Source organism: Erythrolamprus reginae, chromosome 2, assembly GCF_031021105.1.
Source record: "Erythrolamprus reginae isolate rEryReg1 chromosome 2, rEryReg1.hap1, whole genome shotgun sequence".
Lineage (NCBI taxonomy): Eukaryota > Metazoa > Chordata > Lepidosauria > Squamata > Dipsadidae > Erythrolamprus > Erythrolamprus reginae.
The window spans coordinates 337,152,189-337,224,277 of NC_091951.1; the positions used below are offsets into that span (position 1 = coordinate 337,152,189).

Below are 72,089 nucleotides of genomic sequence, written 5' to 3' on the forward strand. Positions count from 1 at the left end.
TCCACACATGCGCTTTGCTCATGTACATGGCTTGCATGCATGTGCACAGCTTTAAAATGTGCCTAAATTGGTAAAATTTACACCAACTAGAAACATAGAAGATTGATGCCCAAAAAAGACTTCATGGTCCATCTAGTCTGCCTTTATTCTATTTCCTGTATTTTATCTTAGGATGGATATATGTTTATCCCAGGCATGTTTAAATTCAGTTATTGTGTGTTGTGGTTAGCTCTGCCTCAGCTCATGCCCCAAGGACTGTGGATCTGGGGGAGACATCCACATGCTGCAGGCCTGTTTGGCCCCCGGTGGAATCTGATGATGAAGGCTCCTTTGACCAAGAAGACATGAGTGACAGGGAGGAGGAGAGTGGGGCAGACAGCTCAGAAGGAGATCAATTATCTAGCTCCTCCTTGGATTCAGAACAAGAGTTAATGATACAGCCATGCATGCGGAGAGTGATGCATAGGCAACAACAACTGAGAGATTATTATCAAAGAAAATGAGGCCATTTGTGGTTGGGTGGGGCTGTGGTAATTAGTGAGGCTGCTATAAATAGCAGCCTGTGGGTTTGGCCATAGTGGAGGATTATCTGATCATTGTGTTTCGTGACTGCTTTACTGACTTTGACCTTTTGTGTGCTGCTTTTTCTCCGCTTTGAAACTAAACCAGAGCAAAGTGTGTTTTACTTTGTGAAAGAAGAAGGACTGTGAATTGCCTCATAGCTGCAAGCTAAGTATCACAGAACTGATAAAGGACTTGTACAAATTACAAGTTTGTTTGGAGACGAGTGCTCTTTGTTATACCAAAAGAGGGCTTAGTTTAAGTGACTTTTCATTATAAAGAACCTTGTTTTGAATTTTCAAACGTGTTTGTGTCTGAAATTTGTACCTGTGAATTTTTGGGAGGAGTCTACCAGAGAGCCCAACAGAACACTGGATTTACCAATCACGTCTGCTGGAAGTTTGTTTCAAGCATCTACTAGTAAAATAATATTTTCTCACGTTGCTTCTGATCTTTTCCCCAACTAATTTCAGATTGTGTCTCCTTGTTCTTGGGTTCACTTTCCTATTAAAAACACTTCCCTCCTGGACCTTATTTAACCCTTTAACATATTTAAATGTTTCGATCATGTCGTCCTCCAGACTATACAGATTGAGTTCATGAAGTCTTTCCTGATACATTTTATGCTTAAGACCTTCCACCATTTTTCTAGCCCATCTTTGGACCCGTTCAATTTTATCAATATATTTTTTAACTGACCACAGTATTCCAAATGTGGTTTCACCAGCACTGTATACAGCTGGATCACAATATCTCAACTCACAGAAATAATGGGGTGTGTAGAAAATATTTCAGAAGAGACCCTCCCCAGTTCCCTGGAAAGCAAAGGCAAGGGAGGGAAGAGATAAGCTTTCCGACTTAACAAGACTCTATTACTGCAACTTTAGGAGCTAGCACTCATGGTTTTAGTTCCTTGTTCCTGATTGTTTTGAAGGACTCACATCAATCTTGAAAGTCTGAAAACTGATCTCTTCCTTTTACTTTCCATCAATGCAACTGTCATCAATGCAGAGTTATATGCAGCAGATATATTCTCATCATGCCCAGAGAAAGAAATATCTACCTCTACCTAGGATTGAACTCACAGTCTCTGTTGTGGTTGGCTTCCGGCCAGCTCCTGTACCTGGGGATTTTGATGTAGATCAGTGGGAGTCATGTGTGTACAGAAGACCAGTCTGGTTGCAGCCAGATGCCTCAGACAGTGAAGTGGAATCAGAGACAGACATGGGAATGGGTTCAGCCAGCTCACCAGCTAGAGGTTCCTCGGACTCAGAAGGAGAAGATGTCATGAATAACCCTATCCTGAATCCCTGCGTAAGGAGGATGCTGGGAAGGCAGGAGCAGCTACGCAAGAATAGAAACAAATGATAGAGCACAGCTCTTAAGAGTTAATGACGCTGCTGAAACAATGATAAAAAAGGGAAGGTTGGAGTGCTTTGTGTGGGTGTTTATCGTTGGCGTTTGGAAGAAAGAAACAGGGTTACAGCATGGTTGCAGGGAAGGCTGTGCGGATTTGAGTGTGGAATTCTGACTTTATGAACTCATAGCTCTGGCACAAACCTAACCATATCAGGTGGACTTTGAGTGAATAACCCTGACTCATAAATCAGTATTGGTCTTGCATTCAAGAAGGTGTTTAGCCTTTGTACATAAAGAGATCTTCTTGATTGATTGCTCTCCTGTCATGTGTTTGACTTATTTCTGTGCTCATGGGTTGCTAGTAGTGGCCAGGCAAAACAGTTGCCTGACTGGGGTAGTAGATTTTCTCCCTGAAACCTTCAGACAGGGCAAAGCAAAAAAAGGGAATGAACAAGTGGAGATTTGTGTAGTTGAAAAAGGAACTCATGAAATTATGGACAGGACTTGAAATGGCTACTACATATCATCCTACCTATGTCTGCTTGTGGAAAAAAAATGCATCCTGGTAATACCTACTAGTGACTTACTATTGCTGGAACCACTGACAGTGTTGATCTACAGCAGTGTTTCCCAACCTTAGCAACTTGAAGACATTTGGACTTCAACTCCCAGAATTCCCCAGCCAGCGAATGCTGGCTTGGGAATTCTAGGAGTTGAAGTCCAGATATCTTCAAGTTGCCAAGGTTGGGAAACACTGATCTACAGTGTAAAACCTGACAGGAGAGTGATCCTTTCATGATTGAAGTTCACTAACATAGAAGGATCTCTCCTCCCACCACCCAATGGATTACAGGTTAGAATAGCACAGGTAAGCAATTAATCATTTTAATTAATCAATTCACATTGATTTCAGATGGATAAAATACTTCTGAAGCAAGATTACATTATGGTGTTTTGAAATAAAGCACATATGTCATAGCAGGGATCCTATTTGTAGATACATTCACATTTATTCTTGGGGGAGGAGAAGGGACCAGCACCTCTTTCAAGATGGTGCTTTTTTAATTTATTTGGTAAACATGTCTTGCAAAACACATGGTTGTGTGTTCACACACATGCAATTACCCCAGCCAACTCATGCTGTATTTGCTGTTTGCACGAGCAAGAGTACTCTTAAATTGCTGTGGTTCTTTAAAATCCCAGTTACCAAAAAGTATCATCAGTCAAATGCTGTATCCTTTCCCCCTTGCTGGGGAATTCTGGGAACTGAAGTACTCAAAGTAGCTGAGTTTGACAAAACACTGTTTTAGAGGAATAAATATTAAGAACTGTATTCTCAAGAAAGCAGTGATTTACAGTGGGTTGGAGTGTAGATATGGCATGAGTTATCCAAAGAAAAAAAATTCTAAAAACCACTCCACGTTTTGGACAAAAATCCTTTGAACTATGGAATCCTTGTTATCTCTGAGCTTAGTTTTATTACCTAACCAGGTAGTCCCAAAGATGCTTTTTCAAGAGGCAACTGGACGTTTTGTTTCAAATCCAAGAAGCTTCTTCCGTTCTTACTGGATGGCGAAGAAGTTTCTTGGATGAGAAATGAAATGTCTTCAAAAAACCTCCAGAAAGACCAGTTGCCTCTTGAAAAAGCACCTTTGGGACAACCATGACCTGGATGATTGAGAATCTCCATAGACATTTACCCAAGTACGTAACATCTTCAGTGTAGCCTGAAGTGTAGCATCTTCTTCATAGAATGCTAGTAGAAGATGTAACCTAATTGGATAATGCAATATCTACAAGAAAACAATCAAGCTCAGAGAGTATCAAACAGTACCAAATTCCAAAGTTCAGCCCAAAGCTACAAAATATTTCTTCTGTTGGTACTTTTCATTTCATCAAAGAAGCATCTGTAGCATAGTCACTGAAGCAATGATATGACATCTGGATACTTAGGGTTGATTTGATAACCAGGGGATGTCCACCAAATCCTTTCTAGAACATTATTCTTCAATAGGAACAATGATGTAATTCAATCGAGCATCAAGGAGAAGGGCTACCTGATATAGGCTGCAGAAAACCAGACAGTCACTAGATGGCAGAAGAGTAGTGGAGAACTGCTGCTTCTTTGCTGCCATCTAGTGTCATCTGAAGTTTTTGCTGCTTAAATTTGACAGCCCTCTTCAACTTCAGCAGTCACTTATCTAAATGGAAAATGGCAGAAATGCCCAACATCTCAATGAAAGATAATGCAAAATTCTGAAATATGGAGAATAATGGACATCTTGAGACTCAGGGGTCCCATTCTGCTCAGCCAAATGGCATAGGGACTGGATTGCCACTTCTTTGCAATTCACATCCAAGGTCTCATCAGTTGAAGACATGGAAGGGTTTTGTCCCAGGAAGGGTGGTTTTTTTCTCTCCTTTGGAAACAGTGTTTGAGAAAAGACCAGACTGCCCCCCAACTTCTACCTTGCTATGTACAGAGAACCACGGAGATGGCCTTGGAGAAAGAATGCAACAGTTAGCAAAGATGAATGAAGCAAAGGAGAAGAAAAATGCTTTAGAAAGAACCTTAAAATGACTCTGCCTTGACACTCTTTAGATCTAGCAAAGATCTAGCAGAAGAAGCAGTACAGGCAATTACAGGCCAATTACCTGCGAACCAACAAGTTTCAGACTGCTAACTGATGTGGTAGTGCACATGGTGAACCTTTTTTCGCTGAGGTGCCAAAAGTGCAAATATGGGGCTACTTTTGAAGAGTGTTTGGAAACTGCAAATTGTCCAAAATGCAGCTGCGTGAGCAGTCTTGGGCCTTCCAAAGTATGCCCACATCTCTCCATCACTCCACGGACTGCATTGGCTGCCGATTGGTTTCCGGACACAATTCAAAGTGTTGGTTATGACCTATAAGACTTTTTACTAAATCTGCACTTCTATTTCTACTAGTTTTTCTCATCATTCCTATCATCCTTTTCCTCCCACTCAGGACCGTATGACTGTAACTTGTTGCTTGTATCCTAAGATTTTTATTAATATTGATTGTTTCCTCATTGCTTATTTGACCCCATGATAATCATTAAGTGCTGTACCACATGATTCTTAACAAATGTATATTTTCCTTTTATGTACACTGAGAGCATAGGCACCAAGACAAATTTCTTGTGTGTCCAATCATACTTGGCCAATAAAATTCTATTCTATTCTATTCTATTCTATTCAGCCCTACATGGCATAGGACCAGATTATCTCCAAGACCGCCTTCTGCCGTACAAATCCCAGCGTCTGGTTAGGTCCTACAGAGTTGGTCTCTTCAAGGTCCCGTCAATTGGACAATGCCAGCTGGTGGGGCCTAGGGAAGAGCTTTCTCTGTGGGAGCCCCGGCCCTCTGGAATCAACTCTCCCCAGAGATTCACACTGCCCCCACCCTCCTTGCCTTCTGTAAGAATTTGAAAACACATTTATGTCACCAGGCTTGGGGTCATCAGACCCCAGCCTCCGCCCAATGAATGTATCCAGTGTGATAGTATATGTGTGACATTTTGATTTTAAATGTTTAGTTTTAAGACATTTTTAAAAAGTTATTATCCTATTAATTGGCCTAGAATGTTTTATTTATTGTATTTTTTTTACCATAGTGCAGAGGTCTTCAATCTTGGAAACTTTAAGGCTTGTGGACTTCAATTCCCAGAATTCCCCAGCCAGCTATGCTGGCTGGAGAATTCTGGGAGTTAAAGTCCACAAGTCTTAAAGTTCCCATGTTTGGGGACCCCTGCTATAGTGTTGTAAGCCGCCCTGAGTCCACGGAAAAGGGTGGCATATAAGTCCAATAAATAAATAAATAAATAAATAAATAAATAAATAAATAATAATAGCACATATGTGTGTGGCCACGCCCATAATTCAATGCCCCCCCACTGCTCCTGTGCACGCGTGCAGGCCTCATTGAAGCCTCCAAACTTCTATGTTTCTATGAATCACTGTCTAACACTGTCCAAGCTATATTGTAAATATTGTCCAATAGAGTTTTGACTGGACAAATATATCAACAGGGGAAAAAAATAGCGACATCTGAAGGTATCAAAATATCCTATGGAAATAACATCAAGAGTGAGGATGAAGAAGATCACTACAAATACTTGGGCGTCCTTCACACTGACAATATCGAGCATGCTGAAGCTGAGAAGGAAGTGATGACTTCAACAGAAGAGTGAAGAAGATCTTAAAAACCAAGCGCAGAGGCAGAAATGCTATGAAATTCCAATTATTCCAATTATTAGATACGAGGGTCGCCCAGAAAGCAATGCACCACATTTTTCTTCTTCAACAATTATTTATTGAACACAATGAAACTTGCACACAAGAAAGAATGATGTTTCTTCTACTCTCCCTATTTTTCCATGTAATCTCTGTTCTATGGCCTTCTTTCAGCGAGACATAAGGTCGTGTATGCCCTGTTGGTATCACTCCTTGTTCTGGTCATGAAACCATTTCTGCACTGTGTCTTCTAATGGCCTCATCCTCTGTCCCCACCAACTAACCACACTTCTGTCGACTGCAGATTCTCCATAAACTGTACAGAAACGTTTGTGAATGTTCCCAACAGTTTCTTTCTCCGCAGTGAGAAATTCAGTGATGACATGCTGCTTGTAACATACATCACTTACAGATGCCATTTCGAAACACTGCTGCAGCTACGCTATCTGTTTGAAGAAACACAACATTTACACATGTACTCCTGACAATTCAAATAATGTATATCTAAAGTTTCGCATTCGTACCATTACTGTAGACTGAGAAAAAAAATGTGGTGCATTACTTTCTGGGCGACCCTCGTACATAACTGGATGCAAGTTGAGCTAGAAACCTGGGTAAGAAGACAGTGTACCATGACTTCACCTGCATAAGGATGATGACACGCTCTATTTACCAAGGAGCATAGGCAGGTGTGTTTTTCTCTTACCTTTGCTACCAGTTCAGAACTGTGAATACATGTGTGGGTGCTTCTGCACATGTGTAGAACTTTCTGCATATGCGCAGATCATCTATGATGACATTTGAGTAGGTGGAGCCTCTTGCCGCTGTTGCCACTGGTTCATCCAAACCAGGCTGAACCAATAGCAACCCATCACTGAGCCTATGGAATGTTGCAAGATCACAAGATAATTGAAGAAAATAACAGGGCATTGAAAGAATATATGAATGCTTGAAAAAGAAGCATTGAAGCTAACACACCACAAAAGCCTACTGAATATCAAAGAAATCAAATTAGCCGATTAAGAAAGACCAAATGAAGAACTGAATAGAAACATGAGGAGGCAGATTAATATATAGCCAATGCATAAAAGAAACATGAGGAGGCAGATTAATATATGGCCAGTGCATAAAAGAACCATAATAGGTCAAGCAGATAACAACAAGACCTCATTATAGCTAAGAACAGGAAAGTTGAAAGACGAATCGGAGAAGCTACTTCTGGCTGCACAAAGCAACATCTTAAGAACAATTGCTTATAAAACTTATAAAAGACAGCAACAGACACCAATTCTTCCTCTGCAAAGACTCCGAAGAAACAGTGGATTACTTAGTTACTCGCTGCAAGAGGATCGAACAGGCAGGCTACAAGAAACAGCATGACAAGTAGCAACAATGGGGCATTGGGAGAGCTGCAAGAGTTACCACTGCCTGCAAGCAAGATCTGTTGAAACCACAAAATAGACAAAATAATAGAAAAATGAAGACGCTAATGTGCGCTGGGAAATAGTCTGAAATTCAAACATGCCCCAGATTTAATGATTGTGGATAAGAAAAACAAGAAAAATGTGGATATGGCAGTACCTGGAGACAGCACCAGAATGAGAGAAACAACTGGAGTAAAACACAAACTACCAATTGAAGTAGAACAGCTATGGCAAAAGAAAGTAACAGTGACCCACAGTAATAAGCCCCTCAGGTCCAATTGGAAAACATCTGGAGCAACAATACCATTGGCATTGCACCACCAAAGTTGACTACCAGTCAATTGCAGAGGGCAATTACACCTTACATCCAGGGATGGGCTACTGCCCAGATGGGGGGAAACGCCGTGGGTAGTAAAAATGGAGATGCACCCCAGAGCACCCAATTTGCACTGAAAGATGTTGAAAGAAAATGAAGGGCGTCCTGCATAAGCCACAAACAATCCTGGGTCTAGAAAGCCTAGAGCTACGGCGCCTAAAACATGATTTAAGTATTGCCCACAAGATCATATGCTGCAACGTCCTACCGGTCAATGACTACTTCAGCTTCAACCGCAACAACACAAGAGCATGCAACAGATTCAAACTTAATACGAACCGCTCCAAACTTGACTGTAAAAAATATGACTTTAACAATCGAGTTGTCGAAGCGTGGAACTCATTACCGGACTCAGTAGTGTCAACTCCCAACCCCCAACATTTCTCCCTTAGACTCTCCACGATTGACCTCTCCAGGTTCCTAAGAGGTCAGTAAGGGGCGTGCATAAGTGCACTGGTGTGCCTTCCGTCCCCTGTCCAATTGTCTTTCCTTTATCTCATATATCATATATATTTTCTTCCTTTCATATATCTTCTCTTCTATTTTCACTTTTATCCTTATATCTATTACTTCATGTTTATTTTCTTCCTATGTATTTGTGTATTGGACAAATGAATAAATAACTAAAATAAATAAGCAAACAGTGTGCTGGTAAAAATTTTGATAGCCTTTCACTGCTTACATTCATGATAATATTTTTAATTATTAAACAACTGCCTATCCCAGAACCTTTGGAAGGACTCATTAGGTGGATAAAAATGCCAAATCCAACCTAAACATCTGGCTAAATGTTTTAAGCAACCATAATAACTTAGTAATCAATTCATGGTTTGCTAAATGCTGCCACATTCTTCCTCCAAAACCACCTCTGTAGTTCTCTACGTATGGAATCATGCAAGGAAAGGGGATTTTTTTTTTAAAATTTGCAAGAGATAATTGGCTGATCAGAAACATGCCACTTTTATTTAAGCAAACACACAGTGTGCAAAACGATGGTGACCTTTGCAGAGATGCCACGTGCAGAATTATTTTTATACCAATAGTGCCACGGAACCACGTTAGCTGTTTAGTCCGAAATGCACCGATGGCAGCTTGAGCGTTTTCAACAGGAGAGCTGAAAAGAAGAAACGGCTTTGAAAATTGGGTCAATGGCCAAATTGCCCTTTGGGTCTTCATCTGCTCATCCCTGCCATACATATAGATGTGTAAATGCATGGAAAATATTGATGACCTTTCCTTGATTTTGACCTCCAAAAGAGAAAAACTAGACTTTGGGAACAGTTCAATCATCTCTCAATCAGGAGACCTTTTTTGGTGATCTAAATAGGCCTACCGCCTATTCATATTGCCCTAAACCATCAAACGTCTCAGGCTGATCATGAATAAACACAGGTATGTTCCACTATGAATAGCAATAGCATAAATGGACCCCTCTTCCAAAGAAATCCAGAAACAACAATAAGCTAATCTGAATAAACAAACACAGAAGTTCTAGCCATTGATAACGTCCACCACCATTTTTTTTTGTCCTTTCGCAGAATGTGAAAAATATATGACTATGAAAATACTTTAATATTCTTGGCAGCATAGCTAAGACATTCAAAATTTTCCTGCTATAAAACAGCCTGGGTTTTCCTACTTCAGGAAGATAAGAAATACTTCTGTCTTGCAAAACTGGCAAAGCCAAACTCCTAGGCTTTGAAAAAACGGGTAATTACAAACGGGAGAATTCTCCAGAATTAAACGCTTCCCCCCACCTTATTCCCACCAGTGCCTTTCCTTTTAGAATTCTGCTTCGAAGAATTGCAAATTCAGTGGGGGGGGGCACTTTTTCGCCCCCTTTTAAAAAGAAACGACAGCAACAATCTTTTGGCACTTCAAATATGAAATCCTTAGGCACAGTGGGATAAAGTCAGTTTCGCAAGTCCTTCGCCGTGCATTCGAAAGAGCTGCTGGAATTCGGCAGGCAGCTGGTGGGATTCTTGCCATTTCGTGGTAAACTTGGTTCCTTTCTTGTCAAAATAGTGGTAGGGAAGATCCTCTTTATTGTTTGGGTTGAAGCCAAAGGGCCAAAACCCATACAGGTGGATTTCATCACAAATAGCGGACGCAAGGGTGTACATCAAGATACCTGTGCTGAGACGCTTGGGGGCCAAATGCTTGTTTTTCCAGTACCTGTAAAATAAGAATCCATAAAGTATCATTATTTTGGGGGGATCCTTTTGGATGTTCATATATTTTCTGAGGTTCTTGGGCGCTTTGGCAATGCAGGGCCTTTTTGGTGGTGGCAATTCTGAACGTTCCTCTGCAGAAATATCCACCTACTGTATCTCTGAACTTCTGGCTTTTACTTATTTATTAAAGGTATATGCTGCCTATCTCATCGTCCCGAGTGAAGAGATGGATTGCAATGATATAAAAGCATAGATATAAAAAACATTAAAAGTGTTAAGATTAATAACAATAAAATTATTATTTAATAATATTAATATTTAATTAGTCTCTGAGTATGATTTATGTTGATTGCTTATTTAGTATCCACAACTATCACTGTTGTATCAAATGATTTAAGATTAACTGTGATAATGATCTATCGCTATTGTTGTTTGTACACAGCGAGTTTAAGTACCAGAGACAAATTCCTTGTGTATCTAATCACACTTGGCCAATAAAATATTTCTGTTCTGTTCTGTTATAATCTAGTCTAATCCAGTCTAGTCTAGTCTAGTCTTCTCTTCTCTTCTCTACTGTACTGTACTCTACTCTACTCTCTTATGAATATAACATATTTTCAATTATGTTGAAATCAAGATAGTCATGGTGGAAATATGGATGCTTTTATCAACCTTTTTAAAATAGTTTGTTTATTTTTCTTTTTGCTCAATCTTGTAAGACATTTTTATGTACTTTGTGTTTTCAATGGCAAAGTTAAATACAGTGATACCTTGTCTTACAAACTTAATTGGTTCTGGTACGAGGTTCTTAAGGTGAAAAGTTTGTAAGACGAAACAATGTTTCCCATAGGAATCAATGGAAAAGCGATTAATGCGTGCAAGCCCAAAATTCACCCCTTCTGCCAGCCAAAGCACCCGTTTTTGCACTGCTGGGATTCCCCTGAGGTTCCCCTCCATGGGAAACCCCATCTCTGGATTTCTGTGTTTTTGCGATGCTGCAGGAGAATCCCAGCAGGGGAATCCCAGCATCGCAAAAACGGGCGCTTTGCTGGTAACGGAAGTCCAGAGGTGGGGTTTCCCAGTGAAGGGAGCCTCAGGGGAATCACAGCAGCACAAAAATGGGTGCTTCACTGGCAACGGAAGTCCGGAGGCGGGGCATCCCAGCAGCGGTAGTGGGTTTGTAAGATGAAAATAGTTTGTAAGAAGAGGCAAAAAAATCTTAAACCCCGGGTTTATATCTCGAAAAGTTTGTATGACGAGGCGTTTGTAAGATGAGGTATCACTATATTATAATCAGTTCAGTGACTATTAAACTGAAGAAGCTTCTTGGATGAGAAGCGAAACACTTTCAAAGAAGAAAACCCAAGTCCAGTTGCCTTTTGACAAAAAGCACTTTGGGATTACAGTGGTTATCATCTTCGTTGATCATCATGGATCATCATCATCCATAATGATCATCATCATCCTCCATAACACATTGGACTTCCCCCCTTATTTATTAGCCAAAAACTATCTGAACAAATGAAGATTTTTCACCACTGTACTGCACTGGGATGAGCTTTGGGAGTTTCTTTTCAATTTGGAAAGCAAATATAACAAATGAATCGATCTTTTTCAATGCTTCTTCATGGGGTTCTGTATTGTTGAATGTATTAAAATGAAGCGTTTAATTTTTTAATTAGTTCCTTTTTATGTGACACTTTCTATGAGTTTCTCAGAGACCCTTTTCATAATATTAATAATAATAATAATAATAATAATAACAACAACAACAACAACAACAACAACAACAAGAGTTGGACGGGACCTTGGAAGTCTTCTAGTCTAATCCTCTACTTAGGCAGGAAACCCTATACTACTTCATACAGATGGTTGTCCAACATCTGCTTAAAAACTTCTAGTGTTGGAGCATTCACAACTTCTGGAGGAAAGCTGTTCCACTGATTAAATGTTCTAACTGTCAGGAAATTTCTGCCATTGGCTTTTTCTGTATTTTTTAAAAAATTGCAAGTCTACCCTACCTTTTCGGGCTAATTTATGGTAGTTATTTCTTCTCCAAAGTGTTCAGATACTTCTTAGTTTTTTCAGGCAGCTAATGTAAGCTATAAGCTGTTTTTCTACCTGGGTTCACAAATTTCTCACCCCTTATAGCTGCCATAATTTGAATAACATTTGGTTACACCAAAAACAATCTAACCAGTTTTGTGCTGAATGTATATTTTACCGACAAAGAAATAAGAATATAAATGTAAATAAAATATAAAATATACATTCAAACACAAAAATAGCTTGCCACAAAAGTGACTGCTTGTGAAGGCTCCATATTTGGGTAGACTAGGTTGCCCTGATAGACCAGTCTCACCAGGAAAAATACTTACCGCATTTTTGGGGGCTATAAGACTCACCGGTGTATAAGACGCACCAAGATTTCAAAGAAGTAAATAATAAAAAGAAAGTTTTTCTCTTTTCCAGGAGCACTCTGCAAGCCTTTGCAAAACTCTTTGCCTGCCCCCTGTTTTGCAAAAACGGGACAGTATTTTTGTAAAAACAGACCTGTTTCCACCCATTTTTATGAAAAATGGGGCAAGCAGAGGATTTGGGAAACATGCAAAGTGCTCCTACAGGCTGGAGAAAGAAATGGCCTGTTTTTCATCAATTTTTTGCAAAAATGGGGTGGGCAGAGGGTTTGGGAGGCTTGCAGAGTATTCCTAGGGGCTGGGGGAAAGCAAAAATGCCCCCATTTTTGCAAAATATGGCCCATATTCTCCCCCAAAGGGGGTGTTTTTGCACTCCCCAATCCCCCCAGGAGCCCTTTGCAAGCCTTCCAAACCCTCCGCCCACCCTATTTTTTGAAAAACGGGTGAAAAATGGGCTGGTTTTTTCCCAGCCCAAAGGAACAATCTGCAGGCTTCCCAAACTCTCTGCAGGCTCCATTTTTTTTTGGCAAAAATGGGTGTAAAACAGGTCTGTTTTTGCAAAAATGGGTCCTGTTTTTACAAAAAATGGAGACAGAGAGTTTGGGAGGCTTGTAGAGTCCATTTTTTTTTTTTTTTTTGCAAAAATGGGATGCGGGGTAGGGCTTATGGAGGCCAAAAATGGCTGTATTAATTGTATATGTTTCACTGACATTTCCACCCACTTTTAGGGAGGAAAAAGTTCGTTTATACTCTGAAAAATATGGTAACCTAAGCAAACAGCATCAAAAAATTAATGACGCACAACAGCAAATCGCACCTGTTAACATGTTGCATTATATTTCCTGGCCAAGCCAACTGGACTTTTAATTGTCCTCGATGCTCAATAAAGAAGTCTACCAAAGTTCTGGTAATAGTGGCTGAGGTATGGAAGAAAAAAGCCGGAATCCAGAGAATAGCTCCGTCAAGCTTCTTCAAGCTTAGGAAAAAGTTATTACGATCTTGAATGGTCAAAAGGTTGTTGTAATACTTCTCCAGAATGCTCGGGTTAAAAGTGGTGATGTTGGTTTTCCTCCCCACATCTTTCTGGAACGCTTCGGTGGGCGCAAAATTGCAGCGAAAAACAAAATCGTATTTGTCTATTTCCTGCCCGCACTGACTGCCGAGAAGTATCCCACTGTTTCCCACAACAGCACAAATATTGTAGTGCTTGTTCTGAATCGGCGAGACATCTGGGAGCAACAGGCGGAAGCTGTTGCTAATGGAGAAGACATACTTATGGCTGGAATAATCGTAATGCATCAGCTGTCCAATCCGTACCATGCTCTTTGTCAAGGAAAAGTTTTTGATCACGTCAACATGCTGAAGGATATCTCGTCTGAAAATAATAACAGAGAAAGCAATTACAATGAATGGTCTCAGCTGAAACATCCAGGTGTCACCCTTGTTTTTAATATTTAAAAAAGAAAGGGGGATCTTGAACCTTTCATATTTTATTTATTTATTTATTTATTTATTTATTTATTTATTTATTTATTTATTTATTTATTTATTTATTTATTTATTTATTTATTTATTTATTTATTTATTTATTTATTTATTTATTTATTTATTTATTTAGTCCAATACACAATGAGGGTTTTAGTGGGTACATATCTATATACACATAGTAACATAAATGATTAAGGTTATAGAGTGTTCTGTCGGGCTCTCTGGTAGACTCCTCCCAAAAATTCACAGGTACAAATTTCAGACACACACACACGTTTGAAAATTCAAAACAATGTTCTTTATAATGAAAATTCACTTAAACCAAGCCCTCTTTTGGTATAGCAAAGAGCACTCGTCTCCAAACAAACTGGTAATTTGTACAAGTCCCTTATCAGTTCTGTGATACTTAGGTTGCAGCTGTGAGGCAATTCACAGTCCTTCTTCTTTCACAAAGTGAAACACACTTTGTTCTGGTTTAGTTTCAAAGCGTATAAGTGCACTAGAGTGCTTCCGACCCCTGTCCTATTGTCTCTCCTATATACCATATATCTTCTCTTCTATCCCTATATCTTTCTTCTATTCTCTCATTGATTTATTTTATCCTATACTGTCTCTTCTATTCCTTCTCTAATTTTATTTCCTTGAAGGTGTCCTCTACTACCATCATTGTGTATTATTGTGTATTGGACAAAATTAAAAATGAATGAATGAATGAATGAATGAATGAATGAATGAATGAATGAATGAATGAATGCTATAACCAGCAAAGGGCTGGTGGGCATACCTTATTTTGTGGGTGTGGCTTGCCGGCCATGTGACAAGGTGGGGAGGTGGTTTGATGATCATGTGACCAGGGGTGGCTTAATGGTCATGTGACTGGCTTAAAGGTGGCCAAATTGACGTCACTCATGTCAAGGGTTTGGATTAGGGTTAGGGCGCCTGGCGCCTCCTCGCCTCAAAGAGATACAATATCCCTATCTATTTACTATTACTGAACATCCAGGGTGGCGCAGCACGTAGAGTGCTGTACTGCAGGCCACTGAAGCTGACTGTACATCTGCAGGTCAGCGGTTCAAATCTCATCACCGGCTCAAAGTTGACTCAATCTTCCATTCTTCCGAGGTGAGTAAAATGAGGACCTGGATTGTGGGTGCAATATGCTGGCTCTATTAAAAAGTGCTATTGCTAACATGTTGTAAGCTGCCCTGAGTCTAAGGAGAAGGGCGGCATAAAAAAAATCAATCAAACAAACAAATAAATAAATAAATAAATATGATTTAGTTCTATATATATATGCCATATTGTACATACATATCACACTCAGGCACACAAAAATATACATTACTATATAAACTGCATGTGTGTGAACACACACATGCACACTCACAGCTCTTCTAAAATTATACACATTCAACCTCATTTACTGCAATAGGTTCAATCATTTATGGTTATATAGGGCTGGTTCTAGGATTATGAATGCTCTTAGTCATGGTAAATTAAGTCCCTTTCCATAAGATGGAAAAAAAAAAAGAATAGAAGGAATTATAAAACTGAAGTTTGTCCTGGACTCTGTGATCTTCTTGGATGCTGAGGGCCAGATAATGGTTCCATTGCCAGGCCCATGAGGTCTGCTTGCCTTTATGCCCAGGCAAATAGACAATCTTTCCACTTTCTGGAACTGTCTCTGGTGTTGAATGAAGGCCGGAAAGATTCGTTCATTCATTCATTCATTCATTCATTCATTCATTCATTCATTCATTCATTCATTCATTCATCCACTCACTGACTCACTCACTCACTCACTCACTCACTCACTCACTCACTCACTCATTCATTTTTCAAATTTATAGGCAGCCCTTCTCCTAGTGGACTCAGGGTGACTTACAGCAATAAAATAGTAACAAATATTAAAAATAATCCAATACATAGAATAAAAACAAGTAAAAAATAAACCCAATATAAATGAAATTCAATCATCCCTCATTACTGCAATTGCTCTCTACATGGGTCTACTTTTGAAGAGTGTTCAGAACTTGCAAATAATGCAAAATGCAGCCACGCGAGCAGTCATGGGCCTGCCTAGGTATGCTCATGTTTCTCCAACAGTCCGCGGACTGCATTGGCTGCCAATTGGTTTCCGGACACAATTCAAAGTATTGGCTATGACCTATAAAGCCCTACCTGGCATCGGGCCAGATTACTTGCGGGACTGCTTCCTGCCATATGCAACTGGTTAGGTCCTACCAAGTCGGCCTCTAGACAAGTAGACAATGTCGCTTGGCGGGGCCTAGGGGAAGTGCCTTCTCCGTGGAGGCCCTGGCCCTCTGGAATCAGCTCTCCACAGAGATCCACACCGCCCTCACCCTCCTCGCCTTCCGCAAGAGTCTCAAGACTCATCTATGCCGCCAGGCTTGGGGCCACCAGGCACTAGCCCCCTGGCCGATGAATGTGTTGGGAGTTAGTTGTTTGAATGGGAATGAGTGTTTTTTATGGTTTTGTGTTTTTTAGATTAGTAATTTATATTAATTGGATTTATGATGTTATATTGTTCCTATATATATGTTGTAAGCTGCCCTGAGTCCTCGGAGAGGGGTGACAATTAATTAATTAGACTTTATTTCACCCCTCTCCAAGGACTCAGGGCAGTTTACAACATATATAGGAACAATATAACATCATAAATCCAATTAATATAAATTAATTAATGCTACTGGCTGGAACAGAAACTCATGGCCCCAAGCCTGCCGCCATATGTATGTTTTCAATGCCTTTTGGAAGGCAAGGAGAGTGGGAGTGGCACGAATCCCAGCGACCGGTTAGGTCCCACAGAGTTGGCCTTCTCCGGGTCCCGTCGACTAAACAATGTCGTTTGGCAGGACCAAGGGGAAGAGCCTTCTCTGTGGCGGCCCTGACCCTCTGGAACCAGCTCCCCCTGGAGATTAGAACTGCCCCCACCCTCCTTGCCTTTTGTAAACTTCTTAAGACCCATCTCTGCCGTCAGGAATGGGGGAACTGAGACATCTCCCCCAGGCCTATACAGTTTATACATGGTATGTTTGTTTTTAATAATGGGGTTTTTAGTGTTTTTTAAATTATTAGATTTGTTTTTACATTGTCTTTGTTATTGTTGTGAGCCGCCCCGAGTCTACGGAGAGGGGCGGCATACAAATCAAATGATTGAATGAATGAATGAATGAATGAATGAATGAATGAATGAATAAATAAATAAATAAATAATAATGAATCTCTGGGGGGAGTTGGTTCCACAGGACCGAGGCTGCAACAGAGAAGGCTCTTCCCCATGGTCCTGCCAGTTAGCATTGCTTAGCCAATGGGATCCAGATCCCTGTACAACCTAATTGGTCGCTGGGACATGTGAGGCAGAAGATGGTCCCATACATAATCTGGTCCTAAGCCATGTAGCCTAGAACTACGGCGCCTAAAACACGATTTGAGTATTGCCCACAAGATCATATGCTGCAATGTCCTACCGGTCAATGACTACTTCAGCTTCAACCACAACAACACAAGAGCACACAACAGATTTAAACTTAATATTAACCACTCCAAACATGACTGTAAAAAATATGATTTCAACAATCGAGTTATCGAAGCGTGGAACTCATTACCGGACTCAATTGTGTCAACCCCTAACCCCCAACATTTCTCCCAGAGCCTATCCACGATTGACCTCTCCAGGTTCCTAAGAGGCCAGTAAGGGGCGTACATAAGTGCACTGGTGTGCCTTTCGTCCCCTGTCCAATTGTCTTTCCTTTCTCTCACTTATCATATATATTTTCTTTCTTTCATATATCTTCTCCTCTAAGTTCACTTTTACCCTTATACATATTACTACATGTCTATTTTTCTTCCTATGTATTTGTGTATTGGACAAATGAATAAATAAATAAAATAAATAAAATAGGTAATAACCAACACCTTGGACTGCGTTCAGAGACCGATCGGAAGCCAGTGCAGCACGTGGAGTGGTGGACTGATATGGGAGCATCTAGGTACGCCCATCACAGTTTGCGAGGCTGCATGCTGGACTAATCAAAATCTCCAAACATTTTTCAAGGCTAGCCTTTTTATATTAACGTATCATGAATGTAATTCAAATCATAACTGACCGATTTCCAATGACTCTGGGTGATTCACAGGAAAGCATAAAAGAATACAACAATTAAAACAATGCAGCAAAGGAAGAGACGAAGAAGACCAAAAGCAAAAGACAGCAAAATAAAAATAAAAAATACACTTACTCCTGCAAAGAAATCTTAGTCAAAGCATGAGTGATGAACCCGGTCTTCAGGGCTCTTTGAAATGCTAGTAGGGTGAGATCCAATGAAATCCTGAGGGAAATTTCATTCCAAAAGGCATGCTCTGAGCCCAGAGGAGATATACTTCTGGGGTCCTGATTGATGGCATTATTTAATTGAAGGAATTCAGACATGCCGACCCTGACAGATGGAATTGGCTGTGCCAATACATGATATGTTCTCGATTGTCCTTTCCCGTTCTCTCCTCCCTGCCTATAATGGAGGCAGTGAGCTCCTTCACTTCTCTTCCCATGGTGTTATAATACCATCTAATGGGAACTTCAAGTACAATAGTTCCCTGATGCCTGACTTGTGCCATGGAATTTCAACAGGAGGACACCAGCCCCTTGATGTCAGCCTGCCTCTGGGAACTTCCAATGAAATCACAGGTACCGTATTTTTCGAAGTATAAGACACACTTTTTTCTTCCCTAAAAGAGGCTGAAAATTCAGGTGCGTCTTATTTTATTATTTATTTATTTATTTATTTATTCATTCATTCATTCATTCATTCATTCATTTATTGGATTTGTATGCCACCCCTCTCCGTAGACTCGGGGAGGCTAACAACAATGATAAAAACAGCATGTAACAATCCAATTAATAAAACAACTAAAAACCCTTATTATAAAACCAAACATACGCACAAACATACCATGCATAACTTGTAATGGCCTAGGGGGAAGGAATATCTTAACTCCCCCATGCCTGGCGGCATAAGTGAGTCTTGAGTAGTTTATGAAAGACAGGGAGGGTGGGGGCAGTTCTAATCTCCGGTGGGAGTTGGTTCAAGAGGGCCGGGGCCACCACAGAGAAGGCTCTTCCCCTGGGTCCCGCCAAATGACATTGTTTAGTCGACGGGACCCGGAGAAGGCCAACTCTGTGGGACCTTATCGGTCGCTGGGATTCATGCGGTAGCAGGCGGTTCCAGAGGTAATCTGGTCCAATGCCATGTACGGCTTTAAAGGTCATGACTTATACTTATACTCTGAATGTAGCTTCTTTCGAAGGTTTTTCCCCCTAACTAAATGCTAACGATCTTCCCAGCTCTTACCTTGCAGGGTCTTTCATTGTTACTCTTTGCAAAGAATGTTTTCCAAGCCTTAAGTCTTTCCAGGGGCTTTTTCATTGCTCTAACTTGCTCAGAATAAGTTTCTTTCCAGCCCTAACCAGGTGCTAACGATCTTCCCAGCTCTTACCTTGCAGGGTCTTTCATTGTTACTCTTTGCAAAGAATGTTTTCCAAGCCTTAAGTCTTTCCAGGGGCTTTTTCATTGCTCTAACTTGCTCAGAATAAGTTTCTTTCCAGCCCTAACCAGGTGCTAACGATCTTCCCAGCTCTTACCTTGCAGGGTCTTTCATTGTTACTCTTTGCAAAGAATGTTTTCCAAGCCTTAAGTCTTTCCAGGGGCTTTTTCATTGCTCTAACTTGCTCAGAATAAGTTTCTTTCCAGCCCTAACCAGGTGCTAACGATCTTCCCAGCTCTTACCTTGCAGGGTCTTTCATTGTTACTCTTTGCAAAGAATGTTTTCCAAGCCTTAAGTCTTTCCAGGGTTTTTTTCATTGCTCTAACTTGCTCAGAATAAGTTTCTTTCCAGCCCTAACCATGTGCTAATGATCTTCCCAACTCTTACCTTGCAGGGTCTTTCATTGTTACTCTTTGAAAAGAATGTTTTCCAAGCCCTAAGTCTTTCCAGGGGCTTTTTCATTGCTCTAACTTGCTCAGAATAAGTTTCTATCCAGCCCTAACCATGTGCTAATGATCTTCCCAACTCTTACCTTGCAGGGTCTTTCATTGTTACTCTTTGAAAAGAATGTTTTCCAAGCCTTAAGTCTTTCCAGGGGCTTTTTCATTGCTCTAACTTGCTCAGAATAAGTTTCTTTCCAGCCCTAACCATGTGCTAATGATCTTCCCAACTCTTACCTTGCAGGGTCTTTCATTGTTACTCTTTGCAAAGAATGTTTTCCAAGCCTTAAGTCCTTCCAGGGGCTTTTTCATTGCTCTAACTTGCTCAGAATAAGTTTCTTTCCAGCCCTAACCATGTGCTAATGATCTTCCCAACTCTTACCTTGCAGGTTCTTTCATTGTTACTCTTTGCAAAGAATGTTTTCCAAGCCTTAAGTCTTTCCAGGGGCTTTTTCATTGCTCTAACTTGCTCAGAATAAGTTTCTTTCCAGCCCTAACCAGGTGCTAATGATCTTCCCAACTCTTACCTTGCAGGGCCTTTCATTGTTACTCTTTGCAAAGAATGTTTTCCAAGCCTTAAGTCTTTCCAGGGGCTTTTTCATTGCTCTAACTTGCTCAGAATAAGTTTCTTTCCAGCCCTAACCATGTGCTAATGATCTTCCCAGCTCTTACCTTGCAGGGTCTTTCATTGTTACTCGTTGAAAAGAATGTTTTCCAAGCCCTAAGTCTTTTCAGGGTTTTTTTTCCCATTGCTCTATTTGTTCTGAATGTTTCTTTCCAGCCCTAACCAGGTGCTAATGATATTCCCAGCACTCACTGGCTTGCAAGCTCTTTCGTTGTTACTCTCTCTGAATAAGGTTTTTTTAAAGCCCTAACCAGGGCTCCAGACTAAAGGTGCTAGCCAGATGAATATCTGGTAAGCAGATTCTTTTTCCCATTTTCCTCCCTAAAAACTAAGGCATGTCTCATACTCCGGTGCATCTTATACTCCGAAAAATACTTGCCATCTTGCCAATTGGGAATTAATCAGAAGAGGAAAAATATTACTTTTAGGACCTCTGCCAGGTCCTGATTCAACCAAGAATGTAAATTATGTATGTGCAGGATTGCAAACTTCTATCAGCTCAGCTTCTGCCATTGCTTAGTGATGGAATGCTCTGGCATCCATTAGCATTTGAACATGCTATCTTGGAATTCTGGAATTTTTAGTCCCGGAGGACATAGATTTGAGAAAGGATGGAGTAATGGAGGTCTCTCTAACCTTGGCAAGTTTTTAATTGGTGGACTTCAACTAGCTGGCTGAGGCATCCTGGGAGTTGAAGTCCACAAGTCCTTCGAGACCACCTTCTACCACATAGCTCCCAATGACTGGCCCATAGAGTTGGTCTTCTCCGGGTGCTGTCAGCTAAATAGTGTCAGTTAGCTCATTGTTTCCCAACCTTGGCAACTTGAAGATACAGTATTTGGACTTCAACTCCCAGGATTCCCCAGCCAGCGAATGCTGGCTAGGGAATTATGAGAGTTGAAGTCCAAATATCTTCAAGTTGCCAACACTGAGTTAGCTGGCCTATGGGGGAGGATCTTCTCTGTGGCTGTTCTGACTGTTTGGAACCAGCTACCTCCTGAGATCCGAATTACCCCCCACCCAGTGAAAAAGTTTACTACCACATTGTGGACGTGGCTTATTTTGTGGGTGTGGCTTGCTGGCCATGTGACCAGGTGGGAGTGGCTTGATGATCATGTGACTAGGGAGTGGCTTAAAGGTCATGTGACTGGCTTACAGGTGGCCAACTTGATGTCATTCACATCAAGGGTTTGAGTTAGGGTTAGAGTGCTTGGCCTTTCCTCGCCTCAAAGGGATACAATTTCCCAATCTATTTACTATTACTGAACATCCAAAATATACTATTTAATTCTATGTACAGTGTTCCCTCAATTTTCGCGGGGGATGCGTTCCGAGACCGCCCGCAAAAGTCAAATTTCCGCAAAGTAGAGATGCGGAAGTAAATACATTATTTTTGGCTATGAACAGTATCACAAGCCTTCCCTTAACACTTTAAACCCCTAAATTACCATTTACCATTCCCGTAGCAATCTTTTAGATTATTACTCACCATGTTTATTTACTAAAGTTTATTTTAAAAAATGTTTTTTAAAAGCAGACGAAAGTTTGGCAATGACATATGACGTCATCGGGCAGGAAAAACCGTGGTATAGGGGAAAAAACCACTAAGTATTTTTCAATTAATATTTTTGAAAAACCGTGGTATAGATGTTTCGAACCCGCGAAAATCAAGGGAACACTGTATATATGCCATATGTGTACATACATATTACACACAGGCACACAAAATATACATTATCTATTATATAAACTGTATGTATATGTACACACACACACACACACACTTGTTCTAAAATTATACATGTTCAACCTCATTTACCTCACATGACTGTCAAGCCACTCCCACCTGGATAAACAAACCCAGAGACCAGAAGGTAAAAAAAGAAAAAAAAATTCAAAATTTTTCTACCGTTTCTGTATACCTGACGGTATTGGAGGAGCCCATCACTGCCCCCACCCTATCAGCCTTCTGGAAAGCTGTAAAGACCTGGCTATTCTGGCAGGCCTGAGGACATTGATCCAATGGTCTGGCCATTAATGACATGCATGGTTTTTTTATTGTTTTTATTGTTTTTAATCGTGGGTTTTAAATTGTTTTAGATTGTCTTTTAAGGGGTTTTAATGTCACATCCTATGTTTTATTCCTTGGTTGTAAGCTGTCCAGAGTCCCTGTGGAGTTGAGCGGCATACAAATCCAATAAATAAATAAAATAAAAAATAAAAGTTGTAAAATTGCCAAGGTTGCAGACCCTTGTCCTGGAGTAATGGATAAGTCATTAATTAACAAAGAGCAAAAATCTAAAATTGATTATTCCTACAGAAGCAGGCAATCTCAGGGATGCATCCATTTCTCCCCAGAATAATTCTGAACTTCACAGACAGATGTACTTAGAAAATAAAAATGGCAAGTGTTGTGGTTAGCTCTGGCCCAGCTTCTGCCCCAAGGACTGTGGATGTGGGGGGAGACATCCACATGCTGCAGGCCTGTTTTGCCCCTGGTGGAATCTGCTGATGAAGGCTCCTCTGACCAAGAAGACATGAGTGACAGGGAGGAGGAGAGTGTGGCAGACAGCTCAGAGGGAGATCAATTATCTAGCTCCTCCTTGGATTCAGAACAAGAGTTAATGATACAGCCACGCATGCGGAGAGCGATGCATAGGCAACAACAACTGAGAGATTATTATCAAAGAAAATGAGGCCACCTGTGGTTGGGTGGGGCTGTGGTAATTAGTGAGTCTGCTATAAATAGCAGCCTGTGGGTTTGGCCATTGTGGAGGATTATCTGATTGTTGTGTTTCGTGACTGCTTTACTGACTTTGACCTTTTGTGTGCTGATTTCCCCCCACTTTGAAACTAAACCAGAGCAAAGTGTGTTTCACTTTGTGAAAGAAGGACTGTGAATTGCCTCACAGCTGCAAGCTAAGTATCACAGAACTGATAAGGGACTTGTACCAATTACCAGTTTGTTTGGAGACGAGTGCTCTTTGCTATCCCAAAAGAGGGCTTGGTTTAAGTGAATTTTCATTATAAAGAACATTGTTTTGAATTTTCAAATGTGTGTGTGTCTGAAATTTGTACCTGTGCATTTTGGGGAGGATTCTACCAGAGAGCTCGACAGAACAGTATGAGCCTTTATTAGGAAATTATTTCCCACCAATTCAGGCAAATTGTGTGGGAGCAAGAACTATTTCACCTACTCCTCAAAGTACATAAAAAGAAATTACAGCTGTGTTAATTTGTGAAAAAAATATTCCCAGATCTAAACACCATTTTAGATGCTGTTGTGAACTGCAAACAGATGGCTGAAAAAAAATCTGCTTAATATTTTTAGATTGTTTTGCTTATCTCTCTACTATTGAATTTAGCAATACTAAAGAATAGTTATGGAAATCTCAAAAGTTTGTATATTGTTTTACATAGTTTGGTTAAGTCCAAGAGAATTGGATTTACCTGATATAATGCAATTATAGTTTTGGGATCATCGTGCAAATTGAGAATTTTAGAATCTGGAGCTTTTTGCTTTTCTTGTGTAGGAAGTTAGCACCCACCCTTCTCCTAGAACTTTACAACTTTACAACTTCCAAGAAATGCCCATATCTCACCATCACTCCGCGGACTGCATTGGCTACCAATTTGTTTCCGGACACAATTCAAAGTGTTGATTATGACCTATATAGCCCTACATGCCATAGGACCAGATTACCTCTGAGACCGCCTTCTGCCGCACGAATCCCAGCGACCGGTGAGGTCCCACAGAGTTGGTCTCCTTAGGGTCCTGGCGACCAAACAATGGTCTTCTCTGTGGGGGCCCCGGCCCTCTGGAATCAGCTCTCCCCAGAGATTCGTACTGCCCCCACCCTCCTTGCCTTCCGAAAAAGTTTAAAAACTCATCTTTGCCGCCAGGCCTGGGGTTCCTTAGACCTTCCCCCCTGACTGCTGAATGCTTAGTTTGACTGCTGAATGAATGATATTGATAGTTTTTAATTAGAATTTTAAGATTGTTTTTAAGGCATAATTGGATTGTTATTATTGTTTCCTGTTTTTCTGTACATGCTGTGAGCCACCCCGAGTCCTCGGAGAGGGGCGGCATATAAATCCAATAAAATAAATAAAATAAAAATAAACAGAAAAATGAAATATTTTGGGAAATACTAAAAAGACAGAATATTATATTTCCCTGGATGAGAAATGGAGAAACATCTTTAGGGCAGGAAACAGACTCAGTCTTAAAGCCTCCACCATCTTCAATAGTCCACAGCAGATGTCTGCACTTAAGAGATAAGGAGAAGGCTAGGTCTATTCATAGGGAAATGCCTTCATCCAAGATCCAACAAAGATAGGATTAGCCCTCTATCCATCTAGCAACAGAACTCACCACATGGCACCTGGGAAGATTACATCACCCAGCAAGGCTCAACCAAGTTTGGGACAGAGTTGTTTCTTCATGGCCCCATGGGAGTCTGAGAACCAATCAGAATACAAGCTCAAATTCCAAAGCCCAGAGAGGGTATAAAACTCAGGTACCCTCAGCATTCTGCCCATCATCCTTCTCCACCCAACATCATCAGGGCAAGTGATTCTGTCCACCATTAAAAACCATCTTCACAAGTGGTCCCCATGGTTCCAGTGAAAGAAAGACAAAATGTATGTTTCCGTGTGTATTCACTGATTTTTTTTTTTCAAAGGGTGTAGTCCCTGGCTTCAAATAAGGCTACTCACTTTTGCCTTATGAAAAAGACAGTAGCTTCTCAAGCTTACTAAGCGCCTCGGTGGTGCAGTGGTTAGAGTGCAGTACTGCAAGCTACTTCTGCTGATCACGGGCTGCCAGCAGTTTGGCAGATCGAATCTCAGTAGGCTCAAGGTTGACTCAGCCTTCCATCCTTCCAAGGTCGATAAAATGGGACCCAGATTGTTGGGGGGCAATATGCTTACTCTCTATAAACTGCTTAGAGAGGACTATAAAGCACTGTGAAGCTGTATATAAATCTAAATGCTATTCCTATTGCTATTACTGGGAGAACATTTTGACTGAGAAGTAAATAAACCTAGATTTGTTCCAGTGAAAACCTAGCATTTTGTCCTTGCCATTATTATGGCATTCTCTCTTTGGCTGTAACACCATTGTAGAAGATTGTTTCACTCATGAATGCTACTATTATTATTCTTTCCATTTAAGGTAAATAATTCTGACACTAGAAAGACCATATTATATGGAATTGATAATAGAAATGCTGCAATCATTTCCATTTTAGACTAATAAATTAACTGTGTAGTCTTATTTTGCAGACACGTATTTCCTCTTTCAGTAGCAATAGCATTTAGACTTATCTACCACTCCATAGTGCTTTACAGCCTTCTCTAAGCAGTTTTCAGAATCAGGATATCACCCCCAAAAATCTGGATACTCAGAAGGATGGAAGGCTGAGACGGTGAGAATTGAACTGTCAAACTGCCGGCAGTCAGCAGATATTGCCTGCAATACTGCATTCTAAGCACTGCGCCACCCACAGTTCTTTCCTCAGCTTCTCTGGTGCTCACATCTTAACAATAGCAATAGCATTTAGACTTATGTACTACAACCCGATAGTGCTTTATAGCAGTGTTTCCCAACTTTGGCCACTTATTTTATTTATGGGATAAACATATATCCATTGTAAGATAAAATACAGGAAATAGTATAAGGGCAGACTAGATGGACCATGAGGTCTTTTTCTGCCGTCAGTCTTCTATGTTTCTATGTTTCTATTTATTTGTTTGTTTGTTTGTTTGTTTGTTTGTTTGTTTGTCCAATACACAATACATAGGAAGAAAATAACATGAAGTAATATATATAAGGATAAAAGTGAAAATAGAAGAGAAGATATATGAAAGGAAGAAAATATATATGATATATGAGATAAAGGAAAGACAATTGGACGGGGAGGAAAGGCACACCAGTGCACTTATGTACGCCCCTTACTGGCCTCTTAGGAACCTGGAGAGGTCAATCGTGGATAATCTAAGGGAGAAATGTTGGGGGTTAGGGGTTGACACTATTGAGTCCGGTAATGAATTCCATGCTTCGACAACTCGATTGTTAAAGTCATATTTTTTTACAGTCAAGTTTGGAGCGGTTCGTATTAAGTGGTTGAAGTAGTCATTGACCGGTAGGACATTGCAGCACATGATCTTGTGGGCAATACTTAAGTTGTGTTTTAGGCGCCATAGTTCTAGGCTTTCTAGACCCAGGATTGTTAGTCTATTTTTGTAGGATAATCTGTTTTGAGTGGAGGAAGGAAGGGCTCTTCTGGTGAAATATCTTTGGATGTTTTCGAGGGTGTTAATGTCTGAGATGTGGTATGGGTTCCAGACAGATGAGCAGTAGTCAAGAATGGGTCTGGCAAAAGTTTTGTAGGCTCTTGTGAGTAGTGTGAGATTGCCGGAGCAGAAGCTACGTAGGATCAGGTTAACAACTCTAGAGGCCTTTTTGGCGATATTGTTGCAGTGGGCTTTAGCACTTAGGTCATTTGATATTAGTATTCCAAGGTCTTTTACTGATTGTGGGTTGCTGTGAGAGTTTGTTTACTTCAGTTCGTATATGAGGTTTGGATTCTTTTTGCCGATGTGGAGGGTAGAGCATTTGTTGGTTGATATTTGAAGTTGCCATGTGCTTGACCAGTCTGAGACAAAGTCGAGGTCTTTTTGGAGAGTGAGTGATTTGTCAGTGGTGTTGAAAAGTTTTACGTCATCGGCAAAAAGAACACAGTTGCTTTCGATATGGTCACAAAGGTCATTGATGTAGAGAATGAAGAGAATAGGAGAGCTGGCTGGGGAATTCTGGGAGTTGAAGTCCAAATATCTTCAAGTGGCCAAGGTTGGGAAACACTGCTTTGGAGCACTCTCTGGGAAATTTACAATGTCAGCATTGTTTGCATATTGCCCCCAACAATCTGGGTCTTCATTTTACCAACCACAGAAGGATGGAAGGCAGAGTCAACCTTGAGCCCCATCAGGCTCAAACTCCAGGCTTGTCTGCAGAATGTACCTGCAATGTTGCACTTAAAGTACTGTGCCTCCAGTGCTCACTTTGCTAAAGTGGAACTGATCCAGAATGAGTTAAAATCTTTTTCATTCTGATGCCTGAAGAAGTGATGGACTGGAGATGACAGAAGCTGGAAACCAATAATCGGCATTGCCCCCGGATGAAAAAGTTGTTTATAAGGACAACTGGTAGACTGAACATGGCACAGAGTTCCTGTCTGATGAACATTTAGTACAAGCAGGTTGATGTGCTTGTATTGATTTTTGATTTGCATGTACAACCTAATAACTCAATTGGAATACAGGAACTATGCACCAATGACAAATTCCTTTTGTGTCCAGCCACACTTGGCCAGTAAAGAATTTTATTCTATTCTAACTAGTGTTACCCCAGGTCAGTACTGTTTTACACTGACCAAAGTGGGCTTTAAAAACAAAATTCAGGAAGGATCCCCCCCCCTTTCCTGGATATATCACAAGTTGATATATTTTACCCTTACAATACATCAGTCTCCCTCTTGATGTTTCAATTTTCAGATCCCCACAAAAATAATTGGATTAATTTGAATTCTAAAATGAAAAGAAGTCATGACATCTACAGTTAATAATGCTTTTATAATTAATTTAACTAGTGCTTTCTTTGATTTTTCTCAGCTTTTTTCCATTTAACCAGACTTTTCATTATGATGTCCATACTTGCAAATAATTTGGTATAAAATTTCGGTATAATTTTTTTTATTTTTCTCCACCATAAAGTAAAACAATATATAGTTATCCCGCACAATTCGGGTCCGTACCGAATTTTGCGGTGTTCGGTATGCCGAACACGAACACAATTTTTTTTCAAACTTCGGGCAAAGTTCGGGGTCGTGTTCGGCATTCGGAGCTTTGACGTCACCAGCAGGTTGCTAAGGACGCCAAGGTGATCACTTCCTGGATTCCATGGAATCCTGGAAGTGATCACCTTGGCATCCTTAGCAACCTGCCGGTGATGTCAAAGCTCCGCCCCCGGAATCTCTTAGTGGGAGGGATTCCCCATTCGGGTTCGGGTTCGGTTCGGGTTTGGCCAAATTTTGCATAAAGTTCGTCCGAACTTGCCGAACCCGAACACCGTTGGGTTCGCCCATCACTATTCATAATATATCACCTACATCTATATGTTTAAAATCTAAACAATAAGTAAATTTTGTGTTATATCATTATATAGTGCTACCACCATTTCTCATCTTTACCACCTGGCTTGCAAAGCTTAAATCAAATTCTCTTGTTTCAATTTTTCCAAAATTAATCAATTACTAATACATACATATCTCTTCATTTTCTATCCAATCATAAAACTTCTCCCAAATTTTATAATAATCTGAGTCTTGTTTATCTTTAAGTTTCAAAGCCAATCTACTCTGCACAATCCATATTTTTTCTCAAAACTTCCCTTTCCATTGGTATCCTATTCAATTTCCAACATTGTGCATATGCAATCCTAGCTGCTGTAATTATATGTATAATTAAATATGTCTCTTCTTTATCAAAATTATCTGGTAAAATACCCAGAAGGTATATCTTGGGTTTAAGATCAATAACTGATTGGAGGGAATGAATTATGGAATGTGCTCCAAGTTAGATTAAAAGTACTGTTTCCACAATTTCTTCTACAATAACATTATGACGTGGATGTTATAGTCCTATTTTAAGAAACATTTTTCTTCATGCCTAGCATACAGCAAGACCACTTTACCCTGTAATCAAGAAGCCAGTGTAATTTTCAAACTAAGCTGGACGGTGAATGAAATGTTTTGATTGCAACTGCAATTTGATCGCTACACAATCTCGAGAAAACCTTTTCAGTAAAATAATAATATCTTCTGTTTCAGGAGGCAAGAAAGAATTGGAAGAAGGAATTCCTTCTGGCTCCTTCTGCAGACCCTTCAGCCTTATCTCAAGACCTAAAATGGTCACCTAACATCAAAAACATCATCAAAAAAGCACAACAAAGAATGTTCTTTCTGCGCCAGCTCAGGAAGCTCAAACTGCCCAAGGAGCTGCTGATACAGTTCTACAGAGAAATCATTGAGTCTTTCATCTGCACCTCTATAACTGTCTGGTTTGGTGCTGCAACCCAACAGGACCGACACAGACTTCAGAGGATAATCAGAACTGCAGAAAAAACAATTGCTCCCAACCTGCCTTCCATTGAGGACCTGTATACTGCACGAGTCAAAAAGAGGGCGGGGAAAATATTTACTGACCCCTCACATCCTGGACACAAATTGTTTCAACTCCTACCCTCAAAACATCACTACAGAGCACTGCACACCAAGACAACTAGACACAAGAACAGTTTTTTACCCGAACGCCATCACTCTACTAAACAAATAATTCCCTCAACACTGTCAGACTTTCTACTAAATCTGCACTTCTATTCTACTAGTTTTTCTCATCATTCCTATCATCCTTTTCCTCCCATGTTGACTGTATGACTGTAACTTGTTGCTTATATCCTAAGATTTTTATTAATATTGCTTCTTCATTGCTTATTTAACCCCTATGACAATCATTAAGTGTTGTACCACATGATTCTTGACAAATGTATATTTTATTTTATGTACGCTGAGAGCATATGCACCAAGACAAATTCCTTGAGTGTTCAATCACACTTGGCCAATAAAAATTCTGTTCTATTCTATTCTATTCTATTCTATTCTTAAATGGCTTGAAGACTAATGGAGCTGAAGTCCTGAAGTGAAATTTTCCAGAATAATAACTTGGCCTCTTGAGCAATATTTGTGTGTCTTATCTTTTGAAGATACAGAACACTTTAATATTCTAGTCGGGGCACATTGAGAATATTAAATTTTTCCCTAAAGTAAACAAGGTTAATAAAAATGTCATTAGAGTTTGCATTTGTTCATCATAAGTAAACAACCTGGTTTTGATATAATTACTTATTTGCTATAATCATCTTCCTTTTTGATACTGAAGTCCTTGGAGAGGGGCGGCGTACAAATCTAATAAATAAAATAAATTTGTTCCTATCCCAAAATTCTATGATCTGGCTCAAAAGCCTTTCCAAAAGTTGAGACCACATTCCTTTTTAATGAGATATAGGGTTATTTTTTAGAAGAACGAAAGTAGTAATATTACAGTGTAGTGCTACACTAGAGTATATGTAGTTCTTCATTGAAAAATAATAGAAACACTAGATATAATAGCACAATAGCTGTATTATGGTATTTAATGAACCCAAGTTGAATTTAGTGTGAGTATTGAAATATGTAGGTTTTTTCTATATAGGAATACTAAATTGAAATAGGAAATATCTCCTAATTTCTAGATTGTAACAAAGAGAGATCTAATATTTATTTTATTTATTTATTTATTTATTTTGTCCAATACACAATGAGGGTTTTAGTGGGTATATATCTATATACACATAATAAAATACATGATGAAGGTTATAGAGGAGATACTCATAGTAAAATATATCTAAGAAAGAATAGAAAAGAAGATATGGTAATAGAACATATCAATGAAAGAATAGAAGAAGAGATATAGGAATAGAAGAAAGGTATAGGAGATATAGGAGAGCAAAAGGACAGGGGACGGAAGGCACTCTAGTGCACTTGTACTCGCCCCTTACTGACCTCTTAGGAATCTGGATAGGTCAACCGTAGATAATCTAAGGGTAAAGTGTTGGGGGTTTAGGGATGACACTATGGAGTCCGGTAATGAATTCCACGCTTCGACAACTCGGTTACTGAAGTCATATTTTTTACAGTCAAGTTTGGAGCGGTTAATATTAAGTTTAAATCTGTTGTGTGCTCTTGTGTTGTTGTGGTTGAAGCTGAAGTAGTCGCCGACAGGCAGGACGTTGCAGCCTATTTATCTTGTGGGCAATACTTAGATCTTGTTTAAGGCGTCTTACTTCTTAACTTTCAAGGCCCAGGATTGAAAGTCTAGTCTTGTAGGAGAAATTTTCTATCTGTGAGAGCAGCTAACAGATTCTGGAGTCAAATCTGTCCCTCCCTCCTCCCATAAAATTAACAATTTTTCACTTGGAATCTAGAATTTAGTGTTTTGGTATTTTTAGGTATAAATAAAAAATCTGATTTTAAAATTCCCACATTTTTATGTTACATGGAATTCTTCCTCGTATGAATGAAGACAAATATATGTGTCCCAGGATGAAGTTGCCAGATCCAATCTGATTTGGTACCACTGGGGCCAGAGATTTTGTCTTCTGAGCGTTCAGATTTGTACTGAGCCCATCCTCAGGAAAGTTCTCTCTGTTGGAATATCTGTTTTTGGGCTATTCTATATGTAGTATTTATGTGATGCCTAGTTGTGTGTATGTGTGTGCTTTAATTTGTTGATTGGGGTATTGATGACCAGCTATTAAGTTATTGGCTGTTGTTATTGTTTTAATGAACAATTTTTTGCTCTATAAGACACATCTTTTTCCTCCCTAAAAGAGGCTGATAATTTGGGTGCATCTTATACTCTGAATGTAGCTTTTCCCCCTAGCCCTAACTATCTGCTTACAATCTTCCCAACTCTTACCTTTCAGGCTCTTTCATTGTTACTCTCTGCCAAGAATGTTTTGCAAGCCCTGTTTTGTGTTCTGCCGTGTGTCCCAACCACCCGTAATTACAGGGTAATTAGTCCAGAAAGACACACACCACACGATAGAAGGAAAACCAAAAGTCTTTATCAACAGAAAAGCAGAAAAAAATTCCCTTTTTAAATGTCAAAGGGATTTTCTAGTACACACAAGGCACAGGTTAAATGCAATCAAATTTCTCACCCAGTAACTGGGAAATTGAGTCCAAATTCCAAAGTCCAGAAAGTCCACACACAGGAAACAGCAAAACCACGATCTTGACAAAACTATGAATCAGATAAACTTCCACAAGGCTAAATCAGCACACTGCTCTTTTTATCTGTAGCACTAATTACAGCAGCCCCACCCAACCACAGGTGGCCTCACTTATCTCCTGTAATAATCCTTCAGTTGTTCTCTCCTATGCATCACTCTCCGCATGCGTGGGTCTGTCATAAGTTCTTGTTCAGAATCCAGGGCTGATAAGGAAGATTGATCTCCTGGGCTGTCTGCCAAACTCCCCTCTTCCCTGTCACTCACACTTCCTTGGTCAGAGGAGACTTCGTCAGCAGATTCTATTGGGAGCAAAACAGGCCTGTGGCATGTGGATGTTTCCCCCACATCCACCTCCACATTCCTTGGGGCAGGAGCTGGGCAGAGCTAACCACAACATTTTGTAGGGTTTTTTTTTCATTACTTTACTTGCTCCAAATGTTTCTTTCCAGCCATAACTATGTGCTATTAATGTTCCCAAGCTCTTTCATTGTTACTCTTTGTGAAGAATGTTTTCCAAGCCCTAAATCTTTGCAGGGTTTTTTGGGGTTTTTTTTTTGCAATGGCCAACTTACTCCAAATGTTTCTTTCCAGCCCTAACCAGGTGCTAATGATGTTCCCAGTTCTTACTGGCTCTCAAGCTCTTTCATTGTTACTCTCTCAGAATAAAGTTTTTTTTAAAGACTTTAACCAGGGGATAAAATAATGTGCTGAAGCTGACCAGACTAAGGACGCTAGCCAGATGAATACCTGGTAAGCCGATTCTTTTCTCTATTTTCCTCTCCAAAAACTAAGGTGTGTCTTATACTCCAAATCCCTCCCCTCCCCTATGCTTTCAATTTTGCAAGCACTGAAATTGTTGGCTGAACAGGTACAAAAATAGCAGGGAAATGACAGAAGCCTAGAAAATAGGCCTCTTTTAAATCAGCAGGAGTTCTGATAGGCATCAGATTATCGGGTACTTAGGAATTTAGGACATGGCAGCAAATTTAAAGTTTTCTGCAAGGGAATCCTGAAAATCATTCAGAACATATAACAGTGATTTATTGTTATTTATTTACCAGATATTTATTCCAACCTTATTACTTTATAAGTAACTCAAGGTGACGAACATATCTAATACAGTGATACCTCGTCTTACAAACATCTTGTCATACAAAATTTTTGAGATACAAACCCGGGGTTTAAGGTTTTTTTGCCTCTTCTTACAAACTATTTTCACCTTACAAACCCACAGCCGCCTCTGGACTTCCGTTGCCAGCAAAGCACCCTTTTTTGCACTGCTGGAATTCCCCTGAGGCTCCCCTCCGTTGGAAATCCCACCTCCAGACTTCCGTGTTTTTGTGATGCTGCAGGGGAATCCCAGCAGGGGAATCCCAACAGCGCAAAAATGGGTGCTTCACTGGCAACGGAAGTCCGGAGGTGGGTTTTCCCAGCGAGGGGAGCCTCAGTGAAATCGCAGCATCACAAAAACACAGAGGTCCGGAGGTGGGGTTTCGAGGACTTCAGTGTTTTTGTGATGCTGCGATTTCACTGATGTTCCCTTCACTGGGAAACCCCACCTCTGGACTTCCGTTGCCAGTGAAGCGTCCGTTTTTGCGATGCTGGGATTCTCCTGCTGGGATTCCCCTGCAGCATTGCAAAAACAGGAAGTCTGGAGGTGGGGTTTCCCATGGAAGGGAGCCTCAGGAGAATCTCAGCAGCATAAAAATGGGCGCTTCGGCTGGCAAAAGGGGTGAATTTTGGGCTTGCACGCATTAATCACTTTTCCATTGATTCCTATGTGAAACATTGTTTCATCTTACAAACTTTTCACGTTAAGAACCTCATCACAGAACCAATTAAGTTTGTAAGACAAGGTATCACTGTATTCCTTCTCCTCCCCTCCCCCACCCAACATATATAAAGCCCTTCATGGCATCGGACCAGGTTATTTCCGGGACCGCCTTCTGCCGCACGAATCCCAGCGACCAATTAGGTCCCACAGAGTTGGCCTTCTCCGGGTCCCGTCAACTAAACAATGTCATTTGGTGGGACCCAGGGGAAGAGCCTTCTCTGTGGCAGCCCCGGTCCTCTGGAACCAACTCCCCCCAGAGACTAGAATAGCCCCCACCTTTCTTGCCTTTCGCAAGCTTCTTAAAACCCACCTTTGTCGTCAGGCATGGGGGAATTAAGATATTCTTTCCCCCTCGGCTTCCACAATTTATGTATGGTATGTTTGTATGTATGGTTGGTTTTTAAAATAAGGGTTTTTAGCTTCTTTAGTATTGGATTTTATTGCATACAAATCCAATAAAATGAAAAGAAAATGAAACATCATCTCTGTAAGGCGAATGGGGCTAATGGAGAGAGACTGGTCCAAACTTGCTCAGTTGGTTTTCCTACCTAAGAGGACTAAAATTCATAGTCTGGTTTGTTGGCCAACATTTTAGCCACTACATCAAGCCACTACATATTACAAGTGACATATCACACACAAAGACACACACATTAAGTATGAACATATGTCAAACGTACTGAATTTGATATAACCTCCCAAGGACAATTCCATCTGTCCATCCATCACCCTGGGGAGGGAGTCACTAACCCCCTCAGAGAGGGTCCGCAACTTGGGCGTCCTCCTCGATCCACAGCTCACATTAGAGAAACATCTTTCAGCTGTGGCGAGGGGGGCGTTTGCCCAGGTTCGTCTGGTGCACCAGTTGCGGCCCTATTTGGACCGGGAGTCACTGCTCACAGTCACTCATGCCCTCATCACCTCGAGGTTCGACTACTGTAACGCTCTCTACATGGGGCTACCTTTGAAAAGTGTTCGGAAACTTCAGATCGTGCAGAATGCAGCTGCGAGAGCTATCATGGGCTTTCCTAAATTTGCCCATGTCACACCAACACTCCGCAGTCTGCATTGGTTGCCGATCAGTTTCCGGTCACAATTCAAAGTGTTGGTTATGACCTATAAAGCCCTTCATGGCACCGGACCAGAATATCTCCGGGACCGCCTTCTGCCGCACGAATCCCAGCGACCAGTTAGGTCCCACAGAGTGGGCCTTCTCCGGGTCCCGTCAACTAAACAATGTCGTTTGGCGGGACCCAGGGGAAGAGCCTTCTCTGTGGTGGCCCCGACCCTTTGGAATCAACTCCCCCCAGATATCAGAGTTGCCCCCACCCTCCTAGCCTTTCGTAAGCTCCTTAAAACCCACCTCTGTCGTCAGGCATGGGGGAATTGACATGTTCCTTCCCCCTAGGCTTATAAAATTTGTGTATGGTATGCTAGTGTGTATGATTGGTTTTTAACTTGTGGTGTTCTTAAAATTAATTTAATATTGGATTTGTCTTGTATTGCTGTTGCTGTGAGCCGCCCCGAGTCTGCGGAGAGGGGCGGCATACAAATCTGATTAAACTGAAACTGAAACTGAAACCGAGTTTGTATTTGAAAGCCCATCTTTCAGCTTTTTCTGTAAAAGCAAAAGCAAAATAATGTATTTATCTGACAAGGTGGCCCAATCTGACTTCCAGATAAATTCGTTTTAAAATGGAAAGATAGCTCAGTCTTAATAGCACAGTAACAGAGACAGATTATTTCTTTCCCCCCCCCTGCTTAATATTCATTTGGGAGTGTGTTATTTTAAGTACAGTTATCTATCTATCTATCTATCTATCTATCTATCTATCTATCTATCTATCTATCTATCTATTGGATTTGTATGCTGCCCCTCTCTGTGGACTTGGGGCGGCTAACAACAGTGATAAAACAACATGTGACAATCCAATAGTAAAACAATTAAAAACCCTTATTATAAAACCAAACATACATACAAAACATACCAGGCATAAATTGTAAAGGCCTAAGGGGGAAAGAATCTCAATTCCCCCATGCCTGATGGCAGAGGTGGGTTTTAAGAAGCTTACGAAAGGCGAGGAGGGTGGGGGCAATTCTAATCTCTGGGGGGAGTTGGTTCCAGAGGGCCGGGGCCGCCACAGAGAAGGCTCTTCCCCTAGGTCCCACCAAACGACATTGTTTAGTTGATGGGACCCGGAGAAGGCCCACTCTGTGGGACCTAACTGGTAGCTGGGATTCGTGCAGCAGAAGGCGGTCCCTGAGATAATCTGGTTATCTTCCTTTCAGGCAATTATGGGGGGGGGTAGTAGATTTCTTTTTAAGAGTAATATAATATGAACAGCATTGCCTATTTAGGGAATTTGTTGAATGCATACTAAGAATGTTGTATTTTTTTCTCCCTTATTCACACACAGAACCAAACTTAAATGATTCATAATGAAATTAATATTTTTGATAGGAAGGGATATTTTTTCTTCTTTTTAAAAATCTCTTCTGGGTATAAAGAAAGTTGCAATATGGTTCCCTGGATGTAACATGGCATTGTGAATCTTTTAATGGAGAAATTCTATAATGAAATTTAAACTGAATGGACTGTTGCTTCTTTAATGAAATTTTATATTGTGTTTGTGTCTGCCCTATAAAGAATATTAGAATGGAAGCTGAGTGGATAACATGCCTCACCAAAATGCCATTGAATTTGTTTTCCATTCCAGTTTTTAAAGCTATGTAATCCACCATCTAGCATCTCTTCTGCGCAATACCAAATAAAATGTAATCAAATCAACTGTTAACGTATCTACTCTTCTTATACAGGACTGAAGCTATTTCCATCCCATTTTATTTCATCTGATTCCCATCTCCATCACTCCAAAATTGTATTTAAAACAGTGCAATATTGAAACAGCTTGATTATTTGAACAAAATAGGTAATTTCTGGCTAGGTGGGGATCCTTATATTTCACTCTACATGGGTAGCTGTAATCGGTTAGCTAATGATTAACACATTATTACAGAGATTTAAAGAATGAATAAATTGCGAAGAGATGGCTCATATTTCCCATATCCCCTCTCTTCATTGAAAAAATAATTCTGCTCATGGTATTGAAAGCTAAAGGATATTTGGGAGCTACTGATTTTATAGTGAAAGCTAACCAGGATTTATTACAAGTAGAATCTTTAAACACTGATTTATACCAAGATATTTGATTGGTGTTTTTTTTTTCAGTGCCATCTGAACTGAACAATAAACTGACTAAAATAGATTAGATGGAGAAATTCTTCCATTAGTGGCGAGGGGGGCGTTTGCCCAGGTTCGCCTAGTGCACCAGTTGCGGCCCTATTTGGACCAGGACTCACTGCTCACAGTCACTCATGCCCTCATCGCCTCGAGGTTCGACTACTGTAATGCTCTCTACATGGGGCTACCTTTAAAAAGTGTTCGGAAACTTCAGATCGTGCAGAATGCAGCTGCGAGAGCAGTCATGGGCTTCCCTAGGTATGCCCATGTTACTCCAACACTCCGCAGTCTGCATTGGTTGTCGATCAATTTCCGGTCACAATTCAAAGTGTTGGTTATGACCTTTAAAGCCCTTCATTCCATTGGACCAGAATATCTCCGAGACCGCCTCCTGCCGCATGAATCCCAGCGACCGATTAGGTCCCACAGAGTGGGCCTTCTCCGGGTCCCGTCAACTAAACAATGTCGGTTGGCGGGCCCCAGGGGAAGAGCCTTCTCTGTGGCAGCCCTGACTCTCTGGAACCAGCTCCCCCCAGACATTAGAACTGCCCCCACCCTCCTTGCCTTTCGTAAACTCCTTAAAACCCACCTTTGTCGTCAGGCATGGGGGAACTGAAATATCTCCCCTGGGCCTATACAATTTATGTATGGTATGCTTGTATGTATGTCTGTTTAATAATGGGTTTTTAAAAAATATCTTAAATTGTAAATTATTAGATTTCTTATGAACTGTTTTTATTGTGTTGTGAGCCACCCTGAGTCTACGGAAAGGGGCGGCATACAAATCTAATAAACATAAAGATTAGATTAGATTAGATTTATTGGATTTATATGCCGCCCCTCTCCGAAAACTCGGGGCAGCTCACAACAAGATAAAAACAATACATAATAACAAATCCAATACCCACCAATCCAATTACAATTTTAAGCTAAAAATTCATTCTGGGAGTTGAAGTCCACACATCTTAATGTTGTTAAGATAAAGCAACAGTGGTTTGGACTTATTGCTTCTTACACAACTCAGACCTAAAGACGGAACTGAGTTCCCCTTTAAATCCATCTCATTCTTAAACATTGATGATTGCAATAAATATAATTCAGACTGGGTAGCCTTCTGGCTGCTTTGGAAAATTATTATTATGTATCTGGTGGCAAAGACTTCATTAGGGAAGTGTTTTTAATAGGAAAGTGAACACAAGAACAAGGGGACACAATCTGAAGTCAGTTGGGGGAAAGATCAAAAGCAACGTGAGAAAATATTATTTTACTGGAAGAGTAGTAGATCCTTGGAACAAACTACCAGCAGACGTGGTAGATAAATCTACATTAACTGAATTTAAACATGCCTGGGATAAACATATATCCATCCTAAGATAAAATACAGGAAATAGTATAAGGGCAGACTAGATGGACCATGAGGTCTTTTTCTGCCATCAGACTTCTATGTTTCTATGTTTCTATTAAGGCAAATTAATTCTCCAGGAATGGTGGATGTGACATGTAGAAAAAGCATGCAATTTCATTTTTTATTGCTGTAGCTACTTATATATTACTGTTCAAGGGAATTATAGCTATATTGCTAAATATACTGTACTGTACATCTGTTATGTAAGACAAAGACATATTTCCACATGTGATGGACATGTCCCCAAATTTTAAAAAATCTGGCGTAAAACACAAATTTGGATAGAAGAAATGATACAGCAAAAGCTGGAATTGAAACCGTAAATATTTTTACTTGGCATTTTAAAAAAACCAATGAAGAAAGAACATTATTATTTAATTCAACACATAACAACAGCAATAAGGATAAATACTGCACAAAACAGGAAACAACCCCATCGGAAAGAAGCTTGATTAAAAAGATTCTTGATTGCACAGAAGCAGATAAGATGACAATGGAGCTTAAAGATCAAGAAAAGTGGAAATTCAAACACACACTCTTTTGTAAAGTAAACAAAGGCAGTTTATCACAAAGAAAAAATATGGTCCAAACGCACTTTTATCAGCCAAAGTGCTCTCCCACAAACCACAAACTTTGAAGGCTGTGGTAAGCCAAAACAAAAGCAAAACAGATAAAGGCAACTGTGAAGATGTCACAGCCACCCCCCTCTTCAAGAGTCCTAAAGCCAAACATAACTGAATTAGTCCAAGAGTCCTGGTAAAATCCTGAAAAAGTTCATAGAGTCCTTGTAAAATCTTGACGTAAAATACAGTTCTCTCTCTCTCCAAAAGGATAATCTCCCACGCCGAGAGGCAACAACGCTGGCAATTTATCAGCAGCCCCATTAGCCTAATTGCCCCAGCCACAGGTGTTCTCCCTTATTTTCTATAATACTTGCCCAGTTGTTCTTTCCTTTTCACAAACCTGCACCTGCGAGCATCTATGAATCCTTCTCCTTCTGATTCTAATGATGATGATGATGATTCACTAATGGGGTAATTAGCTAATGGGCTGCCTGTAATTACCTCCTCATCCGATCCTGCTTCACTCCCAGAATCTTCCCCTAACATAGACGCTTCACTGTCGGAATCTGTTGGCAGTAAAACTGGCCTCTGATAATGTGAGGATTCTCCCAAACCAACCCCCACAATCCTTGAGCAGGAGCTGGCCCAGAGCCAACTGGTGCAGGTGCCTGGAGGCTGTTGGGGCCTGGATGGGTGTCAACAAACTGAAACTCAACCCAGACAAGACGGAGTGGCTGTGGGCCCTGCCTCCCAAGGACAATTCCATCTGTCCGTCCATTACCCTGGGGGGAGAACCATTGACCCCCTCAGAGAGGGTTCGCAACTTGGGTGTCCTCCTCGATCCACAGCTCACATTAGAGAAACACCTTTCAGCTGTGGCGAGGGGAGCGTTCGCCCAGGTTCGCCTGGTGCACCAGTTGCAGCCCTATCTGGACCGGGACTCATTACTCACAGTCACTCATGCCCTCATCACCTCGAGGTTCGACTACTGTAACGCTCTCTACATGGGGCTACCTTTGAAAAGTGTTCGGAAACTTCAGATCGTGCAGAATGCAGCTGCAAGAGCAATCATGGGCTTTCCCAAATATGCCCATGTTACTCCAACACTCCGCAGTCTGCATTGGTTGCCGATCAGTTTCTGGTCACAATTCAAAGTGTTGGTTATGACCTATAAAGCCCTTCATGGCACCGGACCAGAATATCTCCGGGACCGCTTGCTGCCGCACGAATCCCAGCATCCAGTTAGGTCTCACAGAGTGGGCCTTCTCCGGGTCCTGTCAACTAAACAATGTCGTTTGGTGGGACCCAGAGGAAGAGCCTTCTCTGTGGCAGCCCCGACCCTCTGGAACCACTTCCCCCCAGAGATTAGAATTGCCCCCACCCTCCTTGCCTTTCGTAAGCTGCTTAAAACCCACCTCTGCCGCCAGGCATGGGGGTACTAAGATACACTTTCCCCCTAGGCCTTCACAATTTTATGTATGGTATGTTTGTATGTATGATTGGTTTTTATATAATTTTTAACTGTCTTTTAGTATTGGATTTTGTTGTACTGTTTTACTGCTGTTGTTAGCCACCCCGAGTCTGCGGAGAGGGGCAGCATACAAATCCAATAAATCAAATCAAATCAACCACAACAAAAATTTTGTAATAATTGACTGTATGTGTGAGCAGATAGGAAAAGAGGATTGAAGAACGTAAGTTATTTGAAAACTGGTTATACATCTGTCCGAATAGTATCCACTGGTAGTACTCACCCTATGATAAACCAATAAGTTTAAACTAAGCTGTCAACGAGACAGCAGAGGTGGGGTGGATTATGTACAGTCTGTTTTTGTTGTGTCTATGGTTTTCTCTTTCACTTCACTTTTTTTGCTTGCTTTAATGATGAATGTAAAGATGTAATGATCGAGAAAATGCCCTTTTAAATGCATATATTCGAAATAAAAAAATATTTTTTAAAAAAGGAATTATAGCTATATTGCATTCATTCGTTAATTTTCTTGTGGTTGCTTCACTCAATTTGGTAGTACAGTTTGGCTGTACTTAAGAACTTAATTCGTTCCGTGACCAGGTTCTTAAGAGGAAAAGTTCTTAAGTAGAAGCAATTTTTCCCATAGGAATCAATATAAAAGCAAATAATATGTGCAAACCCATTAGGAAAGAAATAAAAGCTTGGAATTTGGGTGGGAGGAGGAGGAAGAAGAAGAGGAGGAGGACAGTTGCTGCTGAAGGAAGAAGGTGAGGTGAGGGGAATAAAAAAAATCCAAAACTTTAAGGTTTAGGGGGGGAAAAAGGAGACTCTGAGGCAGCGAGGAGGAGCACGCGCCTCCCATACACTGCGCCAGAGAGAGAAACCCAGGGGGAATGGCAGGAAACTGGCCGGGCCTTCGTGCCACTCCCATCAACTAAACAATGTCGCTTGGCGGGACCCAGGAGAAGAGCCTTCTCTGTGGTGACCCCGGCCCTCTGGAACCAACTCCCCCCAGAGATTAGAATTGCCCCCACCCTCCTTGCCTTTCATAAGCTGCTTAAAACCCACCTCTGCCGCCAGGCATGGGGGAATTGAGATACTCTTTCCCCTAGGCCTTTACAATTTTATGCATGGTATGTCTGTATGTATGTTTGGTTTTTATAATAATGGGTTTTTAACTGTTTTTAGTATTGGGTTATTATTATATGCTGTTTTATTATTGCTGTTAGTCGCCCCTAGTCTCCGGAGAGGGGCGGCATACAAATCCAATTAATAATAATAATAATAGATAGAAACATAGAAACATAGAAGTCTGACGGCAGAAAAAGACCTCATGGTCCATCTAGTCTGCCCTTATACTATTTTCTGTATTTTATCTTAGGATGGATATATGTTTATCCCAGGCATGTTTAAATTCAGTTACTGTGGAGTACTATTAATAATAATAATAATAATAATAATAATAATAATAATAATAATATTTCCTGGGAAATTTTTCCGGGCTCAGGTTCTTAAGTAGAAAATGGTTCTTAAGAAGAGGCAAAAAAATCTTGAACATCTGGTTCTTATCTAGAAAAGTTCTTAAGTAGGGGTGTTCTTAAGTAGAGGTACCACTGTATTTATACCTTCACTGATGCATTTAATGTAGAGTTTATGACAATACCATCATGGGACAGAATAGAAAGCCTTAAAGCAGAAATCTCCATAGATTTAGAGCAGAGGTGGGGAACCATGGCCCTTGTATGACTTGTGGACTTCAACTCCCAGAATTCCTGAGCCAGCTATGGAATTCTAATTCTGGGAGTTGAAGTCCATAAGTCATAAAAAAGCTATTGTTCCCCAGCCCGGTTTAGAATCTTGGTACAACCTGACCTATTTTGAGTGTACAGGGAGCAAAACTGCTAAAAAAAGAATAACATTAGCCCACTATTCCATTTCTTTGCGGTTTCTTTGCACTGTATCTTGTATACTGTTGGCAGAAAAATCACAACTCCATTTGTTATCTGCACACCTTGGCTTAGTTCATATAATTTAAAACAGCAGGATATCCAATTCAGTGTCCCCAAATGACCTCTTCATCTCGCAGCCTCAAATGACTTGAGAGACAATCAAAATAGGTGGTGGCAAATGAGAATGTTACACATAGAGACATAAAATGCATCTCAATATTTGGGACATCTATTCCCTAGGAAACTAATACAGAGGTTGGATATTTCTTGAATAGAATAGAATTCTTTATTGGCCAAGTGTGATTGGACACACAAGGAATTTGTCTTGGTGCATGTGCTCTCAGTGTACATAAAAGCAAAAAGATACATTTGTTAAAAATCATGTGGTACAACACTTAATGATTGTCAAAGGGGTCAAATAAGCAATGAAGAAACAATCAATATTAATAAAAATCTTAGGATATGTTGTGGTTAGCTCTGGCCCAGCTCCTGCCCCAAGGAATGTGCAGGTGGATGTGGGGGAAACATCCACATGCCGCAGGCCTGTTTTGCTCCTGATGGAATCTGCCAACGAAGCCTCCTCTGACCAAGGAAGAGTGACAGGGAAGAGAGGAATTTGGCAGACACCCCAGGAGGAAATCAATCATCTATATCATCCTTGGATTCTGAACAAGAATTAATGACACATCCACGTATGCATAGAGTGATGCATAGGAGACAACAACTGAAGGATTATTACAAGAGAAAATGAGGCCACCTGTGGTTGGATGGGGCTGCTGTAATTAGTACTACAGATAAAATTGCAACCTGGTGTTTTAGCCTCATGGCAGTTTATCTGATTCATTGTTTCGTCAAGATCGTGGTTTTTGTGCTGTTCAAGTTTGTGTGTGGACTCTGGACTTTAGAATTGGACTCAATTTCCCAGTTATTGGGTGAGCAATTGGATTGCATTTAACCTGTGCCTTGTGTGTACCAGAAAATCCCTTTGACATTTAAAAAGGGAGCTGTTTCTGTTTTTCTGTTTATAAAAACTTTTGGGTTTTCCTTTTATCGTGTGGTATGTGTCTTCCTGGACTAATTACCCTGTAATTACGGGCGGCTGAAACACGCCGGCAGAACAGGATACAAGCAACAAGTTACAGTCATACAGTACTAAGTGGGAGGAAAGGGATGATAGGAATGATGAGAAAAAACTAGTAGAAATAGAAGTGCAGACTTAGTAAAAAGTTTGACAGTGTTGAGGGAATTATTTGTTTAGTAGAGTGATGGTGTTTGGGAAAAATGACAGTGTTGAGTCTTCGGAGAGGGGCGGCATACAAATCTAATAAATAATAATAATAACAACAACAACAATTATTATTATTATTTTCAAGGGCACAATTGTTTATTGCCAAGTTGCCGTGCTTAAAAACTAGACTTATGACTAACTTTTTGCTTGTATCCTTAAGACTTTTATTAATGTTGATTGTTTCCTCATTGCTTATTTGACACCTATGACAATCATTAAGTGTTGTCCCTCATGATTCTTGACAAATCTATGTTTTTCTTTATGTACACTGAGAGCATATGCACGAAAGACAAATTTCTTGGCCAATAAAGAATAAAGAAATTCTTTATTTGGATTTGGATTTACCCCAAATCTAGAGTCATCCTGATCCTAGCATCACTTTTCACTCATCCTCCTTACCTTTGTTGTAAAAATGCCGTTCTGTTGAATGTCCACTTGGGCGACTTGTCCTGGACCTCCTGATTCATGGAGTTTGGGTTGGGTACAAAGGAAGGATCAAGGAACTTCAGAGCAAACTGTGACCTGAAACAGACCCCACATTTATGCAATCAGTGAAAATATTTCTTGATATAAAGGGCCAAATTAAGGAGGTTATCATTTCTAATCACTTTAATCACCATTGTCCATTAGAAGAAGACATTCTCTGATGTGTGACTCTTGACATATCAACATGTTTAGATGGGTGGGAATGACTGGGTGGGACCAGGGGAGATTTTCTTTCTTTCTTTCTTTCTTTCTTTCTTTCTTTCTTTCTTTCTTTCTTTCTTTCTTTCTTTCTTTCTTTCCTTCTTCCTTCCTTCCTTCCTTCCTTCCTTTCTTTCTTTCTCTCCCTCCTTTCTTTCTTTCTTTCTTTCTTTCTTTGTCTTTCTTTCTTTCTTTCTCTCTTTCTCTCTCCCTCCCTTCCTTCCTTCATTTATTTATTTATTTGACTTCTATGCCGCCCAATCCCAAAGGACTCAAGGCGGCTTACAACAGTAATAAAAAATGCAATATAAATAAATACAAAGGGATAAAAAAAAAAGAAGTCGAATATTATGGTTTTTAGATAGCAGTGTTTCACTATCTCATAAGAAGAAGCACCTGAAGGTAGAACAAGAAGCAATGGGGGGAAACTAAACAAGGAGAGAAGTAACTTAGAACTATGGAGATGGGCTCCAACCGGTGCACTCAGGTACACAGTCCTGGTTGGAAAAATGACTGTTGGGTGTGCATGCGGATCAGTGCGGGATTCAGCTTCTGCATATGCGCAGGAAGCCAAATCTTGCCTGAGGATGCACGCACACATGAGATTTCACCGATTTTGGGGGGTTTTTTTGCTTCTGCGCATGTGCAGAAACAAAGAAATCAGTGGAATCTCATGCGAGCATCCTCACACAAGATTCAGTTTTTGCACATGCGCAGGAAGCCACATGTCATGCCAACACACCCAAGCCCACTGCCAGGAGCACACCAGTAGTGCTGGCGGCAGGCAGCCCTTCACTGGGATCGGTTCTACGAACTGGTAGCGTTGGAGGGAGGGCAGAAGTATTGTACGCGCTCACGAACCGTTCGCAATGGGATTTAGAACCCATCACTGGTTTCAAGGGTTTTCTTTGTCCTGTAATATGGACACTTCATGATTCTGACTATTCCACAGCACTTAACCAAACTTTATTGATCTCCAAAGAGCCAAGCTGGTTAGTACTTGGAAGAGAGACAACAAATGAGTCCATGGAGGGTAGACTTTAAAAGTTTATGTCCAGCTATCTATCATCTCTATCATCTATCGCCAATGACTTCTATAGTGCTGCACTTTTGACCTGTTCTTTCTCTTCTCTAAGCTCACTTTTTAATTTCTCTTTTCAAAGATTTAATATCTCTTCCATCTAGTTTTCCACGGGTATCTTCTCTCTAACAGCATGTTCTCTACTTCCAAGTCCTTTCTTTGTTCATCACTTCCTCATTGTGTCTTTCATTTCACTTTCAAGATTATGTTTCGAGATCCTCTCTGTTCCAGAGATTAATCACATTATCAATGCTTTGAACCAAGACTTCTATGAATCTAAATTAAAAGCATTCATTAAATTATCATTAGGAAAAGAGGAGAAATACATCTCACTAAACCAAAAAACTGGAGATGTTAAGTGATTGTCCAAAGATAAACAAGGATTTAAGCTGAGAGGAACTCTTGAAAAATCAAGAGGGAAGGGAAAATGAAGCTACCGAGCAACTACAGAGGGGAATAGAATCATTCCAAAAAGCAGAATCAAATTCTGTGATATTGAGCTACAATTTTCATTATTCTGTACCAGAAAGTAGAGACTATGAGAAATATAACCTCCAAAGTCTGGTACCTTCCAGATTCAGTAACAGTGAATTTCTGTGTTGCTAGATCATATTTACAGAGCAGTTTCCAAAAATTGGTTCAAGCCCATAAAAATTATAACTTTTCTAAAACTTGTACAAAATACTTTGATTTCAATGGAATGTTTTACTAACTTTTTATGAAATGCAAGCAAAATGACTATTCACAGGTATTGCTTTCTTTTATAATGACAGTATCAACCAGAAAAACAAAATCTATGAATTGGAAACCTGTAAAAATGGATTTAACTGATTATGAACCAACAATATATTGAAAATAAAGTTTGATTCCATAGTTGTTTTCCCCAAACATCTAAATGTGATTGGGGCTGACTTCCAACTGAAAATTATGTGAGTGCTTTGGTCGAAATATGGGATATTATTAGTCCTAATATAAAATAATACATGACAGTCCCACATGCAAACATTTTAGTAAGTCCACACATTTATGCAACAATCATATCTGATGAGTTTTGTGAGACTTTCAAATTTTCCTTTAAAAAAGTGGGCAAAATATAGACTTTAATTTCTTACTCAATCACAACTCTAGAAGCCTAGGCAATCTGTTAAATTGAGTCATTATTCTTTCAAATATCACTTTGCATAGATGATAACTTCACTGTAGCAACACCACAAGAAGGTGGAATAAAATTATTTTCTCTTGTCCCATGATCTGAACCAATGCATTCAAATGGAAACAAAACCATATGGTAAGGCCCAAAAAGAAATCTTAATAATTAGGATTTCAGTTAAACCTGAGAATCAACTTCTTGACAGTACCAGCTATTAGACAATAAACAAACAGACCTTAATGGTATTGAGCTGTATTTCATTAAGGAGGTGGTTATCTGCCACAATATATATAACTCTACATTCTTTCCATAGCCAAGAGCTCTACTAGATGAACATGTAATGGGTGCCCCCTATTCTATCTATGTGTAGAAACCTGATCAGATATTTCTGATTAGTCTATATGACAAGGAATGCTTTGCACAGAAAATATACCAGCTGGCTTCCCCAACCAACTGGAACAAGTTAGGAGTTGCTACATATTTAGCAATCACTAGCTTGGAAAGTAATGCACACATAAGTAGAATAGAATAGAATGGAATTTTTATTGGCCAAGTGTGATTGGACACACAAGGAATTTGTCTTGGTGCGTATGCTCTCAGTGTACATAAAAGAAAAAGATACATTTGTCAAGAATCATGTGTACAACATTTAATGATTGTCATAGGGGTTAACGAAGCAATGAAGAAACAATCAATATTACTAAAAAATTTAGGATACAAGCAACAAGTTACAGTCCTAAGTGGGAGGAAAAGGATGATAGGAATGATGAGAAAAACTAGTAGAATAGAAGTGCAGATTTAGTAAAAAGTCTGACAGTATTGAGGGAATTATTTGTTTAGTAGAGTGATGGCATTTGGGAAAAAACTGTTCTTGTGTCTAGTTGTCTTGGTGTTCAGTGCTCTTTAGCGACGTTTTGAGGGTAGGAGTTGAAACAGTTTGTGTCCAGGATCCAAGGGGTCAGTACAACAGTTAAGTCCTACCATCCCTGTCCCACTGCTCTCATTTATCTGTATGTACTTTGTTTATGTTTATACCAATACCTGCTATCTTGTATTTGTTCTGGGAAAAAAATAACTAAATAAACCGATGTTTAATGATGACTATGAAATGGCTTTTATATGCTAAAGTCAATGTTAAGATGTTGGTCCAGAATGCAGCTGTACGAGCTGTTGTGGGTGCACCTAGGTAAACCATCTTACACCTATCCTCTACGGACTGCACTGCCTCCTGAATGGTCTCTGGGTGCAATTCAAGGTGTTAGTCATTACCTTTAATGCCCTACATGGCTTAGAGCTAGACTATCTATGAGACTGCCTCCTACCACATAGCTCCCAGCAATTGATAAGGGCCCACAGGGTTGCTCTTCGATGGGTCCCATTTGCTAAACAGTGTCGGCTGGTGGGTCCACAGGGGAGGGCCTTCTCTGTGGCTGCTCTGACTCAGCTCCCTCATGAGATTCAGACTACCCCCACCCTACTGGCCTTCCAGAAAGCTGTAAAAGCCTGGCTTTTGATCTGATGGTATACCATTGAGATCTGGCCATAAATGGTATGCATGGTTTTTAACTGTGGGCTTCAAATGGTTTTTAGATTTTAATATTACTTATACTTACTTACTTACTTACTTACTTACTTACTTACTTACTTACTTACTTATTGGGTTCATATGCTGCCCCTCTCCAAGGACTCAGGGCGACTTACAACATATAAAAGAAACAATGATATACAATAGTTAAATCCAATTAATTAAACTAAATAAGCTAATCTACAAACCCCTATTTAACTAAAATCAATCATACCCATTCCAGCAACAATCACACATGACATTGGTCAGCCAGTGCAAATCTCTGGGGGGAGCTGATTCCAGAGGGCCGGGGCCCCTGAAGAGAAGGCTCTTCCTCTAGGCCCTGCAAAGCGACATTGTCTAGTTGACAGGACCTGGAGAAAGCTGACTCTGTGGGACCTAACTGGTCCCTGGGACTCATATGGCAGAAGGCGGTCCCACAAGTAATCTGGTCCGATGCCATGTAGGGCTTTATAGGTCATAACCTATAAAGCCCTATGATTGAATAGACTGACTGTTTTTACATAATGGGATTTTAGTTTACTGTTTTTGACTATTAGATTTGTATACATATTGTTTGTATTGCATGTTGTGAGCTGCTCCGGGTCCTCGGAGCGGGGCAGCAAACAAGTCTAATAAATATTTATATTTATTTATATTTATAACCAACACTTTGAATTGTGCCCCGGAAACCAATCGGCAGCCAATGCAGTCTGCAGAGTGATGGAGAAACATGGGCATATCTAGGAAGGCCCAAGATGATACACAATTGGTAGTTTCCGAACACTCTTCAAAGGTAGCCCCGTATAGAGAGCATTGCAGTAGTCGAATCTCTTTACATGTTTTAATCTTTGTTATGAACCGCCTAGAGTCCCTAGGCAGATGGACAGCATACCAACTGAATTAAATAAATAAATAAAATGAACAGTGAAGCAGTTCCCCAGTAGCTCCCCATACAAATAAAAGGACCCTTGTAAGTTTGGCATTGTTTACTCTGAATGGCAGAACAAGCTTACACAATAGGTGGCCTCTTTCATTCCTTTTGAACCACCGGGAACAAGATTCATATGGAATGCTTTTTAAACCTGGACTCTTCACAACTATCTACTGTTGGCCTCTCCCAATTCCTAAGAGGTCAGTAAGGAGTGTGCATAAGTGCAGCAGCGTGCCTTCTGTCCCTTGTCCTAATGTTTCTCTTTTATTAGTATCATGTATATAAACATTTTTATATCTTTGTTTACCACCAATATGTACTTGACAAAACACCCCCCCCCCAATTTATTTATTTGTTTATTTATTCAATTTTTTAAATGCTGCCCTTCTCCTTAGACTCAGGGTGGTTTACAAAATGTTAGCGATAGCATTTTTAACAGTTGCTGCCAACCTGCCTTCCATTGAGAACCTGTATACTGCACAAGTCAAAAGAGGGCTGTGAAAATATTTACTGACCCCTTGAATCCTGGACACAAACTGTTTCAACTCCCTCATATCATTGCATCAGAGCACTGCACACCAAGACAACTAGACAGAAGAACAGGTTTTTCCCAAATGCCATCACTCTGCTGAACAAATAATTCCTTCACTATTGTCAAACTATTTAATAAGTCTGCACTGCTATTACTATTAGTTTTTCTCATCATTCCTATCCCCATTTCCTCCCACTTATGCCTGTATGACTGTAACTTGTTGCTTGTATCTTTAAGATTTTTATTAATATCAATTTAATTTAATTTAATTTATTAGACTTGTATGCCACCCCTCTCCGCAGACTTGGGGCGGCTCACAACAAAATAGTGACAGTGTAGCAAATCTAATATTAAAAACCAACATCGGAACCATACAACACAATCATACCATGCATAAACTGAATAAGCCTGGGGGTATCTCAGTTCCCCCATGCCTGGCAACATAGGTGGGTGTTTAGTAACCTACGAGAGGCAAGGAGGGTGGGGGCGGTTCTAATCTCTGGGGGGAGTTGATACCAGAGGGCCGGGGCTGCCAGAGAGAAGGCTCTTCCCCTGGGGCCCGCCAGACGACATTGTTTAGTCCACGGGACCCGGAGAAGGCCAACTCTGTGGGACCTTATCGGTTGCTGGGATTTGTGCAGCAGAAGGCGGTCCCAAAGGTATTCTGGTCCGATGTCATGTAGGGCTTTATAGGTCATTACCAACACATTGAATTGTTTCCTCATTGCTTATTTGTCCCCTATAATGTGCTGTACCTCACGATTCTTGACAAATGTATAAATTTTTTCTTTTAGGTACACTGAAAGCATATGCACCAAGACAAATTACTTGTGTGTCCAATCACACTCGGCCAATGAAAGGATTCTATATTTAACAAAACAATGAAATAAAACAATGAAATAAATTCATGCCAGATCGATCGTCAGGAGGCTTGAAGAGCGGAGGAAGCGGAGGCGCGATCAGCACCACGGACAGCGGCCTCGCTCCTCGGCCTCCCTTTGCGCGCCGGTTGCCGCCTCCTTCTTCCTGCCGTTTTCGGCCCCTCTGCCCAATTTCAGCTCTTCCCAGCCATAAATCACGGGGGGTGTCAAAGACGATCCCCCCACCACCACGAGGGTGAGTGGGTTCCATTGGCCGAGAGACCCTCTCTTAAACTGCCCTAGGCTAGGAGCTAGATTTGATCGTTGGGCTCCCCAAAGAAGGCGAAAAATGAAGAAGCTGAGGTGATTCCCACCACTTCCGGCTCACGCCTTGGCTGGAACCACCCCTCCCTCCCTACACACACAGAGAGAGAGAAATAGAGGGAGGGAGGAGAGAGAGAGAGAGAGAGAGAGAGAGAGAGAGAGAGAGAGAGAGAGACCGACCGACCGACCTAATTTTCTGGCCTTGGGGGAGGTGGGGGAGGAACCCCAGCGACGAGGAAGGAAAAGTCAAACAAAGGAAAACCCTACCACCACCACCACCACACACGTTTTGTCTCCTGCCCGGCTAGATAGGAGAGCCGGACCGGGAGTTGGAAACAAGGCAGATGGGGAGAGGAGGAACCGCGAGGGGGATTAGAGAAGCCACAACTCCCATCCCCCGCATCGCTTTCCCTTCCTCCCCCCCCCGCTTTGCTTTCCTTTTAAAAAAAAAACAACCACTGCGTATCTACGATTCCCCAACGCCGGGGTGGGTGGGTGGGTAACACCGGGATCGCCTTCCCCCCTTCCCGGCCGAAGAAACAAGGCGCCTGCGCCATTAGTCCGTCCTCCTGTCCGGAATATACACGAACCGGCCAAACCGTCAGCTGCCTATCATATTATATGTCTACCAACACCCACCCAGCCACCTACACCTCGCCCTAACCCACCACGCTACTCCCGCCGGCTACTAATGCAAAAGCGGCGCCCACCCACCCACCCGACCCGATCGATTTCCACACGAAGCGATTTTAAAGGAGGGGTGGGGTATTGCACGGTTGGCACAAAAGCCAGAAAAAAGGGGGGCTAGGGGGTGTCCCGGAGCGTGGATTCCAATCATAATAATATTCCCCCACCACCACCTCCCCTCCTCCTCCTCCTCCTCCTCGCTTCTTCCTCAGCCTGCATACCCTCTACCCATCTCGCCGGCATGCCTTGCCTCGGGAAAGGGGGAGGGGGGAAGGGAAGGGAAGGCAATCTATGTATGGTTTGACAAGCACTCACCTAAATCCGGCATGGAGCATGTACATTCTCGGCACTCCCGCGTTGGCATATTTGGGAGTGGTGAAGATATTGTCTTTTTTCAGGGACACGTAGCTGATCAAGGACAAAATCAAGAGAGCCACGCTGACCATCACTAGACCCAGAACACTTACCACTCTGACCATCTTGCAGCTTCGCATACCTAGGGCGGGAGGGGGGGGGAGAGAGAGAGAGAGAAGGGGAGAAGAAAAAAGAGAGAGATGTATATACCCTGGGTTGTGAGAGCTACATTGGAGTTAACACACCCAGAAAGGAGGGATGGAGAGAGCTGGTGCGTGTGTGTGTGTGTCTCTGCTAAGAGCTAAGGAGTGGGAGGGAAAAATACACATGCAACTAAAGGATTAATGCACAGTGTACTGGCAGACAGATGCACATGAGCTCAGGCAAGCGATAATCATAATGAAATAATGCTGGTTAAGATCAGGAGGGTTCAAGAAAGGAACTGAAGGCTTGATTTTCAGTGGCTCAAAGAACAAGCTGTGCAGAGTAATTGCCCCACAGCAAAAATCATCGTGCAACAAACAACAGTAAACATTGCTTTTTGTAGCAGAAAAAAAAATAAATTACAATTGATCAGTGGCTGTAGCAAAAAATCCACAAGCTGACCATAAGCAATGACATGACTGAATTGCCAAAATTATTCATTGGAAAGTTTGCCAGAGGTTTATGTATTGAAAACTCCTGGAACCAACAAGTAGGGGAGATATTTTGGCAAACAGTGAGTTAGGAACTTGGGGGATTTTAACATTCAAACAGATCTTGTTTATAACATTGCAGAATATAAAAGTTACTATACCACATTACGTATGATATAAGATTTCCCCTTACTGTGTATCCTCCCCCTTTCCCCCTTCCCCCATTTTTCCTCCCCCCCTTTTAATTCTTTATACTCAATAAACTATTTTAAAAAATAATAAAATAAAATAAAAGTTACTATAAAGAAGGAAGTCTGGTGCACTGATGTTGCTATACCAGGTGATGATGGGAAAAATATTTAGGGGGAAAATTTGAAAAAATATGGGAACTTTCCGATAAATTGGAATGCTTGTGGGAAAAGAAATCTGCTACATTACCAATATTTATTTATTTATTTGATTTTTATGCTGCCCTTCTCCTTAGACTCAGGGCAGCTTACAACATGTTAGCAATAGCACTTTTTAACAGAGCCAGCATATTGCCCCCACAATCTGGGTCCTCATTTTACCCACCTCGGAAGGATGGAAGGCTGAGTCAACCTTGAACGGGTGATGAGATTATCTTTACATGTACATATACATAAAGGATTCCCTTAAGATTTTGAAATTTGGAATTTATTGGACATGAGCGCCTTAATTCTACTAAAAATGAACAAACAGACAAACAAAACATCTTTTTTGGAATTGTCTATATTCTCAGATGCTACTTTAATATATCTTAAGTTCTTGGCTACGACTTGAGTTATTAAGTTTCAATCTAATTCTAGATATGTAATATTAATTTAATATTTGCAACCAAATTATAAATTATAATTTGCAACCAAATTATAAGTCTATCAAATTGAGAACATTTTTCTTTTATTCAGAAGGTCAGTCTACTTACCAATTATATAATTTAGTATAATAACAACAGTAATTCAAGACAATGATGAATCCACACACAGACAAAAGGTTGAACAACTAATCTTGTGGTGCGACTAGAACAATCTGGAACTGAATATACTCAAAACCATAGAAATATGTGATAAACTTTAGGAGAAACCCGGCCATACTTCCACCTCTTACAATACTAGACAACACAACACAGTATCAACATTATCCTATCCTATCCTATCACATCCCACCCTACCCTACCCTACCTTTTATTGTCAAATTAAAAAGCTACTCTTAAATATATTTTTTTGAGGGCTACACAATTATGGGCAGTTTAGATTCTCACATGTATAGCATCACTTTTTTATATTCTATTGATTGTATAGTAACACAAATACTCCTTGACATATATCACTAACCATAACTGGACCAGAATTTCCATTGCTAAGCAAGGTTATTGCTAAGTGAGTTAGATCCAATTTTATGACATTTGAAACCATGGTTCTTAAGCTAATCGTAATAGCTCTTAAAGTGAATCAGGTGCTTGTTAAATAAATCTAGCTTCCTCCACTGACTTTGCTTGTTGGAAGAGATCTGGGAAGATAAAAAATGAGGGTCATATGACTCCTGGATACTGCAATAATTCAAAGTGTTGGTTATGACCTTTAAAGCCCTTCATGGCATTGGACCAGAATATCTCCGAGACCGCCTCCTGCCGCACGAATCCCAGCGACCGATTAGGTCCCACAGAGTGGGCCTTCTCCGGGTCCCGTCAACTAAACAATGTCGGTTGGCGGGCCCCAGGGGAAGAGCCTTCTCTGTGGCGGCCCCGGCCCTCTGGAACCAACTCCCCCCGGAGATTAGAACTGCCCCTACTCTTCCTGCCTTCCGTAAACTCCTTAAAACCCACCTTTGCCGTCAGGCATGGGGGAACTGAAACATCTCCCCCTGGGCACGTTTAATTTATGCATGGTATGTCTGTGTGTATGACTGTTAGTATATGGGTTTTTTAAATATTTAAATATTTTAAATTTGTCTGATTGCTTATGATTTGTTTCTACATGTTGTGAGCCGCCCCGAGTCTTCGGAGAGGGGCGGCATACAAATCTAAGTAATAAAATAAATAATAATAAAAAATAAATAAATACAAGCCAATTGCTATGCATCTGAATTTTGATCACATGTCTGTGAAGATAGTGGGATGGTTGCAGCTGCCCTTATATCTTCAAACAATTTGTAGTCAAATTGAGGACTACTTGTAGTTTATAGCACTGGTACGTATGACTGATTCTCACACCTAGTGGGTAAAGCAATTAACCTGCCCAACACTAGAGGTGATCAACAGTATTAAACATCTGGAGCTGCAGATACCTAGCAATCTGAACTGGGTCTCTCTATACATCATCTGCATTTCCTGTGTTAGATGAGTAGAGCTAATCTTTCTCCTTTTTTTTTGTGGCCAAGATTTTTTTATTCTTTCAGCCCAAACACACATGCAAATTTACACCCCATCAATCCTAAATTACATGACACTAATTCAATCTTTTAAAATTCGGTATTGATAATCCATCAGGTGCTGCCTCCTTTGCATTTAACATCTGGATAAAAATAATTACTCAAATTTATTATATACATTTGAAAAGCTATTAGCTAATACACTTCTTTGACTGTTTCTTTTCTAATCGCATCTAATACATTTAGGCCATGGTGCTTCAGTTGTCTCCATCCATCCTTAATAATATTTTCATGTATATTTCTCAACCCGACCATCTTTCTCCTTCTGTCCTGGCCACTTTTTTTACAGCGGCACTATTGAGAGCATTTTAACAAACCACATCATTGTTTAGTTGGGTAGTAGCAGCAGCACCTCAGATAGAAAGTCCATACAGAGAGTGGTAAGGACAGCTGAGAAGATTATAGGAAGCTCACTCCCCTTTATTCAGGATACTGCTTAAAAGCACTATGTGCTTAGAGCTCAAAGCATTATTTGAGCCAACATACTCAAAGACCCCCCACACCCACTTGACAGTCTTTATTTCTAGCAGGACTATCAGTTTCTGTATGAGCTTTGTTCCCAATGCCATCCATCTGGTAACCTGGCAAGATTCATTTTTCTCACCATGTACATGTACACATCTGGACTAGACTATGTTGTTTCATGGTGTCGTATATCTGCGGGTATATGCACACTTTTGTATTTATTTGTTGATATTTTTGTCATGTTCATGTAAGGTACATTGGAGATAGTGAGCCTTTGAGAACTGTATGCAGTGAAATTTCATTTTAATGACGTCCTATGGGATTGGGCGGCATAGAAGTAAATTGAATTAAATTGAATTGAATTAAATTAAATTAAATTAAATTAAATTAAATTAAATTAAATTAAATTAAATTAAATTAAATTAAATTAAATTAAATTAAATTAAATTAAATTAAATTAAATTAAATTAAATTAAATTAAATTAAATTAAATTAAATTAAATTAAATTAAATTAAATTAAATTAAATTAAATTAAATTAAATTAAATTAAATTAAATTAAATTAAATTAAATTAAATTAAATTAAATTAAATTAAATTAAATTAAATTAAATTAAATTAAATTAAATTAAATTAAATTAAATTAAATTAAATTAAATTAAATTAAATTAAATTAAATTAAATTAAATTAAATTAAATTAAATTAAATTAAATTAAATTAAATTAAATTAAATTAAATTAAATTAAATTAAATTAAATTAAATTAAATTAAATTAAATTAAATTAAATTAAATTAAATTAAATTAAATTAAATTAAATTAAATTAAATTAAATTAAATTAAATTAAATTAAATTAAATTAAATTAAATTAAATTAAATTAAATTAAATTAAATTAAATTAAATTAAATTAAATTAAATTAAATTAAATTAAATTAAATTAAATTAAATTAAATTAAATTAAATTAAATTAAATTAAATTAAATTAAATTAAATTAAATTAAATTAAATTAAATTAAATTAAATTAAATTAAATTAAATTAAATTAAATTAAATTAAATTAAATTAAATTAAATTAAATTAAATTAAATTAAATTAAATTAAATTAAATTAAATTAAATTAAATTAAATTAAATTAAATTAAATTAAATTAAATTAAATTAAATTAAATTAAATTAAATTAAATTAAATTAAATTAAATTAAATTAAATTAAATTAAATTAAATTAAATTAAATTAAATTAAATTAAATTAAATTAAATTAAATTAAATTAAATTAAATTAAATTAAATTAAATTAAATTAAATTAAATTAAATTAAATTAAATTAAATTAAATTAAATTAAATTAAATTAAATTAAATTAAATTAAATTAAATTAAATTAAATTAAATTAAATTAAATTAAACTAAATTAAATTAAATTAAATTAAATTAAAAATTAAATTCATCAGTGTACATTCAAAGTGACAATAAAGAATGTAGCCTAGCCTAGCCTAGCCTAGCCTAGCCTAGCCTAGCCTAGCCTAGCCTACCCTACCTTACCCTACCCTACCCTACCCTAGTCTAGTCTAGTCTATTGATTTATAGAAGCTCTGGTTGAACTGAGCTGTGCAAAGCTTCAAAAAGGTGGGGGTTTTTTTGCTTCAGTGATACTTCATGAGAAACTCTTCACTGAAGGACCTCAAGATGCAATTCGTTCTTCTACTTCTAAAGAGCAAAGTACAGTGGTACCTCTACTTAACAACACCTATACTTACGAAATTTTCTAGATAAGAACCGGGTGTTCAAGATTTTTTTTGCCTCTTAAGAACCATTTTCTACTTAAGAACCTAAGACCGGAAAAATTTCTTAGGACGTTTGAGAGCGGCACAAAGGCCCGGCCAATTTCCTGCCATTCCCCCTTTAATCCCGGCCATCTTGGGCTTTTCTGGGCTGTCAGAGGAGCCTTTTGATGGCATTTGAGGAGGCTTTGGCAGTGGGCGGTTGGAGAGGGAATAAACCTCTGCCAGCACCCAGCAAAAAGAAATGCCCCCTTCACTCTGGGCAGCAACTGTCCTCGTCCTCTTCTTCCTCTTCCTCCTCTCACCCAAATTCCGAGCTTTTTTTTCTTTCCTAATGGGTTTGCACACAATATTTGCTTTTACATTGATTCCTATGGGAAAAATTGCTTCTACTTACAAACTTTTCTACTTAAGAACCTGGTCATGGAACGAATTAAGTTCTTAAGTAGAGGTACCACTGTACCTACATTGTTTCGGTTTGTGTCCTTTTGACAGCCTCCAACAGAACTTCCAGTAATTGGAAGAAACTTCTCTTCACTGTAGAAATATATTGTGAATGATAATAATAATAATAATAATAATAATAATAATAATAATAATAATTATTATTATTATTATTATTATTATTATTATTATTATTATTATTATTATTTATTGGATTTGTATGCTGCCCCTCTCCGTAGACTCGGGCCGGCTAACAACAATGATAAAAACAGCATGTGACAATCCAATAATAAAACAACTAAAAACCCTTATTTATAAAAACCAAACATACACACAGACATACCATGCATAACTTGTAATGGCCTAGGGGGAAGGAATATCTCAACTCCCCCATGCCTGGTGGTATAAATGAGTCTTGAGTAGTTTACGAAAGACAGGGAAGGTGGGGGCAATTCTAATCTCCAGGGGGAGTTGGTTCCAGAGGCCCGGGGCCGCCACAGAGAAGACTCTTCCCCTGGGGCCCGCCAAATGACATTGTTTAGTCGACGGGACCCGGAGAAGGCCAACTCTGTGGGACCTTATCGGTCGCTGGGATTCGTGCAGTAGCAGGCGGTTCCGGAGGTAGTCTGGTCCAAAGCCATGTAGGGCTTTAAATGTCATGACCAGCACTTTGAATTGTGACTGGAAACTGATCGGCAGCCAATGCAAGCCACGGAATGTTGAGGAAACATGGGCGAATCTTGGAAGCCCCACGATGGCTCTCGCGGCTACATTCTGCACAATCTGAAGTTTCCGAACACTTTTCAAAGGTAGCCCCATGTAGAGAGCATTGCAGTAATTGAACCTCGAGGTGATGAGGGCATGAGTGACCGTGAGCAGTGACTCCCTGTCCAAATAGGGCCACAACTGGTGCACCAGGCGAACCTAGGTAAACGCCCTCCTCGCCACAGCCGAAAGATGATGTTCCAATGTCAGCTGTGGATCGAGGAGGACTCTCAAGTTGTGAACCCTCTCTGAGGGGGTCAGTAGTTCCCTCCCCCCCAGGGTAATGGAGGGGCAGATGGAATTGTCCTTGGGAGGCAAGACCCACAGCCACTCCATCTTGTCTCGGTTGAGTTTGAGTTTGTTGACACCCATCCAGGCCCCAACAGCCTCCAGACACCGGCACATCACTTCCACTGCCGATTATTATTAATATTCGAGAGAACCCCTGGGGAGCGTCTTGAAAGACCTTGAGAAGTCTGAGCCTCATGGAAATGAAGGACACTTTTGTAGCGTGAAGTATTTTGCCGAACCAAACTGCTCAGAGAAGAAACCTAAGTTATCTCAATCTACGTTTACATAAACCTGGTCTGGAATCTCATCTGGTTGAGACAATACCAAAGTAATCCAAATGTCTTCAATGACCTCTGCAGGACAATTTGTTTCTTCAGCGTTTGTTTCCTGAACAGAGTTGCTAGAGTTCAAATGAAAGTTATGAATGAATCCAATGTGGCATGTCACAAGTCAAGTAGAAAACACGAGAAGACTTGACACAGTATTTGTGGTCCCACCAAAGTGGCTTTAATTGATCCCGACTCATCGCTGCTCTTCCCACAGTGCTTGCTCACCTGTAAAAGCCCATGCCTGGCCTGGCTTTCCCCTTCAAATGGAAGATAGGATGAGATAAGCCATGCAGGGTGCACCTATCTTCCTATGTCATGTAATAAAAGGAAATAACCTGGGCCCAGCCTGGGTCGCAGCAAAACAGCCTGTTCCAAAGCATTCTGAAGTGCAAGCAATCATACCGCTGTCACACTTCTTCTGACAACCTGTAAACCAACTTCCCAAAGTTAATTCACCATAAGTGGCTTCCCATGTAACTGTCTTCTTGCAGAGCTACATAAAAGCAGGACATTTCCAAGATGTTGCAAATATGCTGTGCTGGTTTGAACACCGAAGGGGAGGGAAAAACAAAATTTTCAAGGTCATATGACAATTGCCACAAGTTAAGAGAGCTTCCACAATGGCTCGGCTCTCTGTTTTTGTCCTCATTTTTTGTTGTTGTTCATCCTGTTTGAGGAAGGAAGCCTCAGGACCACGGGCGTTGTTAAATTCTGCATTCCACTGTCTTGAATGCTGTCCTCCAGGGTTCTTTCAGACATGATTCATGGACCGTTTTTTCCCTCTCTCTTCGGGTTGTAAAATGTGATTGCAGCCACAGTGGGGTAGAGACAAGAGCAGTAGAGGGTTTGAAAGGAGAACTTAATACCGCCTACTTAGGAAGTGCCTTTAAAAAAAGACCCATAGGCTCAACCAATTTGATTGCTTCCCTGCTTAGCTCAGCTGGGGCACAAGAGCGGAATTACCCCTTATTTAGGCACCCCAGGGAAGACAGCTGTGGTGCTAAATTATTTTATTCCATCCCCCTGTTTTCCTTTCCTTCCACCATAATGAAAGCCAGCAGAAATATTTAGGGAACCCTCCCTCCGCAATGCGCACACACAATGAAATGGATCATCCAGATTTAGTCATGCTTTGGACAGGCATAGTAAACTAATGTTCAGTAACACAGAGTCTTTTAATACAAAGTCGTAGGAAATACGACTTTGAAAAATAGAAACAGAAACATAGAAGATTGACGGCAGAAAAAGACCTCGTAGTCCATCTAGTCTGCCCTTCCTGTATTTTATCTTAAGATGGATATATATTTATGCCAGGCATGTTTAAATTCAGTTACTGTGGATTTACCAACCACGTCTGCTGGAAGTTTGTTCCAAGCATCTACTACTCTTTCAGTAAAATAATATTTTCTCACATTGCTTCTAATCTTTCCCCCAACTAAACTCAGATTGTGCCCCCTTGTTCTTGGGTTCACCTTCCTATTAAAAACACTTCCCTCCTGAACCTTATTTAACCCTTTAACATATTTAAATGTTTCGATCATGTCCCCACTTTCCCTTCTGTCCTCCAGACTATACAGATTGCGTTCATTAAGTCTTTCCTGATAAGTTTTAGGCTTAAGATCTTCTACCATTTTTTTGTAGCCTGTCTTTGGACCCATTCAATTTTATCAATATCTATTTTAGGTGAGGTCTCCAGAACTGAACACAGTGTTCCAAATGTGGTCTCACCAGCGCTCTATACAGCGGGATCACAATCTCCCTCTTCCTGCTTGTTATACCTCTAGCCATGCAGCCAAGCATTCTACTCACTTTCCCTACAGCCTGACCACACTGTTCACCCATTTTGAGACTGTCAGAAATCACTACCCCTAAATCCTTCTCTTCTGAAGTTTTTGCTAACACAGAACTGCCAATACAATATTCAGATTGAGGATTCCTTTTCCCCAAGTGCATTATTTTACATTTGGAAGCATTAAATACGGGAATAACCAGGTAATTCAATCATGGGCATGCATGACCAAACTCCTCTAAACTAAATAGGGGCTCATTTCTTGTAGGCAAACATATTTCTGTATTAATAGAATAGCAGTGAAAAGTGGCAATTATGTCTGATCAAGGCAACATGGAAAATATGTATATCTCAGATCTGGGGACATTTTTACAGCCAGCACAACCTCCATGGCAAAAAGCATTAAAGGAGCAAAATATATTGTGGACTATATGTAGAATATAGAATAACAATTTCTTTTGTTTATTACAGTATAGCTCTCCGACACCTCACAATCAACTGCAAGGGCTTTCAGGAAACCGAAGATGCTTGTAGAACATGAGAATATGAAAGTTGTTCTCAGGACATCATTTCCAACTGGAGATACATGATAAAGAGAACGTAGACAGAAAACTTTGAAAACATTGAAATATGGTTTTCCTTTCTTTTATTAATATGCATTTACTTACTTTTCTCTATTTTCGGTTTATCACGAACATATATACAGTATATATATTTAATGTTATTTATTGTTCCTAGCTCTTTTAGTGCGAAATAAGTTTTCTCTCTTTTTCTCTTTTCAATGAAGTAAGGATAAATAACAGCTGTATATAAAACGGGAAATGATATGTAAGAGATTTCTTGAGATTTTTTTTAATAAAGTTTTTATTTACAAGGATAAATACAATGAATACATTTAAGTACAAACAATAGTGTAAACATGTTGAGATACAGAAGAAAAAAAGAAAAGGGTAATTAAGAAACAAAGATTGTGTGTCAAATTATGGCCTAGACAATATGCATTTAACAGTAAACAAAGACAAAACAAAACAAAACAAACAGACAGACAAACAAAAAAAGAAAAGGAAAAAAGAAAGAAAAGAAAGAAGAAAAGGAAAAAAAGAAAGGAAAAGGCAGGTGGGCGTATGGTAGATCTGTATTGGAATTATCAACTAGATATATTCTCAGTAGCTCATTACATTATATCTAATATTTTGAATTATAAATGAGTAAGAGAAAGTGTTGAATATAGCAAGGTAAAGAGATTTTAAGAAAGCCAGTTTAATTTTAACATATATCGATGTCTCATACATCCATTGAGAAAAAAAGGAGAGGATTTGACACCAGATACGTATCTATTTAAATATATAGGATTCTTAACATTTGTTGGGCAAATTGTTCTTTTTTTCTAACCAGCGATAAAAGGGATTCCAGCAGTTATTGAATAGAGAATCATCCTTATTTCTAATTTCCAGAGTTAATTTGGTCATTTCTGCAAAGTATTTAATTTTTTCTATTATTAAGTCATCTTGAGGTATGTCTTCGTTTTTCCACCATTGCGCAAATGCTAATCTGGCTGCTGTAGTAATATGAATAATTAGGTAAACTTGATTTTTGGATATATTCTGTCTTACAATACCTAAAAGAAAGCATTCTGGTGTTATGTCTAGTTTAAAATTTAAAATTTCATCCAGCCAGACTCCTATTTTTTCCAATAAGCCTGCGATTTTTCGAATTGCCACCATAAGTGGAACTAAGTGCTTTGTTCTTTTTGGCATTTCCAGCAAGTAGATGACAGTTTTTTATTTAGCTTAGCTAATTTTATAGGAGTAATGTGCCATCTGTAAAACATTTTGATCATATTCTCCTTATATGGGATGGCTAAAGTCAATTTAATTTCATTTTTAAGATCAAAATCTTATTGTTAATGGTGAGTATTCTGAGCAGAGACAGGTTACAAGCGGTGTGCCACAAGGGTCTGTTCTGAGTCCTATTCTTTTTAATATGTTTGTGAGTGACATAGGGGAAGGTTTGGTAGGGATTTGCAGATGACTCCAAAGTGTGCAATAGGGTTGATATTCCTGAAGGGGTCTGTAATATGGTAAATGATTTAGCTTTACTAGATAAATGGTCAAAGCAATGGAAACTGCAGTTTAATGTTTCCAAATGTAAAATAATGCACTTGGGGAAAAGGAATCCTCGATCTGAGTATTGCATTAGCAGTTCTGCGTTAGCAAAAACTTCAGAAGAGAAGGATTTAGGGGTAGTGATTTCTGACAGTCTCAAAATGGGTGAGCAGTGTGGTCGGGCTGTAGGAAAAGCAAGTAGGATGCTTGGCTGCATAGCTAGAGGTATAACAAGCAGGAAGAGGGAGATTGTGATCCCGCTATATAGAGCACTGGTGAGACCACATTTGGAATACAGTGAACCCTCGAGTTTCGCGTCCTCAAGGATCGCGAAAGGGCTATTTCGCGAGTTTTCAACCCGGAAGTAAACTCCACCATCTACGCATGCGTGCCCTTCCACGCATGCGTAGATGGTGGAGTTTCCCCGCCGGGCAGAGGCTTCCCTGGGTCTTCCCCCTCTTGCCCCCGTAAGACCCCAGCGGCGGCGCGAGCAACGGCATGGGCGGGCGGGCGGCACGCGCGGGGACACCCCAGCTCGGCTCCCCAGCTGGGAAGCGGCCCCAGCAACAGCGTGGGCGGGCGGGCGGTGCCCGCGCGCTTGGGGACATCGCAGCTTGCTCCCCAGCTGGGGAGCCGAGCTAGGGAGTCCGGACCGCGCGGCGCGTTGCTGGGGAAAGCGCGCGCGCTTTCCCCAGCAACGCGCGCGTGGTCCGGACTCCCTAGCTCGGCTCCCCAGCTGGGAAGCGGCCCCAGCAACAGCGTGGGCGGGCGGGCGGTGCCCGCGCGCTTGGGGACATCGCAGCTCGCTCCCCAGCTGGGGAGCCGAGCTAGGGAGTCCGGACCGCGCGCGCGTTGCTGGGGAAAGCGCGCGCGCTTGGGGAATCCCTAGCTCGGCTCCCCAGCTGGGGAGCGGAGCTAGGGATTCCCCAAGCGCGCGCGCTTTCCCCAGCAACGCGCGCGTGGTCCGGACTCCCTAGCTCGGCTCCCCAGCTGGGAAGCGGCCCCAGCAACAGCGTGGGCGGGCGGGCGGTGCCCGCGCGCTTGGGGACATCGCAGCTCGCTCCCCAGCTGGGGAGCCGAGCTAGGGAGTCCGGACCGCGCGCGCGTTGCTGGGGAAAGCGCGCGCGCTTGGGGAATCCCTAGCTCCGCTCCCCAGCTGGGGAGCCGAGCTAGGGATTCCCCAAGCGCGCGCGCTTTCCCCAGCAACGCGCGCGCGGTCCGGACTCCCTAGCTCGGCTCCCCAGCTGGGGAGCGGAGCTAGGGATTCCCCAAGCGCGCGCGCTTTCCCCAGCAACGCGCGGGCGGTCGGGACTCCCTAGCTCGGCTCCCCAGCTGGGAAGCGGCCCCAGCAACAGCGTGAGCAATGGGGTGGGCGGGGCGCGAGCAACGGGGTGGGGCGGGCGAAGGGCGGGCGGCAGTGGAAGCAAAAACACCATCTGCGCAAGCGCAGATGGTGTTTTTACTTCCGCACCGCTACTTCGCTAAAAATCGATCATCGCGTGGGGTCCTGGAACGGAACCCTCGCGATGATCGAGGGTTCACTGTACTGTGTTCAGTTCTGGAGACCTCACCTACAAAAAGATATTGACAAAATTGAATGGGTCCAAAGACGGGCTACAAGAATGGTGGAAGGTCTTAAGCATAAAACGTATCAGGAAAGACTTAATGAACTCAATCTGTATAGTCCAGAGGACAGAAGGAAAAGGGGGGACATGATCGAAACATTTAAATATGTTAAAGGGTTAAATAAGGTTCAGGAGGGAAGTGTTTTTAATAGGAAAGTGAACACAAAAACAAGGGGACACAATCTGAAGTTAGTTGGGGGGTAAGATCAAAAGCAAAGTGAGAAAATATTATTTTATTGAAAGAGTAGTAGATCCTTGGAACAAACTTCCAGCAGACGTGGTTGGTAAATCCACAGTAACTGAATTTAAACATGCCTGGGATAAACATATATCCATCCTAAGATAAAATACTGGAAATAGTATAAGGGCAGACTAGATGGACCATGAGGTCTTTTTCTGCCCTCAGTCTTCTATGTTTCTATGTTTCTAAAATTCCATTTTTTAATGTTAGTTTTTCTCTTTTTAATGTATTTGAAAACAATAAATAAAACTTAAAAAAAATAAAATGGGTGTCTTGACAAAAAGCACTGGTGCTTAAATCCTGTAATTGAATTGCATTCAGAAAAGCAAATCGTTGAAACCACGAAAAAAATGCCTTGTAAAAAAAATGGTATAAAAAGAAGCAGTATTTGTGAATGGCACAAAAATAGAACTGTTTAGCTCTTCAACCATTCTTGGTTTTGAAAATACCATGACGACTCTGAGAGATTTTTTTTTTAAAAAAAAGAGGCCAGAACATCCATCTGATCAGGATGTACATCTACTAAATGGGCTGGAATTTAATCTTAGATTAAAGCTTTGATTAACCATTTGATACCATTTGATCACGTAGCACTTCATCCTCTTGCCAAAACATGACGAAAATGGCTCTTTAGCAGTTTAAGACCATCTGCAACAGGCACAGCTGTTTTGGCTGTTGACTCCCATTGCCCTAATAAGCATGGTTTATGGCAGGAGATTCTGAAAGTATTAGGGGGAAAAAATATCTGGAAGGTTTTAGGCTGCCTATCCCCACTTTAACTATCAAATACAAAGGTTATCTGGAAAGTAAGGTTAAAAGGCTTGTAGCTCTCACGGGGAATGTTCACGGGGGAAGTTGGTATTACTATCGTGTAGCGGGAAGCCAGCAGAAGAGAACAAGCAGTGCCAGTGGTCAGTAGATCATAGATTGGTGTTGTGGTGAAGGTTAGAGATGAGTGTCCTCATACTATAGTGTTAGTTATGATCTATAAAGCCCTTCATGGCATCGGACAAGAATATCTCCGGGACCGCCTTCTGCCGCACGAATCCCAGCGACCAGTTACGTCTCACAGAGTTGGCCTTCTCTGGGTCCCGTCGACTAAACAATGTCGTCTGGCAGGACCCAGGGGAAGAGCCTTCTCTGTGGCGGCCCCGACCCTCTGGAACCAGCTCCCCCCGGAGATTAGGATTGCCCCCACCCTCCTTGCCTTTCGCAAACTCCTTAAAACCCACATGGGAATTGAGACATCTCTCCCAGGCCTATATAGTTTATGCATGGTATGTTTGTGTGTATGTTTTGCTTTTTAAATAAGGGGTTTTTAGTTACTTTTAAATATTAGATTTGTTGTACATTGTTTTATTATTGCTGTGTGCCACCCCGAGTCTATGGAGAGGGGCAGCATACAAATCAAATAAATAAATGAATGAATGAATGAATGAATGAATAAATAAATAAATAAATAAATAAAGTTCCCCTCCAAGTGCGAAATGCATGCTGTAATACGCGATACCTGAATGCTAAGGGCATGAACATTATTGGGTGAGATGGCATTTTTACAAGCAGCAGACCAGGAAAAACTTCCAAAACAGTAAAAAAACAATTGCAAAAGCATAAAAAGAAAAGAAAAAAAAGATGGCGGCGCCCACGGACTGACTCCAGCTGATCCAGTTCAATGACATCACCAGTGAGTCACTACCAGTTTAGGAGATCTGATCTGAACCAGGAGGTACCTACCCCTGGTGCAGTTCAAGAAGCACAGATGTAACAGATCTAGGTGAGCAGGTAACCCACATGAATCCCAGCGACTGGTTATGTCCCACAGAGTTGGCCTTCTCCAGGTCCCGTCAACCAGACAATGTCATTTGGTGGGGCCTAGGGGAAGAGCCTTCTCTGTGGGGGCCCCGGACCTCTAGAATCAGCTCCCCCCAGAGATTCGTACTGCCCCTACCCTCCTCGCCTTTCTCAAGTGTCTTAAAACTCATTTATGTCATCAGGCTTGGGCTGATTAGATCTTAGCCCGAGCCAAGGAATGATTGTATGATTACTGTATGAATGACTGGAATTGATTTTTAATACAATTAGGGATTTAAGTGAACTATATAGTTTTAAATTTATCTATCTATCTATCTATCTATCTATCTATCTATCTATCTATCTATCTATCTATCTATCTATCTATCTATCTATCTATCTATCTATCTATGTATCTGTCTATATGTCTGTCTTTCTGTCTGTCTGTCTGTCTGTCTGTCTGTCTGTCTATCTATCTATCTATCTATCTATCTATCTATCTATCTATCTATCTATCTGTCTATCTATGTATCTGTCTATATGTCTGTCTGTCTTTCTGTCTGTCTGTCTGTCTTTCTGTCTGTCTGTCTGTCTGTCTGTCTGTCTATCTATCTATCTATCTATCTATCTATCTATCTATCTATCTATCTATCTATCTAAATTATATGCTTATAATTGGATTCATTTTATTGTAATTTACTGTTTCTATATGTTGTGAGCTGCCCTAAGTCTTCAGAAAGGGGCGGCATAGAAATCCAATTAATAATAATAATAATAATAATAATAATAATAATAATAACAACAACAACAACAACAACAACAACAACAACAACAACAACATGGGGATGTCACAGAGAGGAGGGGATCACTTTATTCTTCAGGGCACTAGAGGGCCGGACGAGGAACAACGGCTGGAAGCTGACCAAGGAGAGATTCAACATGGAGATAAGGAGGAACTTCCTGACGGTCAGAGCGATCAACCAATGGAACAACCTACCAGCGGACATTGTGAACTCCAACACTCTGGACATTTTTAAGAGAAGATTGAACTGCCACTTGACTGGTGTGCTATAGGGTTCTTGCTTGGGCGGGGGGTTGAACTCGATGGCCGTCATGGTCCCTTTCAACTCTAACAATAAATTAAAACAACAACAACAACAACAACCTGCCTGGACCATTGCATTTTTTTACTGACTGAAGCTTTTAAACTCTCTTTAAGGACTGCCCATGTACAGTGCATTACAAGTCATCTTTGACTTATAACCATTTGGTGACCATTTCCAGTTACAGCAGCAATGAAAATGTGACTTGTTTTTCAAACTACAGTTGCAAAATCCTCATGCAATCACCCTTTGTGACCTTCTGACAATCCAAATACATGGGGAAACCAGATTCACTTAATGACCCTGTTGCGAACAACTGCAGTGTTTCACTTTACAACAATAGCAAGAAAAGTCATAAGCCGAGGTGGCTCAGTGGGTAGAGTGCAGCACTGCAGGCCACTAAAGCTAACTGCTAGATCTGCAGGTCAGTGGTTCAAATCTCATCCCCGGCTCAAGGTTGACTCACCCTTCCATCCTTCCAAGGTGGGTAAAATGAGGACCCGGATTGTGGGGGCAAAATGCTGGCTCTGTTTAAAAAAAGTGCTATTGCTAACATGTCGTAAGCTGCCCTGAGTCTAAGGAGAAGGTGGCATAAAAAACCCCAGAATAAATAAATAAAAAAAATAAAATGGGGAAATGTCACGTAACAACTATCTCCTTTAGCAACTGGGTTGCTATTTACTAAAGGGTAAAGCAGAGATGCAACAAAAGTTCAAGCAATGGGTAAGCTTCATGGAAAGAAGGTATAATCAACCGGTATGTCAGCTGCAAACTGACAGAGGTTCAGAATTCACGTCAACAAGTTTTCAACAGTGGGAATAAAACACAGGAGACTGTTGGGAATCAAGCACCGACATACAAATCCGTCGACGGCAGCTGAGAATATTGTTGTTATGATGTGAAATGAAGTCTCACAAACCACAAATGACTCACTGCTGGGGGATTCCACTCTGAGCAGGTGATCATGGGGTGGGTTGGCTGCTAATTATTTAATTAATAGGCTGTGGAGTTCCTCCAGTAATGATACTCCATATGCAGTGCTATAAGGGAGAAAGCCATCTCTGGGACATTTACGAGTTTTTGAAAGTACTGTGTTGAGTGCATAGTCAAAGTGTTGGTTACGACTTATAAAGCCCTACCTGGCATGTCCCCACTGGCCCTCCTTTTCTCTAGGCTAGCCCAGTTCCCGCAATCTCTCTTCGTAAGTCTTGGTTTCAAGTCCCCTAATCATTTTGGTTGCTCTTTTCTGCACCTTCTCCAGAGTTTCAATGTCTCTTTTGAAGTGTGGTGACCAGAACTGGATGCAGTATTCCAGATGTGGTCTGACCAGGGCGTAGTAGAGTGGTATTAATACTTCCCTGGTCTTGGAGTGTATCCCTCTATTGATGCAGCTTAGGATAGTGTTGGCTTTTTTGGCCGCTGCTGCACATTGCTGACTCATGTTTAGTTGATTATCCACCAAGACTCCAAGATCTCTTTCGCAGTTACTGCTGCTAAGTGGGGGTTTTCCCAGGCTGTATGTGTGTCTAGGGATTTTTTTTACCAAGGTGAAGGACTTTGCTCTTGTCGACGTTGAACATCATGTTGTTAGTGTGGGCCTGTAGTGTTAATCTGTCTAGATCTTTCTGTATTTGAGCCTGTCCTCTAGGGTGTTGGCTACCCCTGCCAGCTTGGTGTCATGTAGACTTCAACTCCCAGAATTCCTGAGCTAGCATGATTGGCTCAGGAATTCTGGGAATTGAAGTCCACAAGTCATAGAAGAGCCAACTTTGCCTACCCCAGAGCTAGACAATGTTGACTGGCGAGGCCTGGGGGAAGAGCCTTCTCTGTGGTGGCCCCAGCCCTATGGAACCAACTGCCCCCACCCTCCCCGCCTTCCACAAGACTTTAAAGACCCACCTTTGCCGACAGGCTTGGGGCCACTAAGTTTAAATATCTAGCCCTAGTTGACGAATGAACTTATACTGTAGGTATGATTGGGTGAATGCGAGTAACTGGTTTTAAGTAATTGGGGGTTTAGGATGTTTCTAGATTGTTGCGGTTAGCTCTGGCCCAACTCCTGCCCCAAGGACTGTGGATGTGGGGGAGACATCCACATGCTGCAGGCCTGTTTTGCCCCCGGTGGAATCTGCTGATGAAGGCTCCTCTGACCAAGAAGACATGAGTGACAGGGAGAAGGAGAGTGGGGCAGACAGCTCAGAAGGAGATCAATTATCTAGCTCCTCCTTGGATTCAGAACAAGAGTTAATGATACAGCCACGCATGCAGAGAGCGATGCATAGGCAACAACAACTGAGAGATTATTATCAAAGAAAATGAGGCCACCTGTGGTTGGGTGGGGCTGTGGTAATTAGTGAGGCTGCTATAAATAGCAGCCTGTGGGTTTGGCCATTGTGGAGGATTATCTGATCGTTGTGTTTCCTGACTGCTTTGCTGACTTTGACCTTTTGTGTGCTGATTTTTCCCCGCTTTGAAACTAAACCAGGGCAAAGGGTGTTTCACTTTGTGAAAGAAGAAGGACTGTGAATTGCCTCACAGCTGCAAGCTAGGTATCACAGACCTGATAAGGGACTTGTACAAATTACAGGTTTGTTTGGAGACCAGTGCTCTTTGCTATACCAAAAGAAGGCTTGGTTTAAGTGAAGTTTCATTATAAAGAACATTGTTTTGAATTTTCAAACGTGTGTGTGTCTGAAATTTGTACCTGTGAATTTTTCGGAGGATTCTACAAGAGAGCCCGACAGAACATGAGGAGAAGGACAGCATATAAGTCTACTAAACAAACAAACAAACAAAAGCAGTTAGAAGAAAGTGACAAACAAATTTAGAAAAATCAAGTTTATGGGCTATGAGTCAGGCTCAAGAGGCTGTCGCTTTACCGATGGGAGCGAAAGAATCGTGATTTCCAGATCTGCTAGTTTTGCACAGCAAAATTGGAAAAGAATTGATGCAAATTTTGGGAATGATTCATTTAGTGACGGTGATCCCCTTAGTGATGGTAACTCACTTAGTGACAGTGTCAGCGTTCAGGGAGGAGAAATTGAAAAAGCTGGACATGATATGAAGCAAGAAATGATTGATACACAGGAGCAGTCAATGCCACAAGGTCAGAGTGATGGAAGAAGGGGATTCTACCTGACAGGTATTCTGCTAATAAGGTTAAAGCATTTAATGTGTTAGCAAAAACTTCGGAAGAGAAGGATTTAGGGGCAGTGATTTCTCAAAATGTGTGAACAGTGCAGTCAGGCGGTAGGAAAAGCAAGTAGAATGGTTGGCTGCATAGCTAGAGGTATAACAAGCAGGAAGAAGGAGTTTGTGATCCCGCTATATAGAGCGCTGGTGAGACCACATTTGGAATACTGTGTTCAGTTCTGGAGACCTCACCTAAAAAAAGATATTGATAAAATTGAACGGGTGCAAAGACGGGCTACAAAAATGATGGAAGGTCTTAAACATAAAACCTATCAGGAAAGACTTAATGAACTCAATCTTTATAGTCTGGAGGACAGAAGGGAAAAGGGGGACATGATAAAAACATTTAAATATGTTAAAGGGTTAAATAAGGTTCAGGAGGGAAGTGTATTTAATAGGAAAGTGAACACAATAACAAGGGGACACAATCTGAGGTTAGTTGGGGGAAAGATCAAAAGCAACAGGAGAAAATATTATTTCACTGAAAGAGTAGTAGATCCTTGGAACAAACTTCCAGCAGATGTGGTTGGTAAATCCACAGTAACTGAATTTAAACATGCCTGGGATAAACATATATCCATCCTAAGATAA

At 40.6% G+C, this 72,089-nt stretch overlaps 1 protein-coding gene across 1 annotated transcript; it reads right to left on the reverse strand.

Moving 5' to 3' along the window:
* Positions 1-9,867: 9,867 nt before the first annotated feature.
* ST8SIA3 (ST8 alpha-N-acetyl-neuraminide alpha-2,8-sialyltransferase 3) lies at positions 9,868-52,638 on the reverse strand. Its single transcript, XM_070736408.1, has 4 exons — positions 52,460-52,638; positions 44,728-44,850; positions 13,384-13,941; positions 9,868-10,150 (listed from the first exon to the last, which is right to left on the reverse strand). Exons 1-4 carry the CDS (start codon positions 52,636-52,638, stop codon positions 9,868-9,870), a joined length of 1,143 nt encoding a protein of 380 aa, XP_070592509.1.
* Positions 52,639-72,089: the final 19,451 nt, after the last annotated feature.

Bases quoted from the DNA above. Each gene is read 5' to 3' on its own strand.
- ST8SIA3 (XM_070736408.1), bottom strand. From the start codon at position 52,638: ATGCGAAGCTGCAAGATGGTCAGAGTGGTAAGTGTTCTGGGTCTAGTG. The intron at 44,851-52,459 runs GTGAGTGCTTGT...GGTCTGTTTCAG, and splicing joins ATGCTCCATGCCGGATTTAG to GTCACAGTTTGCTCTGAAGT. The intron at 13,942-44,727 runs GTAAGGAGGATG...TATTATTTTCAG, and splicing joins ACGGCATTTTTACAACAAAG to ACGAGATATCCTTCAGCATG.